Genomic DNA, 69,463 nt, shown 5'->3' on the forward strand with positions numbered 1-69,463 from the left:
CAAGTCCCTCACTGGAATAACGCCCCAACCCCCACTCAGGCCTCAGCCAAGGGGCCAGTGCAGGGCACTCCACACTCCCCGAGGGAGATGCTGCAGGGAGGGAAGGAGGTCTTTCTCTTTACTTCCTCCCATCCTTCCTCCTTCCTCCCTGCCTCCTTCCTAACCCTTTCCAACGGTGGAGTACATTCACCCAGCATGGTGTGAGCGGGCAGAACTCTTCATCTTGCAAAGCTGAAACTCTGCCCCCGTTAGACCCTAACACCCCATTCTCCTCCCCACACCCCTGGTGACCACCTGTCTACTTTCTGTCTCTATGAGTTTGACGACTCTAGGGGCTTCGCATAACATGGAATCCTGCAGACTTTGTCCTTCCGTGACTAGTGTATTTCACCGAGCATAAGGTCCTCCAGGTTCGTCCATGTCGCGGCAGGCGTTGGGATCTCCTTCCGTGGGGGTCTCCCTACTCCATGGTGCGGAAGGAGCACATTTGGTCCATCTGCTCATCCGTCGATGGGCGGCCTGGGTTGCTCCCACCTTCAGGCAACTGTGAATTATGCTGCTATGAACATGCAAACCATTATTTCAAGTATCACTTTCAGCCGTTCTGGGTTTATACCTAACAGTCTTTCTTTTAAATTATAGGCCAAATATTACTTTCACGGTCGAAAGGGAGATCACAAATGAGTCAAATCTTTAGAGGCACATGCCGGGTGCCCAGGCTTTCTCCCGTATCCCGGAGTTTTCCCCTCCTTCGCTGGGGGCATCCTTGGCTTGGGACAGCTCCGCCACCGCGAGGGAACCCCTCCTCCCTCTCCCTCCAGAACACAGGTCTCCTCCCACCTGTGATTCCTGCGCCCTGCGGCGCCTTCCTAAATGCAGAAGTTGGTCCTTCCAGACATTGACACCACGGAGAGCAAAGCAGGCACTTCGGAAGACGCTTGTTCCAAGACCATCCCTACAGAGGTTTCCTGCTTGTGGGTGTCTGTTGTGGGACGCACACACACACACCCCAAAGCAAATGTTACCTCTCAGAAGGGGTGCAGGCAGGTGAAGACACTAGGAAAGCTCCAATGACAACATCCCCCCCCCGCCGTTTTCCTAAATGTCATAGGGTGGGCAGGGCTCCCATGACTGGGCTGGGTTTGTGGCCCCATGGTGACCTTCCTTTGACTTCCGGGATGGGCCGGGGGGGGCTCTTGCTGCCTGAGAAATGGACCCATCACCTCACCAGGGTGCTGTGGATGGCTCCATGTCCCCTGAAAACTTGTATGTTGGAGCCAGAACCACGGGAATGACTGTTTGGAGATGGGGTCCCCAAGGACGTAACTAAGGTTAAATGGAGTCAGGGGGTGGTCCTGACCCTATAGGATTAGTGTCCTGAAGGAGAAACATGAGGAGCTCTCTGTCCACCAGTTGAGGACACAGTGAGAAGGTGACTGTCTACAAGCCAGGAAGACAGTCCTTACCGGAACCTGATGGTGTGGCCCCCAGATCTCGGGCTTCCAGACTCGGGAGGTGTGGGAAATGAATGCCTGCTGCTTACGGCCCCCAGCCTGTGATATCTGTACGTGGGGGGACCTAAGACACAGAGCCCCAGCAAAATGCAGGCAGGTGCCTCGAACGACCATTTATCTGCCCCTCTGTTAGGGTGGCATTGGGCGGAGGGTTCTCTGGGGCGGTGGGAGGGCGCCAGGGGATATCTTTGACCCTCCTTTGCAAGAACCACACCCTCCCTGCAGCGGGGAGGGAGGCCTCTCTCCAGGAAGCATGTGAGTGTGTGCATGCGTGCAATGTGTGTGTGAGTGGGTGGCCGTCAGCATGCCCACGCATGCATGTGAATGTGTCTGTGAGTCCGCGTGTGTGTGTGTGTCTGAGAGATAAGACAGAATAGCCCTGACCTGGGCAAAGGCACTGATAGCAAGGTGGGGACACGCCGGAGGGCCCTCCCGCTGCTAGGCTCTGGATCCGGAGTCTGGGGCTGGGGGTGGGCAGGGCATGTACAGCCTGGGGAGGCCACAGAGACGCAGAGAGAAGAAGAGGAGTTTCAGCAGCAGGGGTGAGTGGGTGAGTGGCCCTGCCCGCCACAAGTGTTCCCTTCTCCCTGAGGCTGCAGCGGCAGCTGGGAGAGAGGCGGGGCTGGGGGGGGGCTCCTGTTCCAGGAGGACACCTGAGGCACCACCCAGCCCCCCACCAAGAGGTGGAGGCCAGGGGAACCCAGATGGACTCCTTGAATACGATATCGCGGGCCTCCCACGGTCTCAGAATGGCTGGTTCCAGGCACACAGAAGTTGATTCTGGAACTCCTGTGGGGGGAGGGGAGACCGTTGGCTGTTGTGAGCGTGTGTGCCCGCAGGACTTGTATCCTCGGGAGCACAGGTCCTCCGTGTGACTGGGCAGCAATGAAATCTAGTGTAACTCCGAGAGGAGCGTTTTCCCCGGCCCCTCTTCTGCAGGACGAGGGCCATGGTGTGGGGGTCTCACATCCGCTGTCCCCGCCGCCAGGAGCAGCACCAGGAGGCAGCCATCGATAGGGACAGCTTGGCTGGCTGAGCATCACCACCTGTCCAAGGTTCGAATAGACTGAGGGGCAGACACTCCCAGGGGCTTGAACCTGAGACCCCAAAGTGTGTGCCCTGCCCCTCCATGTCCCTGCCCGGCTGGCCCAGACTAAGCTCCAGGAAGGCCGGAGGTGCCTACCCGTTCTCTTGTGAAGTTTGGGGGCCGTGTCGGTCATGCATGCGGGCATGCCCCCCGCCATGGGGACCCCATGTTTGCGGCGTGCTTCACCCTAAAACAAACTCATGCGGAAGTGCCAGTGCCATTTTGGATGGAAGTCTGGGACGACATGAAGGCAACAAGGGACAGTGTGGAGAGAGGCTAAAAATATTGTAGGATTTCTGTCTACCTTTTCCAAGAGAAGAACCAAGGCTCCCTCTGGCCTGGCCTTTCTTCCCAGAGGCTCCTCTGCCACTCAGCTCACCCAGCAGACACCTGCTGGACGGGCACCCTCTGAGCCAGGCCCCGGTGGGGGAGGGGGAAAGGTGCAGGTCCCCAGCCACAGGTCCCACGTCCCCATCCCCAGATGCTCGGCCTGGTGGCCCCCAGAGCTCTACAGCAGAACGGAGCCAAACTCACATCTCTTGGAGCCTCTGCCATGTCACTTGTGAAGGAGGATGGGTGGTAGCAGCCAGCCCCGGGGAAAGGGCCGGGAGGATGAGGCGGACGCCAGCCCAGAGCAAGAGGGGGAAGTTACCAGGAGCCAGGAGAGCCGAGGTGACTTTGTCCACGCCCCAGTTCTCCGGCTTTGGAAAGTAGGTGGAAGGATCAGGCTCCACACGGAAGTCTGAGGCCAGGGGACCCCGCAGAACTTTTTTGACCCAAAGGAGGGAGATGCTGAGGGGGCAGGGCCAGGATGGTTTCATGCTGTTTGCGGGACAGAGACAGAGACAGGCAGGGAGAGACAAACATACGCATACACACACACACACACACACACACACACACACACACACACGCAGAATTGTCTCTGCATAGATGCGCGTGAGCTGGAGGGGAACCTAAAGTCTTACAGGCATGCAGGGGTGTATGCAGGGTGGTGGGGGTGCACGCTCTCCCTCAGGCCCCCCGCCCCCGGGGGAGATCCGTGAAAGACCCCTGTCCGGAATGCTGTGGTGCACCGGGGTTGTTTAGGGAGAACACGACGCAGGAACCAGTTCTGCTTTGAGGCCGCTGTTCCTGTCCTGTGTCCTCCTCCAGGAGGGGACCCTCATTTTACCCTCACCCCTCCTGGGTTCCAGGGCTGCAAGTGAGGCTGGCAGCTGGGCCATGGAGCGTCCTATGTCTTTGGCCAGATTAGCACAAGCCTGCCTTCCCGGGGCTCACGGTGTCGTGGGAATGTCACTGGCCAAGGTTTCCCCACAGGGTCACCGGGAACATCTTGTACTCAGGCAGATGGGTCCAGGCTCAGGGAAAGCAGAGAATGGGGGTTGGAGGTGGGGGTAGGAAGCAGCAGTAGGCCACGCATGGGTGTGCAGACACGGGGATTTTACGTCCACGGAGGACAGTGTCGAGCGTGGGGAGCCAGCAGCCAGGGGTGGCCCAGGGAGGCCTCCCCATGAAGAGCCGTCCACCCCAGCCTACAAAGCGGGACACTTCCGACCAGGGCACTGGGCAGCCGCAGAGGGCTCCAGGAGGGCCATGGGATGGCAGCCCCTCTGTCCGCCCCATGTCGACCCGGCTGGCCGGAGGCGCAGCTCGGGGGGAGGCAGCCCAGACGGGCCTCTCCTCAGACTCCCAGAGCTGCCAGCAGATAAAACTCGGGGACCCAGAACTTGGGGACAGACACCGGCAGCTTGGCTAGCTGCCCTCTTGTGGGGGAGCACCGTCAACCAAGCCCAGCCCCCCCGCGAGCAGCCCCCAAGGTTTGTCCCCAGCAGAGATCACAGAGGCTCACATCACACCCAGGGGGTGCTGAGACCCGGAAATATCGTCTCGACTCCGGACTCCTCTGACGTCCAGGTGAGCACGGGCCCGTGTGAGATCCGGCGGCCGATCCACCCACAGAGACGCGCGAGGCCGCCGTCCACATGCATTAGACGGGCTGGGTGTCGTGGTTTCAACAGAGTTGGTTTCCTTCGTGATCTTAGGTATTTTATTGTAAAACACTATTCTAAGAGAGCGTCCCTGGGCTTCCCAGGTACCCGAAGGAGTCACACAGACCACGTCAAGACCCCCGAGATGGAGGGTGGGACCCCCGCTCTGTCGCACGGACAGGGGTTCCCCACATGAACTCTTAAAGACGATTTTCTGGTTTCCCCCAGATCGTCCCCCTCTGTGGCCCTCTGTGGCCCCTGTGCCCTCGTCACCATCCTCTTCATCTGCTGAGGCTGCCGGGCAGAGCGGGCGTCCCATTCCCACAAGCGGGACGCTCCCTGGCCTGCTTCTGGGTAGGCTTTTGTCTGAAGCGCTAAGGGCTTGGACTGTGGAGCAGGACTTCTCATTTCAGGCTTTCGGAGCCTCCGCGTCGGCTGGGTGCGGGTCACAGCAGAGTCCCATCCGCAGGTGTGGGCGGGGCCTGAGCTCCGGGCCCTGGAGGCTTGCCCGAGGTCCTACGACAGACAAAGATGGGAACAGTGAGCCGCATGGGAAACCCTCCACTGGAGAAGGCTCCCTGGTGGCGCGTGGACAGCGAACCGTTAACCAACGAGTTCACGCATTTGACAGGCTCCTTGACCTGTGGCTGGGACTCAGTGGGGACAGGACAGGCGGCCTCTTCGTGGGGGGACAGACTAGTCCTGGACTCCTGTGTCAGATAGGGTCTCCCTGGAATTCGTGCAGCCTAAGCCCCCGGGCCCCTCTTGGGCTCAGCTGTCTCCCAGGCCATGGGGTTGCTGATGTCCGAATGGCTTTCCCCACAAACAGGAACACCGGCAGAAAGTTCTGGCCCCATAACCCGTTTCCACCCCGAATATTCAGTGACAAGTACTGTGGAGGGAACGCGTGGAGAGATTGGAGACAGAGGTGGGGGGTAGTGGAAGGACGGCAGGCCACGGGGGCAGACAGAGCCACAGGTCTACACTGGCCACAGCCAGCTCGGGGCTTGGCGTGAGCTCCCGGTGGCCAAAGTGAGAACTGATCAGGGATGGGAACTTCATTAGAAGGAAGTTTTGTTCTTGGAGGGGACACCAGTAGCCAGAGTCTGAGGTTCTGCTGGTTTGGGGGGGGGGTTTTACCGCAGCAGGACCGTTGTCCTAACTGATGTAATCTGTTCCTGATTTTTCACTCGTGATTTACCAGTGTGTAACAGGATGTTTTGATGCAGATCTCCATAAACGCTTTTTGAACAAGGCTGTGTGTGACATGTAGACCCGCTCCCAGCCCAGACGATGAGCTGCTCCTTTAATTGGGCGGGGGTGCTGGGCAGCCCCAGCCGAAGCAGCCCTTGGGATCCTTCAGGACCCAGGCTCAGCACCCGCCCTCCCCGGGGCTCCAGCCTCCCAATCTCAGGTGAGACCCCACTGGCTGGCGCATCGGCCTCCCTCCACCCAGGGCAGGATTTGGCAAAGAGCTCAGGGGTCCCCACAGACAAAGGCCACTGGAGTCCCCAGGGACCTGGGAACCTCAGATCTCCTCGTCCTTCACACTAGGAGGTAGAGACATCACAGAGGGCCCAACACCCCGGTGAGGGCAGAGCCCAGACAGGTCCCTGTCATTTCTGCCCTTAGCCTGACCCTTTTGCCTTGAGGGGACCCCACTAATAATGGTTCCCCCCCACTCCCCACCCCAATGTTAGCTGGGTCCAGGCTTATCCGGGTTCTGTGAAGGATCTGGGAACCAAGAAGGCCGTTTAGGGATCTCAGCCCCATCAACCCAGCCAAATGGCCATTCTCCTGGGTTCTCAGACCAGGGACAGGCTTCAGGCCCAATTCCCAATCCCATTCCCCCTGGACGCTGGGATCACTCTTACTTTCCCAGCTGAGCCCTACCTGGGGGCTCCCCCGCCCACTGCCGGAGCACTTTCCGAGGGCCGAGCAGCCACGGAGCTTGTGAAGTGAGTACTTCCCGACCTCACACACGACAAGACCGAGCTCCCGGTGGCCCTGCAGCCCCAATGCACGTGTGCATCCCAAAATGAGCCCCAGTAGAGAGGAGAGGCCCGTGCAGGCGGGGGATCCCTCTGGCTGGTCCCTGGGGACTGGGGGCCCCTGTGATTTGGCGTTGGGAGAGGCATCAGCCTTCCCTCCCTGACCACCTGACTCACAGAACTCCCCAGCCCCGTTTCCATTAGGCCTGGTCTCCAGGCTGCTCTACTGCTGGCCAAGCTGATCGCTGACCCTCTGAGTGTGTCCCTTCCCCACCGCGGTCCCAGCTGCTCCCAGCTTCCCAACTCTTGCTTCTGGGGCCTCTGGGCCCCAGTATCAGGAGTGGACCAGGAAATTGGACCCTAGGAGCCCGCCCTCCCTGGGAGTGGGGAGGCCCCACCGAGGCAAGGGGACATCGGAGGGTGACAACCAGGGAAGAAGGACGTCTGGGGCCTGGTGTCACAGACACGAGCTCGGGATTGGGGCAGACACCTTTATTCCATCCTCTTCCTGCCCATGGCTGCCCCGAGTGAGGGCAGCCTGTGTGAGCATCTGGGACAGGGGCCCACAGGTCATGCTGTGGCCTCACAGGGCTCAGGTGAGTGGGAAGGGGGAAGGCGGGTCTGCTACCGACCCCCCTTGCTCTGGGAATTATTCTGGAAACCTGGCTGGGCCACAGTGTTGTCTCTGTGGGTGTGGACGCTGGCAGGCTGGGGCAGGTTGGGGGTGGCGGCCAGGTCTGCTCCGTGCACACAGGGCGGACCGGTGCTCCTGATGACCCAGTGAGGTCACTGGAGCGGCCAACACACGCCCCAAACGGAGCAGGGCCGGGGGCCCGGGGGGTGACGCTTTCTCCAACGATGACTCCGGAATGGCACAGTGGCTGGGACCCACAGCCGACTGGCCGGGACAGAGTAAAAAAAACTCTTGCACACACATAACCCCCAGGCACACACACGGGGTCAGCAGAAACTCGAGGCCCTCACACGATGCTCTGCCGACCCCCGGCCCCCTCAAACTCCGATGAGCCCGAGCCCCGGCCCCGGCCAAAGTCAATGAAGATCCCTTCTGAATCCGAGTCCACGGACTCCAAGATCTGGTCCACCAGGTTCTCTGGACTGGAGGAGGGCGGGGAGGGGTGGGCCGCGCCTGGGCCAGGCTCGGGGGGCTGGGCAGGGGGGTACAGTCTGCTGGGGCAGGGCCCCGACTGGAGACCCACAGAGGATCTTAAGGCCCCAGGGGGAGCCTGGCCAGGTGTGTCAGAGAAGCCCTGGGGTTCCGGGCAGGACGTCATCTCTGAGACGGAGTGTCTGCGGATGCCGGGGCCGCCAGCTGCTGCTCCCTCAGCCTCATGCTCTGCCACGGGGTTCAGCAACGGGGTGTTGTAGCTCTTGGAGCGCACCACTGGGTTCTTGGCCAGCACATCCCCTGAGCGGGAGCGGCGCAGGAAGTGCTTCTCTGCAGACAAACAGACAAAAAAGGTGTCAGGCATGAGATTGGGGGGGGGCCAGGGTGGGAAGTGGTCACTTGGCAAACCTAGGCACCTGAGTGTTCTAGGCCCTTCCTGGGGCCAGAGTCTAGCCAGCACCTACTGTGCGCTTAGCTCCGCATGAAAGGGCAGCCACAGGGAAAAACCCTAATGGTGCAGATCCTTGGCCCAGCCCCTCGCGCACCCCTGCAAGTAAGGGAGAGTTGGCTCTGACACTGTGCCTGTCCCTATGTGACTTCTTCCTTCCTTCCTCGGTCCTAGCCTCAGCCTGGATGGGCAGGAGGTGGGCAGGGGGGGTGCGTGTCTGGAGGCACAGGGTTTGGTTCAAACGCGCACATGCCTCAGTTTCCCCACTTGTTGAAAGTTAAAAAACCTGTAGCACTTCCTGGAGTCCTAGTGTGTGGGGGGGAGGGGAACAAACCACAGGTCAGGTAGTGGTTAAGTGCCAGGATGGGAGTGGGGAGGTTGAGAAAGGGTCTTTTCACATGAATTTGGGGCTGGGGTTTTATTCGGAGTGTGGTGGGCACGCCGGGGGTGCGGGAGAGGATGGCCATGGGGTGGGGGGCTGGACTGGGTGGGGGGCCAGATCTCAGGCTCCCACTCAGGGCCCTGCAGTTCCCAAGACTGGCCACCGTGTGGCAGGGCTGAGCACAGTGAGTGGCTCAGGGACCTTTCCAGGGGCAGGAGAAAGGTTCTGCCCAGTTCTCCTAACCCTAACCCTAACCCTGATCCTAACCCTAACCTAACCCTAACCCTGGAGGCTGGGCTTTATGCCAACAGGCAGGTGGGCGCTCCCCAGCGGCCTCTGTGCCTCTGGCCCCCAGTCCAGGATGTTCTTTGTGCACCTCTCCCCAGGCCTGGCTCCTCCTCCCTCGGCTCACCCATCACTTCCAGTCTGGCCTTTCCCAGCACGGCCCTCACATCACTTGTGTATACGTCCCCCTGGAGACTGGTCAGGGGACTGTGTACTCATTGGTCTGCGTCCGTGACCGTGAGAGCCCATGTGGGTGGGGCCCGGCCTCTGTGGCTCCCCCACGGCCAAGAACGAGGCAGACACATAGTAGGTGCTCAGTGTACACAGGGGAATGAGCCAACAGACCGTCTGTTAAAGGAGCAACGTGGCAGGCCTCCAGACAGGCCAGACAGCCCCAGGACGCCCACCTCCCTTCTCCCCTCTCCTGCAATTCCCCCGAACAAGCTCAGTTTCTTGGGCTCCAGGCCTTTGCACATGCTGTGTCCTCTGCTGGCCAACGCTTGCCTTTCAGGATTGAACACAGACGGGCCCTCACTGGGAACACAGAGCTCTGCGGGGCTTTCAGGGGAGTCATCCCATTACCATGTATGGTGTCAGCCCGACAAGTCCCCTTCAGTTCTTGTAGCTGGGATCCCGGGCCCTGCGTGTCCAGGCCCAGCACACAGCCGGGGGACACTCAAGACAGGTCTGCTGCATTACCGGAAAGCAAATCCCCAGCGGGACCTGGCTGTGGTCATCTCCTCACTGGGAGGCCTGGACCCTGGGCAGAGGTGGATGGGGCCAGAGGTTACCCTGCTCCCCGCCCCAGGCCCAGGCAAACCCTACCAAGAATGCAGGAATGTGTGAACGGGCCCTTGCTGGAGTAGAGGCCGTAGGTGCCCAGGTAGGGCGACACCACCTTCTGGATCAGCGTCTCTAGGCGCAAGTAGTCCTTGGTCACGCCCCGGGACTCATGCACTCCCTGTGAGAGAGGGAGGGAGACGGGTGGTCACCAGACAGACAGCATGCTCCCTGACGCCCCGTGCCAGCCAGGAAAAGCTTGTCCCCCAGGGCCAGCCAGGCTCTAGTCCAGCCCCCAGGCAGCCCTGCCCCTCCCCTGCTCTACACTGATACCCTTGCCAGGCCCTGCCCACCTCCTCCTCCCTGACCCCCCTTGTCCAGAGCCCTGAAGGGATTTCTACCTCCTCCGGTTCCATCAGAGCCAAAGCTGGAAGAAGGCAGCCGCCTGCAAGACAGACTTGGTCTTGCTGACAGGGAGGGCAAGCTCTGGGCCCCTAGCACCCCAGCAGAGGGCTGGCACACAGTAGGCCCTTGGTGAGTGCTCACTGAACGAAGGATGGCTGAAGAAACGGGGAAGACAGCCCTGCCTGAGGGGCTGCCAGAGGCTCACGGCACAAGATGCCTTTAGAACCTTAAAATGGCAGCTATGGACAGCCTGAGTCCCCCTGCCCCAATGCCACCCATGAGAAACCCACTTCAGCAGAGAAGACACCCCTGGACTATAAACAAAGTGTTGAGGGGCATGCGGGCGGCTCAGGCAGTTAAGGGGCTGACTCCTGGCTTTCGCTCAGGTCACGATCTCAGGGCTGTTGGATCGAGCCCCGTCTGGGGCTCTGTGCTGGGCATAGAGTCTGCTTAGGATTCTCTCTCTCATTCTGTCCCTCCTTCCAATGAATGAATGAATGAATGAGTGATAAATAAAAGCGAAGGGTTGAGAGAGCCATGCCGACATCGGGAGCAGCTAGGTTAATTCCAGACAGGGTGGACGTCAGACCGAGGAAAGTCATCAGGGGTCAAGCAGGTCACTACGCAACTGTACAGAGGGCAGTTCTCGGGGAGGACGGAATGACCCCTAGTGTGCCTGCACCTGACAACAGAGCTGCAGACCGCATGGGGCAGAACTGCTAGAGCCAAGGGACAGACCGTTCACCCGCTTGTGGAGCAGAACAGCAAGCAGAAACTCGGGAAGGACACGGGCACTCCGCACTCCAGGCGCCGTCAGACCGCTGCCCCTGCCCCTCCCGGATGCAGAAACACACGTCCCTCCCGCAGTCTGCCTGTCAAGTCAGACCACATTCTGGGCTACAAAGTGCACCTTCACAAACTTAAAAGGATGTAAGCACAGCGCCTGCTCTCAGAGCACAGCGGCATGAAGCCAAGGAGTCGGGAGCGGGGAGATAGCCGGGAGAGCCCCAGATACGTGGAGATCAAACAACTCACTCACTTCTAAGTAAGCCACGGATCCCACAGGAAATCTTTTTTTTTTTAAAGATGTTATTTATTTGCCAGAAAGAGCACAAGCAGGGGAGGCAGCAAGGAGAGGGAGAAGCAGCCTCCCCGCTGAGCAAGGAGCCCGATGAGGGACTTGATCCCAGACTCCTGAGATCATGACCTGAGCCGAAGCCAGATGTTTCACTGACCGAGCTACTCAGGCATCCCCCAAAGAGGAAATCTTAGCAAGTATCTTAAAACGTTTTGAATGAAATGAAAATGAAAACAGATCCACACTGATGGGACGCACTGAAAGCTATGCTTGGAGGAAAACTGTAGCATCCAACGGATACATTAGTAAAGGGAAAACCTGAAGTCAGTAAGCGTCTACCCCAAACCAGAAAAAGAAGAGCGAACAAAGTCCAAAGAGAGCGCAAGAGAAATAATCAGAGAGAACTCACTGAGACTGAAACAGGAAATCCTCAGGGAAAATCAAGACAACCAAAAGCTGCCTCCTCAAAAAGACCGGGAACCTCCCTAGGCCTCCCGCCAGGCTGACTACAAGAGAGCACACGAACTCCCACCGTCAGAACGGAAGAGGAGCCATCACTACAGATCCCACGCCCCTGGGAACTGCCTCCGCCCCCACGATGCTTCTGCTCAGCTGGGTGTTCCGTGAACTTCACGTTGTTTCACTCGCCAGCCATGTAAAGGACGTCTGTCTCTGCTCCCCACTGCACACTGAGAATGGCGGCCCCGGGGCTGCATTACCTGTGAGCACTCAGAGGCTGAGCTGCTCCCCTGGCTCCCGCAGGAGCACGGTCGCTCTGCTGGGGAAGCACGGGGCACACGGTAGGCCCTCGACACATGCTAACCAGCAGCTGTGACTTCAGGTCCATCTGGGACTCGAAAAACAGTGGGGACAAGCTCAGTCAAAGTGCCGGCCAGGTGGGGAGTGGGGCAACAGCGAAGGGGCAGGAGGGCAAGTCCTAGGGATGATGGGACCAAGCGGAGGAAGCTGCATGAGGCAGAGAGGCCACCAGGGGGCAGCACCGCCCCAGTCTGGCCACCAGCCTGGGGTGGGACCTCCTTGGCTCCAAACCCCTGTCCACCCACCACAGGCTCCCAGAAGCACCACAAAAGGCTTTACGTCTGATTTCTCCCCACTGTCCTTGAACCTGCCCTGGAGGCAGGAAGTCACATAGGCGAGGAAAGAGGCTGAGAGGCACAAAGTCCTTAGAGGGCCCCTGCTTCAACCCAGCCAGGTTCCCCTAAAATCCTTGCAAAAACAGTAGGTCATATGGTTGCCAGGACGACCACCAGCTCCTGCCCTGTGCAGTCCCTCGACCCTCAGACCTCCACATTCATCAGCACCTTCGTTGCTCTGGAATCTTCACTGGCTGCCCTGGACCCTTGGACCAACCTTGCAGACTAATTCAGGTTACCCACGTGCACGGGGGGATGAAGAACAAGGAACAGGACTTCGGAGCCGTCAGATGTGGGTGAGGCCAGGCCTTGTTAGCTCTGGGCAAATGAGGACTCTATTTCCCACCTGTAAAATCGGGTGGATGACAGTGCCTACCTCTGTCCTTTCACAGTGGGACAAGCTGGCAAACTGTAGGGTGCTGTGCTTGGGATGCAGGAGTTTGCAAAAGGCCCTGTTTGTGGTCCATCAGACCCTCTGCTGTTTTGGGCAGGCCACTCATCCCTAGCTGCTGGGAGCAAGGCTGCCAACAGCGTGTGGCTGCCCCCTTCCTAAAGCTGCTCTGGTGGGTGAAAGACACCCCCACCAGAAACACCTGGAACCGTTGTAGGGAGGCAGCCAACAGCCCCGACGGCTGACTGGTACAGGGTGTGAAGGCATAGTCCCTGCCCACTGGGGACACCTCTGGGCCCATCCACACTCCTGGGCTCCCCATGGGATGAGGCTGACGCCTGCCTTCTCTTGAACTCCCATCTTCCCCCAGCACCTTCTGGGCTCCTCCTGCTTCCCTATCTCCTTACAGGTTTCTCCTGACAATCTTCTTATTGATGAGTCCTATGGACCCAGACCCTTGCCTCAGGCTCTGCGTCTGGAAGGCCTGGCCTCACGCCCAGCGGCCTCCTTGCGGCGCCACGCACCTGCAGCACCAGCAGCATCTGCACGATGGCGGGGGGCACACGGGCATGGGTGCGGGCCAGCGCATCCTCCAGCTTCACGCTCAGGGTGATGGCGTTCCGGAAGTGCAGCAGGGCGAGCTGGCGCACGGACGGCTCCTTGCCCTGCGGACACAGAAGGCCGCACCCCACCCCGCTACCATCATAAGAAACTGCTGCTTCCCCGTCTGCCAATCCAGGGCCAGATCCCAGGGCTACGGCCCTATAGATCCTTGGGCCCCCTGCCACCCCACCCTCCTCCCTGGATGGCCCTGTCCCGAAGAGAGGCCCCAGCCAGCTTCCTCAGGCAAGGAAAGGGTCACTGTCACATACCAAGCCCCTACTGTGTGCTGGGAAAGACCTACTATGTGCTGCCCAGGACTTTATAGGGTCTGTGGGTGGGTGGGGGACTGTCCTTCGTTCCAAATTGTGGGTGGGAAAGCAGGTGAGGGGTCCAGGGATGTGGCCATCCCCGGGCTGGGGACAGCATGCTGGAAGGCTGGGATGGGTGGTTGCCTGGGCCTCGGGGCATCACACGGCTGCAGGGGCCATTCACCTGCACTGGGTAGAAGATGGCCTGCAGCGTGGGCAGCACGTCACTGAAGAAGAAGTCCCACGTCTCTGCCAGCGAGTCCAGCAGTTTCTGTCCTGTGGGCACAGGAAGCTGTCACTGCTCACCCCTCCCAGGCCGGAGTCCTCTCTCCCATCCGCACGGGAGCTGAGGGCCAGGCTCTGGGCCCTGGAGGCGCCCTCCCCGTCCCCCAGGTTGACAGCACACAGCCCTTAGCAACTCTGTGGCTGGAGGTCCATGGCGTAGTCACCCCGTACCTCAGTTTCCCCCATTAATAAAACAGGACAGTGAAAGGGCCGACCTCCCAGGGCTGTGGGGATGAAATGAGCAGAGACAAGGTCCTGGCTGGTTCCCATTCCTTCATCCCACACCAGTCCTGCACAGGAACGCCCCCCGCCCCCGCTGGCAGCTGCCACACATAGCCCTGTCTCCTCCCAATTCCCACGGTGGCCCCCCAGCAGGCGGGCAATCTGTCCACCCATGCAGATGTTTGCAGAGCACCTATACTGGGCACTGGGGACCCAGCAGAGCCTCCAAGATCCCCAGACCCATCACAGGACAGGGAAACAGGACCCTGAATAGCAACTAGGAGCGTGATCATCTGCCCATTGAAGGGGCGACCTCAGTGGGCACACCAAGAGATGGAGCCTCTGAGAGGTTCAGGTCCTTCTCCTCCAGTGCCCTGGTTCCTGCCAGCCCGGGCTGCCTGAGCGGGGGTCAGAGGAGCCAGGGAGACCACGTCCAAGAACAGTGCATCCCAGGTAGGGAAGGGAACCAGAGAAAGTTGAGAGGAGCAGGCAGGGAGGGCTTCCCGGAGGAGGTGCTGTCTGAGCTGATTTAGGAGGCTGGATTGGCTGGGTTGATGGGACATCCTCAGTGTGGGAACCACACAAGTAGATGTGCGGAAAGTAGGCATTCAGTCAGGCTCTGGGTGTTTCTGCCAGCCCCGGGAAGGAGCCTGCCTTCCTCACGGTGGGCAGTCTCTGAGGGATGAGGACAGATGAGGTGTCCCCAAGCTGGGCCTGGACTGCTGCAGGACATGCAAAGCTCTGAGTGCTCAGCCCCCCTGCCTGGAATGAACAGAAAGCTGGGACAAAGGCCTGCTGGGTCTGGGCTAAGTGCATCCCAGGACGTGTCGCCAAGGCCCCTGCAGCTCGGTGGGACCCCCAGTGGGTGGCTGGAGAAAAACGGGGTGTGCTGGGGTCTCTGTGTGAGGAGGGTGAAGTGCCACATCCTGGCTGGCCTCCCAGACCACACCGCTCGTGCGGGACCGCCTCGAGGTTTCCATGGGAACCAGCGAGCCGAACAAAGGCCTTCGCCTCTTCTTCCTACTTTCTTTGGGCTCTGAACCCCACACTTTCACTGCCCGTAGAGGCCCCAACTCTGTGTAGGTGCGGGGGCTCTGGGAGGGGAGCCTGGTGGGGGCAGCCCTGAGAAGCCCGTCCAGCCCTGTGGGCGGCGAGGGTGGCCTCTGTGCATGGCCGATCTGTGGGCACTGGGGCTCTCCGCCCAGCGGCCAGCTCCCAGCCCTCCCCGGGGGCCCACACCTAGCTCTGTGGAACCCAGGATGGGTGGGTGCTGCCGCCCACAGGCCTCTGTCTATACAAAGGTCCCTTTAGGTCCCCGCCGTCCCTGGTGAGAAGAAAGACGCCTCAGTTCTCTGGGCCGGCCGTGGGGTAGCTCTGGGCCCGAGCCAGGCCAGCGTCCGCAGGCCGCTCTCCAGCCCACGGGGCGGAAATGCTGTGGAAAGCAGATGTTGTAAAACAGCCTCGAGGCCCCGTCAGAGCTGCAGGCGACCAAGAGGCCAGGAAGCATGGGCTCGCCCACGGGCCAAGTTCTCCACTGGGGCCTGTGGTCTAGGGCTGGCGACGAGGGCGGGGTGGGGGGGCTGTTGGGGGTGACAGCGTCAGGCTGCCCGGAGCTGGAGCCCTGCTCTGCTTTGCCGTGGGACCCTGGGGAGTCCGGCAACCAGGCCTCCATGTGATGCTCCGTGAGATGGGTGTGAATGTCCTCCTGTGCACTGGGTGGAAGGCTGCTGCTGCGAAGCAAATGCTCACTCAGTGTTGGCCATGGCCATGGCCGTGGCCACCGGTGCGCCCGTGCGGGTCGCCATGTCTGTGCTGAAGCTCGGCAGGACTGGACTTCTCCCCAAGTGTGTGGGTCCTCTGCCCTCCTCTGTTCTGTCCGAGCGCTGAAGGCCCGGGAGACTGGAGCATACCAGGCTGATCTTGGCTCAGGTCTCAGCCCTGCGATGACCACAGGGCCATGGAAAAGGCCACAGTAGGGGCTCCGAAGAGGCCAGCCGGCCAGGAGGTGGACCCAATGGAGTCAGGCCCGCCGGCCAGTGTGTGAAGGCCACTGGGGAGTCTGGCCGGATGGCCTGTAATGGGCTGGGATCCCTGACGGCCAAGAGAGGGCCAAGCCCAGGGCCTGGAGCTTGCAGGAGGCCCCGGGTTCCTCCCTGGAGTCGTCGGGTGTCTGGCCGCTGAGGAGCCATCCTGGCGGCAGCTCGAGCCCACTCCTGTAAGCCCGGCTGGGAGACCATGGAACCACAGCCTTAGGCGTGGTCCGGGAGAGAGGCTCCATGGCAAGGCTGTCCCTCCAGGCCTCCCGTTTCCAGGAATTGCTGTGCTTGGGAGTTGATGTCCGCGAGGCTGGAGGCGGGTGGGCGAGGCCACCCCGGCCCCCAGCAGAGGCACGGGTGAGGACATGGCTGGCCACAGGGAGCGATCTCAAGGAAGAGCTGCTCTGGGAGCCAAACGGGGCAGAAGGTGGACAGGGCAGGCTCCAAAGGCCGCCCGTCGGGGAGTGGCATTGGCGACTGTCCCCTGGTATAGACTGAGGGGGGCAGAATGGCTTCCCGACAGACTACATTCTGAGGCCTGACTCAAGGGCCGCTGCTTCCACGGAGCCCTCCCTGACTGCCACGGCTTTCCTTCACCGCCATGCCTCACACTGAACTGTCACTGTCCGGTCCGCGTCTGTGTGCCTGACTAGACTGTCAGTCCCCGGTGGACAGAGCCGCCTCTCCCCCATCTCCAGGCCCCCAGAAGCTAGCTGGGGCCTGACCCGTACTGAGCACGTGGGTGGAGTCCATCCAGCCCCACGGTGCTAAGACAGGGAGACCGAGGCTGAGGTCTGTGGCTGGATGGGAAATAGGAGGCCAGGACCCGTGGCCCCTAGACTGGGGCTCTGTGCCTGTCCCTGCGGCCTGGGGAGGCTGGATGGGGTGGACACGCCCCAGAGGGTGGCCTGGTGACACGGCCGCTGTAGGCAGGGACCGACTAAGCTGCACAAAGCTTCTCTTCTCTGAAGCTCCCAGCTCCCCTGGACCAGAGCTGGTAGGAGGCAGAGGCGCTGCTGGAATGTGCCGAGTAAGGAGGGGGCATGGGAGGGCACCTCTACCAGGTGCCAGATCCTCAGCGCCTCGACTGCTGACTCAGTTGCTGCCTCCTCCAGGAAGCCAGCCTGGACCCCGGCGGTCTGCGTCTCTCCCTCCCCTGGACTGTGGTCCTGGCGGTCCTTCCCACGCTCCCACCTCAGCGCTGCCCCCCGACAGAAGCAGGACGTGCAGAGAGAGCAGGGGACACGCAGCTCTGAGCTCACCCAATGCACACTAGGCCACTGGCCTCAGTGTCCTCCTCTGGGAAATGGGATTATACTCCTTCTTTCTAGGATCAGAGTAAGGGCTGAAGAAGGAACCAAAGTGGCAGTGGAACCAGGTTGCCGCACAGAGCTGCATGGCCTGGGTGCCTCGGTTTCCCCGTATGTGCAGTGGCTGCAGTGGTATCTCCCGAGCAGAGCTGCTGGGAAAACCAGTGAGTTAATAGTTGGAAAACACTCAGGACGGTCTAGCAGAGAGTAGGCAAGGTGCCCAGTGCCTGGTGCATAGTAGGTGCTCAGCGAATGTTCATGGAGCCTGAACTCAGCACCAGGTCTAGCACAAAACTGGCCTCAGCAAAGGCACTGTGGGCTGAGCTGGGTCCTCCCACAATTTGGTCATTTTCTCTGCCAATTCACTCCTACGAGGAGAAACCACTTTGGTCGCTGCTCCCTGACCCAGGGACACGGGAGCTGGAGGGTGCTGGGGGAGGGAGGCGGAGCCCACCAGGACCCTTCCCTACCTGCTGAGGCCCGGGCCAGGCAGAGGTGCGCTGGAGCTCAGGGGCCCCCAGAAGGGCCAAGGGCATGTGCGCTGGGGTCAGACTGGCCTGGGCTTGGATGCACTCTGCTCTCTACTCAGTGCGGCTGCAGACATACCGCCTGTCATCATTACGCTGCCCCCAGCTAGGAAACGGGCACAGGGACCCAAAGGTCTCGTGGCTGGGTAAGTGCATGGAAAGAGAAAACTCATCTAGAAGGTCCAGCCCCAAGCTCAGGCCCCAAACTCTGACGGGACAGCAGCTCCCAGCCAGGTGACAGCCCCCGGCTCCCACCTCCTCCTTCGGGAACATTAGGGCAACCTTGGCCCTATGCTAGCTCCCCGGTCCTCAAAGATCCTGTCTGGTTCTCCCAGGCTGCTGGAATGGGGTTCATTGGCACCAGAAGGCCCCGGGGGCAGGCTTTCCCGATTTCTCAGCCCTCTTGGGCTCCAGCAAATTGTGGGGTGGTGGCGGGAAGGGCAGATTCTCTCCCCAGTAAGGTCCCCTCCTGGAGTCAGATTGTGGCCTTGCTGCCCCTGCCACTCTCCCACCTGGAGCCCCGGGGGCACAGGCAAGGCAGGCAGGGCCACATGTTCCCGCAGGGACAGCGGCAAGTCCCTGCACTCAGTCCCCGCTGTGGGCCGCCACACTCACCCTCATAGAAGCGGATCTTGTCCCGCAGGATCACCATGCCTTTCGTCAGCAGCTGGTTCTGGAAAGCACACATAGGCAGGCCGTTACGGCCCTGGGGGATGGCCTTGGGCAGGCAAGGCCCCCAGGAGGCCTCCCCCTGCCCTCCCTGCACCCCACCAGCCGGCAGCTGAGGCCCAGGGGGGTGGGACTCACCCATTGCCCCCAACCTCCCCCCTACTCAAGCAGAGCTTGAACCCCGGCTTGCGCTGGGAAGACACTGACGGCCGGTTCCAGGTGTGCGTGAACTCTGCAGGCTCACTGGCCAGAGGAGGTGTGACGAATGCAGCGTACGGCAGGGCCTCAGCCACAGGGGCCTCAGGATGCTGACACCAGGCCAACAGCATCACTGTGTGCTCGGGGAGCAGGGGCCCTGCAGTGACGGGGACATCTGGAAGCCCACTCAGTGTTCCGGGAGGTGAAAAGCCCGGAAAAGAACCAGCCCCCCGTCCTGCCATGTGTCAGGGCACGCACAGCGCGCAGACTTCGCCCGCTTCATTGTCATTAACCTGCCTGACGACCCGCACCAGCTGGACAGGGAAACTGAGCCACAGCAGTGCGGCAGTCCTTGGAACCCAGCACACTGTGGACCCACGGAGAGGAGGTGACCCCGGTCCTTTCTGGCCTGCTCGGAAAGCAGCCCCAGCCCGCTGGAGAGCGCAGACCACCCACCTGCAGGTACTCGGTGAAGAACGACCCCAGCTCTGTCTTCAGGAGTTGCCTGTGGGAGGGAGGGGACAGGACAGTGAGGGACAGCAGGGCTCAGAGACCAGGTAGCGCTGATGGGGGGGTCACTGGGGGCAGCAGGAGGCCGACCTGCTCAGCCCAGGGGGAAGTGTGGGCATGCCCCCACCCCCAGTCCCAGTGCAGGGGCAGGCGGGGAGGGAGGGCTGGGTGGGCCTCAGGCCTCTGTGGTGTTCACTGGGGCTCTGCGGGCTCCCGCCAACATTGCACATGAGAGGAAGCTGAAGGCTCTCATCTCTGTCAGCCTTGGAGCTGTGTGTGTGCACGCACATGTGTGTGTAAGCATGCACGTACACTTGGGGGGGCACCAAACTCACCATCCCTCAACCCCACTAAGAGGGTGTGCTGGTCCTCAAAGGCCTTTTCAGGTGACTACACTCCACCCTCCTGGAGGAGCTCAAAGCAGGACTACCCCCCAGGACTGGCTGTCCCCAGTGGGGGTGGTGGGGGTGTGGGCCTGGGGGCTAAATGAAGCAGAGAGACCGAGAGCAGGTGGCTTGTGTCGGTGACTAGCACCCAGCACCGAGCAGCCGGCATCCCGGGAACCTGGGGCTTCGGGCAGGATCTAGAAGGTGCAGAGACGATGGCATGGGGGCATGGAGAGAGACACAGCTGGACCAGGCTGGTCACAGCCCGAGGCTCACGACAGCCTGACGATGGTCCTGGTGTCCCTGGATGGGACAGATGGGGACCTTGAGGGTCAGAGCAACTGTGGCTGTCTGGGGGCAGCCCTAGGACCCTGTCCCGCGCCCCTGGCACCCTGTCCTACACCCCTGGCTGGCAGCTCCTCTTAGCACAGGACCAACCCCATGTCACAGCCCGACGCCATCCCCGCGTCACTATGACGTTAACAGTGGCCACATTCACCAGGCTGAACTCCACCTGGGACAGCAAGGGGGTGTGAAGCCAGTGGCCCCTGTGGTCAGCCCCTGCCACGGTCCCTCCACCTTGTCCCAATTGTCTGGGCTTCCAAGGACCGGATGTGACCTCAGCTCAAATGACCTCAGCTGTGTGACTCCCATGTGCAGGCTCAACGTCTATCTCAGGTCACCACATGCGTGACCCAAGGGGCCACTATGGGCATGGCCAGAGAGCAAAGGGCAAGGAGGGATCAAGGCTGAGCCTAGGTGAGTCCCCTCCGCCCGTCAGGGGCCAGACAAGCCAGCCCCAACACCGCCGGTCCACCATGTGACTCTGGGCAAGTCCCCGCCCCTGCCTGAGCTCTGGCACCCTCCTCTGGGACCAGAGACATGCCAGGAGGTGCGGAGGAGGGTCTGGGCTGTCAAGTGAGATCACGGCTTACCCTGGTGTATGCAGCAGGTGCTCAGTAAAGCCCTCCTTACTCTCTCCCTAGCCTGTGGTTAGTGACGGTGAGTACGAACACGAATGAATGAATGAATGAATGAATGTCTCCTTCAGGGCCGAGCAGACCCTCTGCCCCACTGCTGGCTGCCTGGGGCTCCCCACACCTCCCGATATTTCCTCTTAACTCACTACATGAGCCCCTGAGCAGGGGTGAGGGGCATGGCTGGGCAAGCATCTCCCAATTTGTGCTGTGCCCGCTGGCTCTCCTGGCTGCTGGAGGGGAGCCACGCTCATTCTACAGATGTGGAGAATGAGGCGCTGGGGGGCCTGCAGGTTAGGCGGCTCCCGTATCTGCAGGGGAATGCCCAGGCAGCCTAATCACCCCAGGACACCACCTGGGGAAGGCGCTGCTGGGGGAACAGCCCAGGTGTCATCGGAGGGGAGAGGGACAGCCACAGAAAGGGGCTGGGGGGTGGGGGGCAGAGGCCAAGGCCAGGGCCACCCTGGCCAGACGGGTCTGGTGGCTTCTGGGAGCCACAGGGCCAGTGGATCTGCATTCCAGAGCCCAGAAGGCAACAGGAGGGGCCTCTCAGGACAGAGCAGGTAGCTGAGCTCTTGCCCATGAGCTCCCACGCAATTCTCCTGGCCCCGGGCAGGCCAGGAGCTGTGCCATTGAATACTGGGGGCATGGTGTACCTGGAGGGGTGTCCTCTGCAACCCAGAGTGACTTAGTCTGGGAAAACTATTATGCAAAGTGTGCCTGGTTTGGGGGCCTTTGGAAAAGGCAGTCAAAGGAACGGGTCAAGAGAGAGGCTAGACCAGCACCCTGGATGTCACCAAAATCGAACCTTCACGGTTCGGAGAACGCCGCCAGGAACGTGAGAAGACAAGCCACGGAGCGAGAGCAGCTGTGCAAATCAGAGCCTGCTGAAGGTCCAGACCCAGAATATATAAAGAACTCCTGCGACTCAACAAGAAAGAGATAAGTCATCCCATTTATAAATGGGCCAAGGAGACACTTGCCCAGAGACGATCTGCAGATGGCCAACAAGCCCATGAAAAGATGTTCCCATCCTAAGTCATCAGGGAAGTGCAAACCCCAGCCACGAGATGGCTCCTCACGCCAGCAAGTGCCATTAGAATACAAAGTCCCGAAAGTCAAGTCGCACATGCAGGGAAGAAGGTGGGGGCACTGGCTGAGGGCTCCGGGGTGGGAAGCGAAGCTGTGCAGATCAGCAGGGCAGCCCCTACCCCGCCCTGGGGGTGGCCGCAGGAGAAACGAAGCCACATGTCCACAGGTCACAGGAAGCCCTGCGGGTTCACAGCCACGTGCGTGTCACGGCCGAGGGGACAGCTATCAGCAGGTGAACGGGTACAGGGAATGCGGTTTCCCTAGCGTGGAACAGTATTTGGCAGCGAGAAGGAATGAGGCACAGGCACAGGCTCCGACGCGACGAGCTTGAAGGCGTCAGGTGACACGGACGCGGCCGGCACAGGCCACGCACACACCAGGTGATCGCACGTATGCGAAACGTCTAGAAAGAGGCAAATCTACAGAGACAGATGCTCGACTGGCCTTTGTCAGGGGCTGGGGAGTGACTGTTAATGGGGACAGGTTTTTATGGGGGGGGGGGGGGAGTGGGTGAGAATGTTCCAGAATCAAACAGCGGTGAGGACTACACAACTCTGAATGTGCTAAGAACCACGGAACTGTACATCTGAAGAGTGAATTACGTGTCGCTGTGCACACCTATGTGTGTACATGAAAACGGAGGGAAGAAAGGGTGATGGCTGGACATCAGGGTCCTCTGCCTGTTCACCTCCTTGGCCTTAGCCTCGCCAGGGCCCACCGAGGAGCACCCCCACTTTCCCCCATCTCACCGCATGACCCGGAGAACTGAGGGGAACGCCTGGGTGGCAGCGCCATCAATGGCTCCTGTCACCAGGCTCCCTTGTGGGATCAAGGCCAACGACCAGTCATGGGTATCACGCATAATTCCAGTCACTTGCTTTAACATGGCCTTGGGATGGAGAAAGCTGGCGTGGGGGCTGGGCAGGGGGCGGTCCCAAGGGACCCACAGGCCCTGGGGTCGGGGACCTGAGCCCCAGCTCCACCGACCAGCCCTGTGGGCACACACAGCAAGTGACCTCGGCCTCAGTTCCCTCCCCATTATCCTTTATTCCCATCTTGAGCTGATGAGGAGCTGGGCCATCTCCTTTCCCCAGATGACACAGGGACTGGGTAGCATAGCCCAGAGTGAGAAGGGAATAGCACAGAGAGAGGAAATGCCTCCTTGAGGCAGCTGTGTGACCCTGGGCAGACATCCTGACCTCTCTGATCTTCAGCCTCCTTCACTGCAAAGCAGGACTACCGGGGCTGGCCTTGCTGATTCCCTCTGAGTGCTGGATGGTGCCCCGCTCACAGGAGCACCTTGGAGGGGCTGGTCCATCCTGGACTCCCTCACCAGTGCTCACTGCTTGGCCGTCCACAGGAAATGAGGGGCATTTGGCCGGGCTGTAACTGCCTTTCCGGGAACGACGCTCCCGTCATTAGGCAGGTGGGTCCTTCCTCTTTAACAGAATAATATCCTTCATGATGTTCAACACCAGCAGGGAATGTGGGCGTGATCTCGAGCCCCTGTCCAAGTCCCACCCTGCTTCCCCTGAAGAGAAAGTCCTCGGAACGGGTGGGGGTGAAGGTCCACCAGGCCCAAGAGCCACACGACCAGGACCTGGGTCAAGGTGCACACGGTGGCCCCGGGTCGCTGCCCACGGCGGCCCTAAGGGCAGTATTTCAGGCGTGGCTGGGGAGGCAGGGCCTGGCTACAGCCTCCCACCCCAGCACAGCCTTCTCTGCCACTCACAGGCCCAGGATAGGACGGGACAGGCAGCCACTCACCGGACGCCTTCGTTGAGGCTGAAGAGTTCCTGGTCAGGCAGCCCCTTGCGCTGGAAGACGGCGATGACCCCGTTGTGGATGCTGCGGGTGGGAGAAAGACGAGAGTCATCGAGGCCCCGCCACCCCTCCCCACCTGCCCTCTCCTGCCCTACTTGGCTCAAGGGACAGAAGCGGGTCTGGTCAGAAGCAGGTGCCCATCTTTTCTCTTGTAAGGCAAGCCATGGAGAGCAGGGGTCGGCTGTCCTCATGGGACCCTGTCCATACCAAAACCTTTGTCCCCACCTCGACCCCAAGATCTACATCCCTAGCCCCAGCCTCCCCAGAGCCCTAGGCCTGAGTCACCTCCGAGTCACCTCTCCAGGATGTCTTCTGTGGCCTACACACACTCTGCTCCCCTTCCTGTGTTCTGGAATCTTCTATTCCCAAGGGTACCCTTTGATCACCTGTGCCACCCTGTAACGTATCCCACCCTGACACTCACCATGGGCTTCCAGGTGCCCCTGAGCCGGCCCTTCCTGACTTCTGGTGTCCCTGAGCACTGAACACTCATGCTCTGTGCCCCACTGGGAAGTGGCCTCCAGCCACAGGGCCTTTGCACATGCCAATTCTGCTGGCTGGTCCTCACCCACTTCCATTATCTATTCCTTTTAGATCACACACTGTTGCCAGTTTTTCCAGACCGTCACTGTGTAACCATGTTTCTGTGATCTGATTAACTTGTTTCCATCACTGTCTATAGACCCGAAGAGCACAGAGCCTCCTTGTTGGAGAAACTTGTAAGCATTTGGGGAAAATTCATTCTTGACTCTCCCTCACCCTCTGAAACCAACCGACCCTGAGGTCAGATCCATTTCTACCTCCTGGAGCTCTGCTGCGGCCCTCCCATCCCCTCTAACCAGGGCCCCTCCTTGCATGCCTGGACCTGATCCTACCAGCCTGCCTCCCCGTTGCCCCCAGTCACTTCCCTGACCAGGGTCTTGTGAGGAACCCGATGCCTGCAGATATAGCCCGAGGCCTGGACATGGCATTCGAGGCTTGTCAGGAACGGCCTCTCCCTGCATTCCGGGGCATCTTACACTCCAGACTGCGAGAGTGCTGGACTGGCCAGAGGCCACTGTACCTCTGGGTCTCTGCACCCACTGCCCCTTCCGTCTAGAAGGCCCTTCTCCTCCCTGTCTACAAGGTAAGCAGCTGTTCATACTGAAGACTCAGCTCAGAAGCCACTTCCTCCAAGAAGCCCTCCTGACCCCTTCCTTTCCCCAGGAAGACTCCTATCCTGGCACTTTGCTGATTAACTTTCCTATCAGCACCCCGCCCTCCCTTGGCCACACACTTCGAGGGCAAGAACCATGTCTGGGTGGCTCCTCCGCCCTCCACCCAGGCCTTAGGCACCGCTCTGAAGGTCACAGACCCACTGCCGTGACTCTCAGTGTGGAGGGAACAGCCGGGGGCGCACTGCCATTCCCATCGCAGACCACGCAGCAGCCACCAGGCTCCCAATGCCCTTGGCATTAGCTCTGCCCTTCCCAGGAATGCAGACTGGTCCCCCACTTCGCAGATGGGGAGACAGAGGCTCACAGAGGCCATGTCTCCTGCGGGAGGGCTCAGAGCTCCTCATCCAGCAGCTGCCCCCTGTCCCCATGCAGCGGGGTCTGAGCCCGGCTGGGGCAGGACCCTGCACACCCCCACCCCCTCCCAGGGGCATGAGCAGCGAGGGTCCTCCAGCAGCTGTCACGCTGGAATTCGAGCAGCTGCAGGCTGACTCCCAGCCCTGTGGGGGCTGCTGGGGGGCAGGAGGCACAGGGCAGTCCTGGTTACCGCCCTGGGGCCCGGGGGCCCAGCCGCTCCCGAGGTGCAGTGGGGACCAAGGACAGAGGCCCTGAGGTGGGAAGAAGCCTGGGCAGGAGGAGTCACACATACCTGCTCCTAGCAGCCCTGACCCCGCCTTCCTCCTATTCCAGGCAAACTGCCAGAGGGACCCCAGCCCAGAGGTGACCCTGCACTCTGTGGCTTTGGATGGTGAGGCCGGCTCTCTGACCCTCAGAGAGTCACATGTGTCAGCCCCTCCTGCCTTGGGCCTTTGTCCTTGCTGTCCCTTCCCCTGTAGGCTTGCCCTCCACCCGCTCCCTGGACCTCAAACCCTCCCCTGGCCCCTCCAGGCTGGGCCCTCCTCCCTCACAGCTGAGTTGCAGAAAAAAATTGACCTCAGGGGTCTTTTAGGGGAGGGGTGGTCTATCTGCTTGACTATTTTGCCCCCGTCCTTGACCCCCAGGCTCAGCGCATCAACTGATCACCTCCCTTTGATTCCCGCCAACACCCATGTCTAAGCAGCCTCTGGCCCAGCCCAGGAGCCACCCTGAGATCCGCTGTCCCCTCCCCGCCCACCATGAACGCTGCCCACCTGTGCCTCGGCTTCCCTACGCACACCACGGAACTCCAGCGCCCAAAGGAGACGGTGCCTGGCAGTGGGGTGCCCGCGGGTGACACTTACGGGGGCATCTTTAGCTTGTCTCCGAGGAGGGGTGTGTCCCCAGCAGCTCCCACCACAGCTCAACCATCCGCTCTGTGGTTTTCTCAGTCTCTCCCTTCTAACCACCACACAGGGGGCCTGTCACACCCGAGGCTACGGAAGGAAATGACCAGGGTCTGGGGAGCCAAGAACTGCCCAGAGTCCCAAGAGCACGACACCTGGCAGAGCCCGCGAACCTGGCTCATGGTCCTCCTACCCCGGTCGCTGGCTCGGAAACTGCCTCCCTCGCTGCCCCGGCTGGACGGGCCCTGCTCCCTCTGTTCCTCCCCGGCCTGGGGCTAAGGTTCCCCTTCTGTCCCAAGTCCAAGTCAGGCCACCAAAAAAAACAAAAAAAACAAAAAAACAACTTGCTGTGAGCCACTCGGGGAGAGGAAGGGTGGGGAGCAAGAGGCCCACATGTGACTTCTCTTCCCCCCCAGCCACCCCGATCTGTGGCCTCCCGACAAGAAGTGGGCAGGACCGGTGTGGGTACTGGCAGATGGTCCCGAGGAAACCACAGGCGGCCTCCAAGGGCACTTCCGGGTGAGACCTGTGGCCTCTCCCCACTGGGCTGTCCTTTGCAGAGCCTGTCCCCCTCCCCTGTGCTGGAGGACAGGAGGGCAGGGCCGAGTCCCAGAGTCTCTTCACTGGGCCCCAGGTGGGCCTGGAGCAAAGAGGAGAAGGTGCCAGAGCCCTGGGGAGGCTCCAGGGCATCCCTGGAGTCTGTGGCCCAGGAGGGGGGTGGGGCACTGCCAAACTGGGAGAGGGAGGGCTCACCGTAGGGCTCCTGGGGGCGCCTGCCTGTGGTCACCCTGGTTTGGGCCAGAGCCTGTGTGGGGTGGTGGCTGAAGGAGACACCATGTGGGCCTCTAGCCCAGCATCACTTTTCTCAGGGTTGCCCACCCACCCCTACAGGAAGCCCCAGCAGAGGCTGAAGGGGTTGGGCCCACCACAACACCCGGCCTCTGGTCAGGTCAGCTGATATACCTCTGGAGACCCTGGAGAGGGTTAGGCTCCTGGGAGGACCTGGAAGCAGAGCCCTGCCTTCTCTGGTGCCTTCCTCAATGTGGGCACGGCCTCCAGAGGCCTCAGAGGACACACAGAGGGGGGCAGGCCTCTGCCAGGTGACCCCAGAAGGCCGACCTGGACCCTGAGCAGGGCTGCCACCTCCTCGGGCCCCTCCCCCTGGTTTCCAGGCCTGGTGTGTCCCACCGGCTTCCCAGTCAGCAGTCCCTGCGAAGGGACAGCCATATGAACGAGGAAGGGCAGGGGACCTGGGTGCTACCAGGTTCCCGGGGCCACCCAGGCTCCTCCACCCCACCTGACAGCCGAGGCTCTAGTCCCCCCCATCCTATCTATCCGAGGGTGACCAGATGGAGCCCCAGTGTCCTCGCCGAGGGATGAAGGGGGGCCCACCCAGCTTTGCTGTAGCCACCCCTGGAGCAGGGCCCATGGCTTCCTCTCTACGTCCAAGTGAAAGGCACAGGAGGTACACAACTTGGAAGCCGACTGTGCCCCCTGGCCAGGCCCCGATGGGACCCTCTAGTGAATAGGGTGACAAAGGGATTTCCAGCCCCGTGTCAGCTTCATCGGCTCCTCAGCAAACGGGTCCCACTCACACCCGGGTTTCAGTCCGCCTAGCTTCGGATGCTCGTCCCCAGCGCTAACAGGGTTCCTGGCTGAGCAGGAGGGGTCCGTGCCCACCCACACCCCTCCCTGGGCACCCAGCAAGGGCCCTGACCCGTGCCAGTCCTGACTGTGGAGGGGACAGTGCAGTGTCCCCTTCCCAGCTGTGAGGTCGGTTCTGGGGCCATGACGGAGCCTGGGCTGGGGTGTGGGAGGTGGTGGCCCAGGGCACTCGCTGGTGCAGGAGGAGGGAGGGAGCAGGGCGGAGGGGGGAGGGGTGTCAGCATCACAAATTCTACCAACCTAGTGGCTTCAAAACAACCCAGATGTGTTTGCTTTCCTTTCTGAAGGCCAGGAGTTCCAAACCAGTTTCACAAGGCTAAACTCAAGGTGTTCTGTGACTGGCTCCTCCTGGAGGCTCTAGGGGAGAATCTGCTTCCTGGCCTTTTCCAGCTTCTGGAAGCACCCACGTGCTTGCCTCAGGCCCTTTCTTCTACGCTCACAGGAAGCACCGTGGCACCCTGGCTCTCCCTTCCCACCCCGCCACCTCCTCCCCGACTCCGAGCCCCAGGCCTCACTCTCGGGAAGACCCTTGTGACCACACTGGGCCCCCACCGCGAGACCCTTCACGTCATCATGCCTGCAAAGTCCCTTTTTTGCCTTTAACATAGTCGCAGGTTCCGGGGGCCGAGTGTGGACATCTTCGGGGCCATTCCTCTGTGGACCCCACCCAGATGGCCCCAGAGGGGCCGGGAGGCTCAGGGCCCAGAGCAGCCACTAGGCAGGGAATGGGGTACAGGGAGCCAAGCCCAGGCCCCCGGCAGCCTCCAACCCCCACCCCCAACCAAGGGATCACCCGGGAGCCTCCACCGGCCCCTCAGAGACCCTCCCCTGAGGTGGTGTCAGACATGCAGGCTTTGGAGCTGGACCTGGGTTAGATCCCAGCTTCTGCCCAGACTCCCTGTAGAGACCTGGGCCGGTTCCCAAACTTCTCTGAGCTTCAGTGTCCTCGCCTGCAAAATGGGGCTGCTGAGCCCCACCTTTGAGGGCCGCTGGGGAATGACAGGAGCGCCTTCAGGTCTGACGTTTGGTCAGGGCCCCTCACTAAGTGAGTGCAGAGCTGGGGGTGGGGGCTAGCATTGCTGGAATCAGGCAGAACATTCTCATTCTGTAGGGGTTCCGCAGGCGGCCCCTGCCCAGGGCAGGGGAGTGCCCACAAGGCGCTGCCGCCAGCCTCCAGGTTCTTACCACCAACACCCGCCTCTCTTGGTCCCTGAGCGGTGACCTCAAGTCAGACCTGGGGTCACACCCCCAGACCCTGACATTAGTATGGGGTCTTTTTTTTTAATGATAATTCTTTTATGTATTTATCAATTTATTTATTTACTTTTAGGGCGCGGTCTTGAGCAAGTCCGTTCCCTGGAGCTGAAGACCATCACCCCTGCCCTGGAGGGAGACGATGGGGACGGAGGGAGTGTCCCATGCAGGGCAGTGCGCGTGGCACAGCACAGGCCCACACTCCCCCTGCCTGGGGTCTCCCCTCCCACACCTAGAAGCTGGGACAGATGCCGGGCTCTCCAGGCCCAGAGCATTCAGGCCCGGCAGGGAACGAGAGTCAACATGAACTCCATTAACGGTTAACACCTCTGGCCCAAACACGAGCCCAGGGGACCTGCGCTGGGCAGGCCTTTCGGGCTGAGGTTTGGGGAGCTCCCTCTCGCCCCTCAGCTCAAGAGCATAACCTCCACGGAACTAGTGGCCCCACCCCTGCACGGGGTCCAGACCGTGTCAGGAGCTAACTGGGGCGGCCCAGGAGGAATGCATGCACAGAGAGCCATGTCCCGGCCCTTGACGGAGGTGGGGGGGGGGGGAGCTGCAGGTGGGAACAGCCTGTCTGGGGCCCTGTGCTTGGCTTGGCTCAGGGGACAAACCCGCCCAGCAGAGAAGGGCTGAGGAAACAACTGTGCCTGGCAGCCAGCACTCACTCAAACACTTCCCGTTTCTGCACCCCCGGAATCGAGATCCTGGAGGAAAGAATGACAGCACTCACCTGTCTCCCAGTTTATCTTCTCCCGGGCACTAAATGTGACCTGCGGTGACCTCATCCCTTTACCTGTGTCCCTGTTTATCTCCTGACTCCCTCACCCAACTAAGGAAGCTGTTCTTTCTCTGCTGACTCTTGGCCCCAGAAGCCGCCCAGTGCCAGGGAGCACAGGAGGGAACGAGGGAACAAATCACAGGGATGAATGTCTCAGTGAACGCACAGATCCCGTTCTCACGAGAGCAAGCCTTGTATGTTGGCCCCATGTCCAGATGAGGAAAGATGCACAGGAAATTAGTGGATGCGCCCAGGGTCACTGTGGTGGGCTGAATGGGGTCCCTGAGAAATTCGTGTCTACTTTGGAAACAGGGTCTCGCAGATGGAGTTAGGTAAGGATCCTGAGACGGAATCGTTTGGGATGAGGGTGACCCCAGAGCGAATGACTGGTGTCCTTCCAAGAGAAAGGAGAGGGAGTTTCGATCACAGACCCAGGAGAGGCCACGTGAAGACAGAAGCAGACTGCCACAAGCCAAGAAACCACCAGAAGCTGGAGGAGCAGAAGGCTACGGAGGGAGCACTGTCCCGCCGCCGCCTTGGACTCCAAATGAGGAGTGCCCAGCTCAGCCAGGCAGGCCCTGAAGACGAACGAGGCTGTCCTGTATGAGGGCTGTTGTCCTGCCCCGCCTGGGGCACTGCAAGGAGGGGTGGCAGGCAGAGACCAGAGTGGACCCCCAGCCCCACACAGCTCCCACTCAGGGAAGGGCAGAGGAAGGCGCCCTGCCTCTCCTTGGCTCGGCACCCTCTGTCTGGAGAGGAGAGAGCAGCGGCTCGCGCCTTACCGGGTCCTACGTGGGTGACACTAACATGGGCAGGTCTGCTGGGCGCTCTGTGTCTCCTTCTGTACCTTCAAAGGGGAGATGAGAGAAGTAACTCCCTCTCTGGGCTAAGGGAACCGAGGGACCTAAAGGCGTCGGGCGCATAGGAGAAGTACAAGACGTCAGGTGGGAGCGGCCAGGTGCCCAAGGGATGGAAGACTCAAGCCAGGGGAGAGGAAACGTGTTCTTCCGAAGTCTGGCAGGTGCTGGTTCGAAATGCCATTAAGTGAAAAGCAGTTGAGGGACTCAGGTGGCCTTTTTCTGCAGTCCCCTCCCGGAGCTCCCCAACTCAGAGCTGGCCCCAGGGTCACAAGGGCAGGGGGCTGTCTAAGCCCTTGAGCCGGGGCCCTTCCTCTGTCTGCCCCCCCCCAGTCCCTACCATGTGCTGGGCACTGCGCCGAGGGCTTGAATATGTATGTTTGCATTTAATCCCTACAACAGCCCCTGAGGCGGACACCCTTATAAGCTTGTTTTATGGCTATGGAAACTAAGGCCCAGAGAGGTTGATTGACTTGCTCAAGGCCACACAGTGGGGAAGAGGCGGAGCTGGAAACTGAACTAAGTTTGTTTGGCTACCACTAAGCGAAAGCAGAGACGTGAGAGAGAGAGAGAGAGAGAGAGAGAGAGAGAGAGTGTGTTGGTGTGTGTGTGTTGGTGTGGGGAGGGGATCAGCATCTATCTCCTGAATTCTGAGACAGGAGAAATCAACTCTTGGGACATTGTGCAGTCAGTGGGTCACTGACATTCTCCCGTGACAGACCTTCCTTCACTGTCTCCACATCGGCTCTGTAAGGAGGGATGCACACACCCACTGACAGGGAAACTAAGGCAAACCCAGCCACAAGCAGTCCGCAACCTGGTAGGGGACAGAAGCCAAGCACATGGATGATGGTGTCCTGCCTAGTGCCCAGACAAGGGTCTCAGGCTGGTGGCCCTGTGTCCACTGGGATGCTCAAGAAACTCTCCTTGGGTGGCCACACGGACAGCCGGGTTCCTGGGGGCCAGGACCACAGCCAGTGGAGCATCTGGCAACAATTCCCTGCCAGGTGTGTGTGTGGGGGTGCAGCATTCACAGCCCCCCTGAACAGCCTCTTGCTCCGTGCCCCACCCCTCCCTTTTCCTTTTGGTGGAAATGTCTACTTTGAAAAGGGATCAGGAACAGACACGCTGGGGAATCCCACTACATAAACCATTTCTTTTCCGGATCCCAATCTCGCTCTTCAAACAAAGCTTGGGGGTGGGGGGACTTCCCACGCCCCTGCTAGTCTGGGAAAGGCCCCCAGGGGGGAGGGTCGTCTCAGGAATGCCAGGCAGCTGCTGCACCCCTGCTGACAGCTGGGAGGACAAGGGGCCGCTCAGGGGAAGCTACCCGCCCACCTCCCTCCGACCAAAGGGACCTTTACTCGGAGACAGGAAGCGCAGCGGCCACCCACCGACTGCGCCCTTGAGGCTCATCTGCTCATCTGCGAAATGGGAAAAACACTTCCTGCTCGATTTACCTCCCAGATGGCCACAAGCACCGGGGCGCAGACGTGGGAAGACCCCCGGGTGCGAGGCAAGCACGCGGGTTCCAGGCCCACCCCGTCGCCCACCAGCTGGGCGCTGCAGGACGAGTCCTGAGTCCGCGGTCTCGTCCCTCCCTTCCAGAAACACGTTACATTAAACTTCCCTGTCCGCCCGCACAACTCCCGCGGAGCAAGATCTTTGCTAACTGCGAAGTAGCGCGGCGCTCAGGGCTCCATTCCTCGCGCGCGGACCGGACAGAAGGCTCCCTCTCCCCAGGCTCTGAGGTCCCGGGCCCGCCGGGCGGGCCCGGAGGGCGCGGCCTTACCTGTTCCAGGTGGCGTTGGCGCAGGCCCGGCGCTGCTGCGTGCCCCGCTCGTCCGCGCCGGCAGTAGCCGGCTCTCTCTTGCCCAGGTCACTGAGGCTGGGCGAACTCATGAACTTCAACCTGCGGAGAGTCCTCATGGTGACCCCGGCGGCCCGCTCCGCGCCCACGCGCGCCCGCCGCCGCGCCCTGCGCCACGCCGCGCCGCGGGCCCCGGCCGGCACTGAGCCCTCTACGAGGAAACTTGGGCGAGAGCAGGAAGCCGAGCGGCCCTCCGGGGTCCCGCCCCGGCCCCGCGCCTCCGCCCCGGGCCCCGCGCCGGCTGGCCCGCCGGGTTAATCATTGCTTCGAACGGCCGCAGCGTGGAGCGCCAGAAGCGCGGCCCGCAGCTCGGACCCGGCGCAAAAGGAGGTGGGGGCGGGGCCGGGGGCGGGGCCCGGTCCGGGGGCGGAACAGGGGTGGCCCGGGGGGGGGAACAGGGGCGGCCCGGGGGGGGCGGGCGGGAGAGGAGGCGTGGCTATGCCGGGCCGAGGCGGGGCCTCAAGCAAAGGGGTGTGATCAGGGGCGGGGCCTTGAGGGCGGGGCCACTAGTGGGGACGGGGTCTGCGCCTCTTTGGCCATGGCCGCCCCAAAGCCCCCTAGGTGTCCACTTCCGGGTCAGGCTTGGACCCCTCGGGTCTTCCGAGGGCCACCTATGCCCGCAGGAGCCAACACTCATGGGACGCACAACCCAACCCCAAGCGTCCTCCCTGAGCCGGCCACCGCAGCCACAAGCACAATGCTCAGGGACTCCTTGCCCCACCCATGCCCAGACCGCCTTTGCCAATGCTTCACCCATAGTCACCCCCTCCTGGCCATCCCCACAAAGGCTGTGCCCACGCGGATCCCTCCAGACCCTGCCACGTGAACGCAAACTCCTCCCAGTTTCTCTCAGGAGGTGGAGACCTCCTGAGCCCTTTGGGCACCGGGCCAGGACCCCACCCCACCGAAGCCCAGCCTGGGCATGACAAGTCACCCTCCCCTGGTGTGGAGGGGCCGCCAGACTAGGGCCTGGGGGGATCACCAGTGGCCTCTCCACCGCAGAAACCAGCAGAGCTGGCGCTCCACCCACCCCTCCAGGTATCAGGGATGGCAGAAACAAGTGGGTCCCCTAAGACTCGGTGGCTGGGGACAGTGACCCCAGTGAGGGTGGGCACAGCCTTGGCGCTCTCCACACTTTACACAGCACTTTTAGATGTTTGGCCTCAGGCCAATCTCTCTCTACCAGGTACGAATTCTTCTATTTATTTATTTACTTTGAGTACCGATACAGAGGTGGGAATGCTTCTCCCATTCCCCAGTGGAGAAGATGAAGCCTAGAAAGTGAAAAACCCCGCCCAGCACCTACAATCAGCAAATGGCAAAGTTGGGCCAACGCAGGCCTCCTAAGCACAGGGCACAGGCACGCAAACAGCCCCTCCCAGACCACCCCCTCCCAACCATCAGACAGGGCCCCACAGCATCGCTGTCCTCATCCTACCTCCTGGACAGTCCCTGGGGCCGTGCCTGTGCTGATCACGGTCTGCTGGCACCACAACCCCTGCTCCCTTGTCTTCCCATAGACACTTCCCCTGTGAATCAGTGGGGAGAAAGGAGCGGCGGATCCTCGAATCTCAGCAGGCGGTGGAGGCTCAGAGGCCACCCCCCCCCCACTGTGTCATACAGAACAGGGAACTGAGGCCCAGAGGCCCCTGATTCCTTTATGCCAGAGTATGTATTTCTCCTGCTGCCTCTTAATGGCAAAACCAAAGTGCCTGCCCCCTGAGAAAGGGGTTCCTTCCCTTCCCTGGGTGGGGGCTAGCTCATTTAGTCTGATGCGGTGTAGAGACAGGAGTCAGCTTGAAGGAGGCAGTGGTGAGGCCTGGCTCAGCCCCCAAATGGAAGCTCTTTTCTGCCGAATGTTCCAGGAGGCGTGGTTTGCCAGGGTCAGGCCAAGCAGCAGATGGGCTGCCTTTCGTGGCTTCGAGGGCCAAGAAAGCCCCGTATGAAGCGTACGAGAACCTTGCAGGGACACATGGCCCGGTTAAAGTCAATCGGCATTTCCCAAGCCCCTGCTGTGGGTCAGACATGACCCTCACCCTAGGGAGGCAGGGTCATGACCATCAGACTCCCCGCCCTGAGCTCAAAATTCGACGGAGTGGAGACCAGAGACTGTGGAATCCCGCAGAGCCCGTCATCCCCAAGGCAGAGACTCGCACGGCCTGGTGTGAGCGGACAGGCCAGGAAGGACTGAGTTGGCCCCTTCCTTACCCTTGGGGGTTTCTCACCTCTTTAGAAACACCCGTGGAGCCTGTATGCTCCCTCCACGCCCATCCACCTGCTGGGCTGGGAACCACACACCTCCCTCAGCGCCGGTCATCTCCTCCTTCTCCGGCTGCCTCCACCCTGGGTTAGGCTCCGGGGTTGCCCTCTGGTCATTTGGGGAATTTGCCGCCTTAGTGCCATGAGCCAGGAGGGCAGGGACTACTAAACTGGGTCAGCACTATGTTCCCAAACCCGGCACGCAGTAGAAATGCGGTGCTGATTGAGGAGAAGGGACAGTTAAACATCCGTGCACAGGAGCGGAGGGACGACGTTAGACCATAGGAAGGCAAATGCTCTGTTGAACGTGCCCCGCTGGACGCACGGAGGCAGAGCCACGGTAGCCACCAGCGGGGCAAGTGGGGCGGAGCAGGGCTGTGGGGTTGGACTCTGGGTGGGACGTGATGTATGGTGGTTTCCCAAGCCGGGGGTGGGGAGGGCTGGCTTTGTTTGCTGGGCACGCTCAGGTGGGTGGGCTGGCAGGCGGGCTGGCAGGCAGTCTGGCAGCAGGGGCCAGATCGATGTGGGAGGGAGGTGGACCCCTCTGGATGAGAAATTAAAGGGAAAATGGGTGGCATGTGGGTAAGGGCAGCCCAGAGGGGGAGGTGGGAGGAAGGGAGAGGAGGAAGGGCTGAGGGGGGTCTTGGTGGAAAGGGGGCTTTGGGAGCCGTGGTGGAGAGCAGCGTTCTGGAACAAGGGGCCAGCAAGAAATTCTAGAGGTAGGGATGGCCGAGGGCCTTCAACCCTGTCTGCCGGTCTGTGTTAAGGACATTTGCTGTCACCGTGCCCTAGCCCCAGCTGAGGACCTCCATGAAACAGCCCAGAGTCGGTGTGTATGGGACACTCAGGTGAAGGGGATGCTGCCCTGGGTTTGGGCAGGTGAAAGGCAGCGAGGGGTACAGGGATATGGGGGTGGGGCTCGACAGCCCAGGGGAGCAGCCAACCCCCCGGGCTGGAATCTGAGGCTGAGGCCAGGAAGAGACAAGACCATTCCGATCCCCCAGAACAGGGGACAATGGGGTGGCCACAAACTGAGCCAAGCCCCTAAATGGATTCTGCACAGCCTGCAGCGCGGGGGAAAACAAAACCCAAAAACTGTGCGCGGCCAAGGTTTTACAATGGAGAGATTGACATAGAAACCCTGATTTCTGGCTTCCTGGGAAGCATCAGATGACCGGGCCTCCTGGGCCCGAGGCCCCACGTGACAGCCCTCGCTGAGCTGCTGCCCCCGCAGGCAGGCAGAGGGGCTCTGGGCGCCCACCAGGCCCTCCACTTGCTTATGGGGACTTCCGGGCCTGATGAGCGGGTGGGGACTGAGTAACTATATTGCAAGGGTGGCCCTGGGCAGGGTCCATCTGCGCCAAGACTCACAGGAGGGAAATGCCCTCTGTGAAAGGGATTGGGAGACTGGGGTTCCAGTCCCCCACACTGTCAGAGTACCCTTGCTCTGGACCCATGCCAGGCCAGATAGCTCCAACCGTGCCCTTTCTTCCCCCAGGACCGGAGCTCTAGTCGTCCCTCCCACCCACCAGTGGGGTGTCAGGAGTTGGTACAGGGCCCTGGTCACCAAGAGGGACCCCAGGACTTGTCCTTCTGATGGCACAGAGAGCCCTCGACGGAGCAACCAGACCTGCGGTCCGCCAGCCCTGCCACCAAGTCAGGTGATTCCTAGGCCTCAGTTTGCCCATCTGTAAGATGGATGGGCTTGGGGGTGAGGAGCCTCGCTGCACCAAGCCCCCACGGATGCATGTGAAGGATGGGGACTGAGAACCACAAAGCCCTTTGGGGGCCACGCGCTCCCACAGACGTGGCCAGAGATGGGGATCCAGGTGTCTTTGAGGCGCACGGTAGGACTGTGCCGAGGGCCTGGCCCCAAGGTTTTGTCTTTACGGGAAAGGCACTGGGACCAACAGTGACCTGTGGGACGGGCCTGGCCCCCGTCCTCTGGCTCATGGCACCAAGACTTTGGATTAGAAAGAGCCGTGGGGTTTGTCCTGCTCCTGCGGGGAACCTCAGTCAGGATAATTGGGGGCAGGGCCTGGGGATGACTAACGAGCATCTGAGGGGACTCTCATGGTCCCCTGGACTCCGCGAACCCCTAAGCCTGGCTCAGCCCCTCACTTCCCGGACGGGCAGTCCGGCACGTGGCACGGAGGGCAGGAAGTGCTCGCAGGTCTGCTCCCCGGACCTCCAGACGTCGAGTCCACCAGGGTGAGCTCTGGAGCTCGGGGACGCCAGCCTGTGTCCGTGGGCCACCCGGAGCGGGGAGTCAGCCCAGCCCCACACGGCCGGGTCCGAAGGGGGCCCAGGGCCCGGGGCAGCCACCATAGTTGTACCGTGTCCTCCGGGGCCATCTAGGCTGGGGGAGAGGCACATGCCCGCAGCTCCAGTCAGCAAGTGGCAGCGCGGAAGCGGGAGCCAGGCCAGCCTGGGGGGTGGGGTAAGGGGTGGACGGCCGCCCGCTCTGCCACTGTCACCAGCGCTGTCCTCAGTCGCTCGCGCCTTGCCCACTTCCGGGCACCGGCCGCTGGGGGGCACGTCTGCCCCCTGGTGGCGAAGCCTGGTGCTTCCGAAGCCGGCTGGGACCGAGCCTCCTGCCCCCTGGGGGTCTTGGACGCAGGGAGCCAAGGCCATGGGAGGAGTGCCCGGCTCATTCCTCGCTTCTCTGGGGTGGACAGGGATGGCGACACGTCTGCCTTGCGACGGGGTGAGGTGAACGGGACAATGCACGTCACCATGGGGGTTCTGTGATGGCTCCGATTAGGGCCGTGCGGCAGAATGGGATTCCCGTCAGAGCTGTGATGCCGGCTGCCTCCAGCATCGCCCATGGTTCTGCTGGTCATCCCTGAAGGGCTTGCAATGTGCTGTCCTCAATGACTGTCCCGAGGCTGGACAGCTGCTCGTCATCCCGGGCTGGATGGGCAGCAGAAGTGACACCTGTCGTCTTCCATGAGTGGGGGGACCTCACGGAGACTCCCACTTGCCAAGCCTGGGGCCGGTGGGTCCTGCGCTCGTGCTGGTCCAGAGGAAATGTGCCTCTGGTGGCCTTAGAGCCAGGCTCAACTCTCAATACTCCCACTTCACAGATGGGGAAACTGAGGCCGAGTGGGATTACGTTGCTTGTTCAAGTGGTCGGCCATGAAGTTCTGGAGCTGGGACAGCGCTGCTGGTGAGGCAAAGCCCGCCTCCCTTGTGCTTTAGTAAACACTGCAGACAGATTTATGGAACACTTCTTACAGACGTCCTAGGTGTCGGGAGTACAGTGGGGGACAAGAAAGACTGGGTCTCTGCCATCATGGGGTGAGCTCCTGTCCTGTCCAACACCTCCTCACATCTTCATGTGCCCCTCCAGTCTTCTCTCTACCAGCTGAGCCCCCTGGCCCCATCACACGGCCACCAGGACCCCATTCCGAGCTTTTCCCCAAGAAGGCGGTCTCTGGCCTCTGTTCTCAGAACACTCCCTCTCCACTTGCTCTGGATCCAGTTCTAGGGGCGGGTGAGGAGGTTCCGATCAGCACAGGATCCTTGTCTCCCCCACGGTCACCCCATGACTGCCTCCATACAGCTCTCCAAACCTGACTTGCCCGTCCGTAAGTGAGGTCTCGAACAAGCAGCGTCCTAGGTCCTTCCTGGCAGATGTTGGATAACCCCGATTCGGGTCTATAAATAGGTGCTCGAGGCACAGTGAGGGTAAAGGCAGAGCAGGAGCAGGGCACAACAGAGGTCACAGGCTTCACAGCCCCCCAAAACAGGGGCCGCTCCCTGCTCCCACCTCCCCTGCCAGCCTCTTACCCTCCAGCGCCTTGTCCTCTCTGTTGAATGAAACGGGGAGACAGACCACGGACCTGGCAGCACAAGTGCGAGGGAAGTGACAGCAGTGACCGAATGTTGTGCTCAGGGAGCACCTGCTAGGGGCTGGTTCGTTACCATGTGCACCCTGACTTCCCATAGCCATTCTATACAGAGGCAGCTGCCCCTACCATCCCCATTTATAGGGAAGCCAGCTGGGGCCCCAACGTTTAAGTGACTGGTCCAAGGCCACACGGCCAGGCCAGGATTCAAACCCAGGCTGCCCAGACTCCACGTTGGAGTACTCGATGACCTCCTTTGCTCATGAGCAGTGTGTGTCTGCCAGGGGCCCGGTACGGAGCAGGCCTGGAGTAAACAGCAGACACCGCTGATTCTCGTCCGTAATCAACATCACATCTAGAGGCAAGGTTGGCTGCATGCCGGGCGGGGAGAGCTGGGGGCCACTGCCGCGCAGATGCGTGTCCTTCCCACCCCTCCCAGGGGAGGATGACCCCGCCAGCCCCATCCAGAGCTGCAACTTTATTTGGATACGGACACAGTCATCGCCTGCCAGATGGAGTCCTGGGGGTATCCAGGCTGCTCTCCTGTTGTGGGTAGAGCTGTGTCCCCCCAAAAGACATGCTAAAGTCCTAACTCCTGGTCCCTGTGCACGTGACCTTGTGTGGCCAGAGGGTCTTTGTAGATGTGACCGGGTTGAGATGAGGTTATCCTGGAGGACCCTAAATGGCAATTTACAAGACCCTGTGAAGACACAGATGGAGACATGGTGGGAGGACAGCCGTGTGAAGACAGAGGCAGACGGGTGTGGGGAGGTCACCCGCCAAGCAGCGCCACGAAATGCCGGCAGCCACCAGAAGCTGGGAGAGACAAGGAAGGAGTCTTAGCCTTGCCCCCACCTTGAGCTCAGACTTTGGACCTCCAGCACTGCGAGAGAGTAAGTTTCTGTAGCAAGCCCTCTAGCTTGGGGTCCTCTGTTAAGACAGACCTAAGACACGACTGCATCACCTTTCTCCCCACAGGGTCTGCACGCCCCCAGGTCCTGGCTTTGACCTCCGCATCTGGGAACCTGACATCCAAACGTGGACAGGTCGGGCCCCAAGACCAGCCAACTGGAGATACTCGTGTTCCCTTACCCCTGCTTTCTCCAATAGGAACGTACAAACCCCAGGAGATTGGGGGGGTAGGTGGGGTGGACAGCTTTATTTCTCCCTCGGGTGCCTCCTTGGCCAGCAGCCTTTCCTTAGAAGAATCCTTGGAAAGAACAACCACTCAGGATATTGGAACTTACCCTGATAACCAAAGACATAGGAGAGGGAGCCCGAGAGAATGGGGAGGCTGGGTGCAGGACTGGGGGCCTTAGGAAGGGCTCTGTCACTCACTGCTCCTTTGTGACCCCTCACTAATGACCCTTCCAGGCAGGTCCCAGGGCTCTAGGAATTACTAGTCCCAGGCAGGCACTCCGATCCAGCAGGGCATGTAGAAAGCGGTGGCATCCAAACTTGGCCTGCATTCTCGAGTTCAGCAATAAAGCCCAAAGAGCCCAGGAAGGAGGTGACATTGGGTTGTCTGGACTCTGCCAAGTTCAGGGCTTTGGTCCTGGAGGAGGGTGTGTCCAGCCAGCAGGGGAATGGCTGTTCCACGAGCCATCCGCCCCACTCCTGCAAGAATATGGCTCAAAGGCCATGAAGGGATGGATTTTAACAATGGGGAATGGACCGCTGAGATGCACTGGAAGGACTGGGGGCGGTGTTCCGTCTCCCTGTAGGGGTGGGAGGTGTCCCTTCCTGAGGGCCTGGTCCACACATCCCCACCACAACCCTTCTTGCTGGGTAGCCTCATTCCCTACTACAAGTGGACACCGAGGTCCCAGATCCTGATGTCACCCACAGGGTCACAGGCCGGTGAAGGGCAGGGCCGGGGGGGACACCGGGCTGCCCACTCCAGTCCCTGGCTTCCCGCCTGGTGGACTGTGGACGGAATTCACCTGCCTGGAGGCCAGGCCCTTCCACACCTGAAGTCTGAGCAGGTACCGCTCCCCTGCCCTCCACCCAGCCCCCGCTGGGCCACCCAGCACTGGCCGCAGGGTTGTGCCCACAGCTTGCCCACCCGTCTGGGCCTCCAAGCCCCTGCAGGCCCAGGACTCCTCCCCGCCCCCAGACACAGCCTCCGGGCCTCGCAGCCTGTCAGAGTCCACCCTGCCACCCGCACGCTCACTCGCTACCCAGCTCACAGGCTTCAGACGAACGTCTCCGCCTGCAAGATTTCCACATTTCCAAGCTCGGGGTCCAAGGCCCTCCACAATCTGGGCACGAGCTTCCATTCCTTCCATTCCGCTTCATCCCTGGCTGAGCCTGTCCAGGCCCCCGTCTGCCACCAACTTCCAAGCAGAAGACAGAGTGACTGCTTGTTCTCCAGACTTTCTGCCTGTTTCCCACCCCTGGGCCTTTCGCCAGGCGCTGCTCTCCACCCGGGATGCCCTTCCTCCCTCTCCTCCAACTCATTTCTTCTCCAGCGATATTGATGATAATAATAGTACTAAGACAGCAGAGTGCCCTGGTTCAGGGGATGGGCTGTGGCTTATACCGGTGAACAGCCGTCTGCCTCGGGCTCACGAGTCTTGGTCAATGTGCCTCAGTTTCCCCACCTGTAAAATGAGAACCAGAACAACACCTTCCTCCCTGGGTGATTCCCAAGGCTGAACAGGTGTCCACAGATACAAAACGGGCCAGGAGCACAGTGGGTGCTCGTCGGTATGAGCTGTTATCAGTAACTGTCCTCCCCACCATGCTGTCTTCCCCCTGAATGGGAGGTCTGTCTCCTCCATCAGACTGGGCGCTTGCTGAGGCCTTTGGCTGCAGTGGACAGAGGCCCGTGGTATGTGCCGGGTGGACACAGACAAAGCCTTTCCTTCTTGACCACACTTTGGTCAGGCTCCTTGGAGCCTCTGTCACTGGACTGACCTTGGGCTTCCCACCTACCCTCGCAGGATCCAGTCTGAGCAGGAATCCCGCCGGGTCAGTTTAGCCCAACCCCCATCTCCTGTATCTTATCACCCTGTCCTGCCTTCAGCAAGAATTCCCTGGAGTCTGTCACAAGAGTACCCCTTTCCCCACAGGTTTCCACCCACTGACCCTGGCCCTGCTTGTGGACGGTAAATCCCTCCTTCTGCTGCTGGAACGGAGAGCTGAGGCTAATTTCTCTCCCCCACTGCAGATCCCACAGCCAGGAAACGCACAAACTCTGAAAATTCAAGTTTTTTCAGAGTCCGGCCACAAAATCTGGATCTGCTCTGATCTGAGGCTATCTGGAGTCCTTGTCTACCCCCCTCTGTGCAGATCTGGTAGAGAGACACAGTCCCCCAGAGTTCGCCCTGGTGTCTCCTGCCAGCTATCAACAGGTTGGATCAGCACTCAAAAATCCAGCAGGAGTTCCCAGGTCACATCAGGCCCTGAGGGTCTCAGATAAGGGGTGGAGGGTCTGAACCGATGGGAAGCTGAGTCACGGAGCTCGTTGGTGGCTGAGCCGGGTTCCACCGGACTCCGGACTCCAGAGGTGGCCTGCCATTTCATAAGGAGCCTTGGAGACAGGTGCTTAGCAGACTCTGGAAAGTTCTCTATAAGAAGCAGTCATCTGTAGGGGGCATTAGGATTCTTCTGCACTGACCACTCAAAGGTCAAGAGGTTGGACAATTTTAAGAATGACACAACCTGAAAGCTCTCTCCCTACGCCCATCTCCTAGAAATGCTGGATAAAAAAAATGACACATCTTCTAAATGTGTAACTTTCATACGCGCTTGTAAGAAAAGGAGGAAGATTGCCAGGGGCCAGAATGTTAATACTAGTATTATCATTCAGACTGTTTCATTCCCATACTTAGATTGTCTTTAGTATTGATTTTACTGAAGGGTGTTACCTCGAAGAACGCTCGAAAGACGCGATTGTTCAACGTGGAGGGACCTTCTTGGTGCCTTAGGGCATCGAGATTCTAGCACTTCCAGCAACCTCATTCATTGCTGTGCCCATTTTGCAGATGGGGAAACTGAGCAATCCTGTGCTGGTCGAGCTAGGGTGCAAGCCCAGATGGTCTGGCTCCCAGGACTGTGTTCTACAGTCTCAGACGCTCCACTCACTGTGCTCTAATCAGCATAACAGCGAATTCCCAGGAAAAGGCCAGGAGCTAAAAGCTGGGGCCTTGAGACAGAGGGTCAAACCAGCAGTCAGGAGGGAAGATGCTGAGCGAGCAGGTAGGTGTGAGAGGCAACCGAGTCCCTCACACAAAGCCAGGGCTCTGGATCCTGTTCCTCTAATAAATGAGTAGCTGAGAAAAAGATCTGCCCCCGGGGCCAAGAGAGATGCCCAAGAAACCTGGTGTGTCTCCCTGAGCTCCAGGGAGCTGGAAGAGCATGCACGTCTCCTGGAACCTGTGTGGGCATCTGCCCACATCTGCCCACCATCTGACCAGCCTGGTGATAGCCTGGGGCAGCCCACCCGAGCCATTGGGAAGGTGCCTTGGAGGGTCAGGCCCCCCGAGCCGGGCAGGTGTCTACAGATAACCCCTGGCTGGAAAGAAACTCAATCCCAAGGATGCAGCGCCTGGGGAAACCGGCCACCAGCAGGAAGGAGGCACAAGCTACAACTGTTAGAACAAAACTCCCGAGGGCTTGAGCCAAGAAACCATTGGAAAGAGACCCCGAAGTGAATTTGCTTAACACTGTCAAAGGCGTACCAGAGAACAAGAACGCACGATGTTATAAAAGCCAGCTCCCTACTGGGAAGCCAGCGTCCTGGGCATGGGGACAGAGCTCAGCGGTCCCAGCTTCCTGGGCACCTGGCTAGGTGTGTGCGAGGGGACAGATTTGGAGGAGGGAAAAGGTTATTTCTGTACTTAAATACACATGGTTCTCTCTCTAACAGACGAAGGTAAAACCCTTGTGGAGTCTGAAGATGACCCAGGACCCTTCAGTCCTCTTGAGGTTATGGGACCTCACTGGGGACCTCTCGCAGACCCCGTGAGGATGCCCTCCTCCCTCTCCCCTGCCATTAGGGCAGCCTGGGGACCCTGTTCCAGACACCAGGTCCTTGGATCAATCCAGACCATGGGAATACCAAGGACGCGGGTCAGCCCATCGCACGGGACCCCTCCCTGCGGGTTCCTAGAAGGACCAGCCCTCGGGTCTCATTACCAGGAAAACCTGTGCTCTCCTCTGAAGGGCATTCAACTCTCTGGGCTTGATCCTTCCTCTTTGCTCTGGTCTCTAGGAAGCTCAGAGTCAAAAATCAGTCCATATCTCACAGGTGTGCTGGAACCTCCTGGCAGGCTTTATTTATTTATTTGTCATTCCAGGTACATCTTGATAACGCTTATAGTAACAACACAGCCACGGGTTTGACTTTAGGGACATTTTTCTAATAGCCAAGCACAGGCATGGGGAGGTCACACACGATCACACCATTGCAATCCCAGCTGACGCAGGGACCACTAATTGTGCTGTGTAAACAGGCTGGTGAAGCTGTGGGCGACGTTCCTGCAGGCACATGGGGGTCAGGGAGAGCAGTGGGCCATTTCCTCCGGGGCCCCACTGAGCAGAGGGAGCTGCACCAATCACACTCCCTTCCTGGGGCCAGCGGGGGCAGGGCAGGGGAGTGAGAGACTCAGGATTCCACTCCCAGAGGTGTCTGTGGGGACAGGACCTTCTCCCACACCCCCTGGGGTCCCTCTGACACGCTACCCTCTGCATGCACCTGTGTCTACGGATCCTACACTCCCCTCCCACCCACCCCGTCCATGAACGTGGTTTAAGTTTGGGAACTGACACAGGGTCTAAGAAAGGCATTTAACAAAACCACCTGACCCGTAGCAGCAGGAGGAAATGAGAGTTGGGGTCCCCAGTGAAGGGTGCTGGGCCACCCTGCTCTGACATTGACTCCCTGGGCCCTCCTCACTGCACTGGTTCCCACAGGAAGCCCAGCCCAAAGGGCACCAGGAGTTCATAGGGTCCAGCTGTCCATTTTATAGATAGGGAGACTGAGGCCTCAGGCCAGCGGGACACACAGGTCACCCACAGGTAGGACTGTCCTAATGTGTGGGGAAAAGGAGCAGATGTTGAGGTCCTACTGGGTGCTGGGAACCCACTTCCCTCCCTCGCGGGGCTGCCCTACCGGTCAGAATGCCTGCTCCGTTTCACAATGAGGAGGCTGCAATTCAGAAGACACTGGCTGGCCCTGGGTGCACAGCAGGTAAGGGAAGGGCTGAGATCTGAGCCCAGCTCTGACCCGGAGGCCACCACCACAGAGTCATCAGTCATTGTGAGCACCTCCTGGTGAGTCATGGGTGGGCAGAGTCACAGCCGGCAGTGGGTGGAGGACAGAGATTGCCTTGGGGAGTCCTGAAGAGCCCTCAGCAGCTGTGATATTTTAAACAGGCCTGGAAAGATGACCTCTCTCTGCAGGGCCTGGTGGGCCGCACCCTCAGCAGGGGCAGGTCTTGCGCTCAGCAACTCCACAGGATGTAATCTCCCGGCAGCCCACTGGGAGGGGCTCTGGAACGGTAAACACAAGGCCACACAGGCAGTCGGGAGGTGCCCCTCGGGCCTTCCTGCCGTGCTCTTCACCCACTGCACCTCCTGTCCCAGACCTGCCCAGTGCGAGGCCATAGCTGGAGCTTGGACAGACAGGGCCTCCCTCCAGGATTGGCCCCTGTGTCCCCAGAGCCCCAAGAGCTGGGCTTGGAGTGAAGCCAGGTGAGGTGAGAGGTATTCCAGGGGGACCAGACCTGTAGGGCATGTGAAGGACAAGAGCCCCACCAGGTAGGGGATGTGGACCCTGGGGGGAGAGTGTGTGCCATGCTGCCTGCCTTGGGGTGTGTGAAGGTTCTAGAAAGGCCACTGCCTGGGGTTCAGACCTCTCATGTCCATGGGCTAGCTCCAGTCCCCTTCCCTTCCTGCACCGCAAACCCGGCTGGCCCCTAGGTTCTGTCGGCTTCAGTCTCCCACCAGGTTCCACCACCACCAGCATGAGAACTTGCTCATGTCACGTGAGGATGACGACAGGACCTCACGGGGCAATGGTGAAGGGGCCATGTATGTGAAATGAGGCATGGGGGCCATTGCGTTTGGTCAGCCAACACCTATTCATCCTGCAAAACCCTGCCCAGGGTGACCTCACCCAACAATGTGGAGCCCCTCCCACTGGGCTACCAAGATGAGGCTGGACCCATAGCTCCGGCTCTGTGAGCACTTGGGGGTGGGGGGAGTCACATGAGGCTCAATTAGCTGAAAAGCCCTGGGGCCTGTCCCCAGCTCTCCTTGACCAGCATCAGTTTGGGAAACCCTTGTCTGCGGGCAAGGTCAGCCGGCTGGGCTCAGATCCGGGCTCTCTGGGGGCCTCAAGAGCACGATGCAGTCACCCCAGGCTTGGTCTCTACTGCTCATCTGCTGAGTCCTTTGAGCCAGAAAGCTAGACTCTGACCTGGAGGCGGACGCGGCCTCCTGCCACCTGCTCTCCCTCAGCTCTTCTCTGGGTCCCGGATGTGGGAGGACAGCCTTGCCCAGACACCTGGCCTGGCCCCCCAGGGGCTCCTCATGCGGGTCTTCTTGGTAGTTCCTGGTTTGGCTCTTTCCCTGTGGCTCCCAGTGTGGGTGGTGGACAAGGTGGGGATGGATGAGCGCTAGCTCTTCCCTGGGAACCAAGGCGGCGAGATGCCTTGTAGCACCTGTAAGCGCCACTCCTCCCCTGTGCTGGCTCACCCCGCAGGGATTCCCCCCCACCCCCCGTCCCGATTGGAGGGCCAGGTGACAGCAAGGGGTCTCTAGGGCTGCGCCACAGGGATGAGACAAAAGGATGAGGCTGTAAGCTCCCAGCCCTCTTGTAGGTAACCCACCAGGCTGTCAGCTTTGGGGATGTGTGAGGGGAGAGGAAGGGGAGTCAAAAGCCTCCCAGATGAATGAAAGTGGAGGTCAACATCCTGGAGAAAGCTGTTGTCCTTGGAGGCCAGGCCCGGTCCATGGCCACATGCTTGCCCTTCACTCTATCTGGTAAGACCTTCCTCTAAGCCTGGCCTGGACAGCCAACTCCTATTCATCCTGCAAAACCCTGCCCAGGGTGACCTAACCCATTAAGGTCTCCTCCATGAGCCCCATCACAGTGCGTGTGCACCTGCATTTGGAGGATAGCACTGCCCAGGCTGCTTGGAGGTTGAGAGTGGGACCCCTCACTATTAAGGACATGTTCCAGACTCTTTCCTTGGCCGGCTTCTGCAGTTATAAGTATACCTTAGAATTCACACACAGCATTCTCAGGTGGGCAGGCTGCTAGCCTCCTTTCACTGGGGACACAGGGTTGTGAGGACAGGACCAGAGGCTGCGTGCATTCCCCTCCCTTTCATTCGGTGAGTATTTCTTGAGAACCTAGCATGTGCCAGGCCCTGAACTAAGTGCTGGGTTTGAATCTGACCTTGGCCAAATCTTTTACCCTGGGCCAGCCTTGGGGTCTTCTTGGGCATCGTAACTGCTCTGGCAGGAAGAGACAATGTTGAGGGGAGGGAGCAGTTCCCATTTACCAACAGGGGCAGAGGCCTGCACTGGGCATGTCTAGAGCTCAGCATCCAAGGCCACACCCAGAGGGCCCAGCCCACCCCACCTTGCCTGTGCAGTTGACAACGGGGCTCCTGCTGGAACAAAGATGGTGAGCCCTGGCTGGGGCCTACACAGGCCCCTTCCTCCTCCCTCCTGCCTACAGCACCTGCTAGCATACATACAGGGGAGAAGCTCGTCTATCTCAGAGACATTCTTAGCAACTCCCCCCAGCCCCCCAACATGAGGGCCCATAGTCTCCTGGAGGGCCCTCTTGGCCTTGGAGCCGATAGACCAAGATGATGGCCCCTGACCTTGACTGTCAGCACAGAGGAGGCGCTTCACTTGCTCATTCTCTGCACCTTCAGGTAAAGATGAGGAAGGCTCACCTGCACTGGGCCCGCCCCCCGCCATGACTCAGTGGGCGATCTCCGTGGCAGGGGTCTGCTGCTGCCTAGAGCTCTTTCTGGTTGATCTTGGGACATGACACTCATTTCCCATTTCTGGGGGTTCACCTGTCCCCGCGGTGCCTCCTGTGCTGTAACTCGTCCCCTAACCAGGCACCCTGGGTGACGCTCTGACCACAGACGACAGAACAAGTCTTAGGGAGGACTGGAGGTGGTGAGGGTTATGACAGTGCCCCCTTGCTCTATGATGTCAGCTGCTGACGCCCTCTCTGCAGATGAGCCAGCAGAAGGCCTGGAGGCTCTGTGAGGGGCAGGGCTGCAGGGAAGGCCAGGGGTTCCAATCTGGGCTCTAGAGACAAATGGACCTGCACTCAAAGTGCAGCTCTGTCCCTTACTGTGACTTGGCCTCAATTTTCCCATTCTGTGAGATGGGGACACAGGAGTGCCTACCTCGTAAGGTCAGGGCAAGGATCTCAGGGGCTCCTTAGTGCAAAGGGCCTGCAGGCCAGTGGGCGGAGGGCTCAGGGCTCAGGGCTCAGGGGATGCTGTTCCTGCGATGCTCTTGGGGTGGGGCACACGCCCTCTCCCCGCTGCATCACTCAGGATCCCGTCCAGCCCTCTCCTCCAGGCTCTTACCACCCCTGCCTCACCCTCCTTCAGGGCTCCAGCTACGCAGCACTCACAGGCCTAGCCCACCTGCTTTCTGAGCAAACCCACCCACCAGCAAGGTGCCAGCTACTCAAAGCTGATGGCTGGGCTGAGGCCTCCCCTGGGCTGCCCTTTGTGACAACTCCATGGCACCATGGGTCTGCATTCCGTTAGCCTCCCTCATCGGACTACGTCAGGCCAGTCCGATGGAGACTTATGCCCAGCAAGCAGGGGATGTGTCTTTGTGGCAACTGCCTCCTAGAGTTTAGCAAATGCCTCTCAACACACGTGCATGTTATTGAACGCGCCCTGCCACCTGCCGGCTTCTCTCCAACACGGAAATGCTGGCTTTGCAGGATGGACATGAGGCCTGACGGATGGGATGAGCTGCTCGGGGTCACATGGCTCCAAGGCCGGGAGGCCAGCCCTCCTGATCCCCGGGGCTCTGCAACGCCGGCTGTCTCTCTCATGGCCCCAGAAATCCTTCCTCTCCCACTGAACGTCCGTTGTCTCTGAAGGTCAGGTACACAGAGTCCCTGTCTGCAGAGACTGGTCCAGAAAGGCAGTGAGTTTCCCCACGGAGCACACCTCCTAGCTTTACTCCTGTCCCTTACCACCTGTTTCTGAAACCCTGCCTCGGTCCTGGATGTCACTCACTCACTCACTCACTCATCCATTCATCAGACGCTCCCGGGGTTCCTCTCTGCGCCAGCCCCAGGCTGAGCCTGGGGACCCAGAGATGAATCAGGCAAAGCCCCACCTTGGAGCCTTTGGAGGGTGAGAGACTGGGAACAGATGAGCATGGGGCGCTAAATGCTGCCGCAAATATAGAAGCCAGGATTCCACGGGCTGCCCCATCTTGCCTGGGTGGATGCAGGGCAGCCGAGAAGGCTTCCTGGAGGAGGAGGGCACCTTCCAGCAGGGCCTTGAAGAACCAGGGGAAACCCCCAGTGAAGCTGAAGAAGGACACGAAGAGTTCCAGGCAGAGGGACGCCTGGGGAGGCCGAGAGGAGGGAAGAGTGAAGAGGAAATAGGCAGACGAGATGCCCCATGTGCATGGGCAGGCAGTGAGGGGCGACAGTGGCTCTGATCTAGCACGGGGGTGGGGGTCCCTGGGGGGGTGGAGATGACCCCCGGCCATCCACAGGTATCCTATCAGTAGCTTGCATGCGACCGGGATCCCTCTTACATGACAAGTGCGGCTCCAGGACCAGAGCCTGCCTTCAGAGCTCCAAGCCCCTTGGGAAAAGCCACTGCCTTAGAGCAGCAGCTCTGCAAAGTCCTTTGGGGCACCAGCTCCGGTTCCTCCCTGGGAGAGCTGACCGCAAAGCTCGCTGGGGCCTCTTGGAAACCAGACCTGGTCCAAAGGCCAGTGAATGCCCAGCAGGCTGGTGTGCAGAGGTGACAGAGAGAAATGACACAGGTGTGATTTTCACTCAGGAAAGAGCAGTTGACCCTCAAGCCACAGCCTGGAGACCGAGGCTCAAAGGGGTGGGGCGGCCTGCCAGAGCTCCCCCAACGTGTAGGCAGGCGGTGAGCGGGCCTGGGCGCTTAACCCAGCCCTGACGGTTCCGTGAGCTCCCCCCACCGTGGCATCAGTGTCCCTCATGGGTCCACGGAGCCTCGCATGGCGGCCCGTGGCCAGTGCACCCAGAAGATATTTTATGAATGAGCGAACAAAAGAATCTGAAACCCCTGCTCTTCCTCCCCACCATGAGGCTGTAGGAAGAAGCCATCTGCTACTGTTTTTTGTTGTTGCTTTTACTCTGAAAATCAAAAGCACAAACCCGAAGTCACAGCTCTGGGTCACATCAGGACGGACAGACAGCCCAGCCCCTGATTCTGGCTAGAACTGAGTTTGTCCTCCCAGGGACAGGAGTCAGACAGACGAGGGCCAAACCTCCACTCAGCCACTAGCAGCTGGAGACTTGACCGGCCGCACCCCGGCCGCACCCCTGCTCGGAGCCTTGGTATCCTTCCCCACCCCCAAGAGAGATGCAAGAGGTCCTACCTCCCTTGCTGGCTGCTGTCAGGACCAAGGAGGTGGGACCCTGCCGGGGTGAGTGCATGGGGATCCCGGCCTTGGGGCCTCCTCTGCCCGTGACCTTGGCGGCTGCATAAGCTCTGGAGCCCTCAGCACTCACTGTGCTGGGCGCCCTGTGGGCCGCTGAACGGCTTACACGTTAGGAGGTGCGCACGCGGCCAAAGGGCAGAGGGGCCAAGGAGGGTGCAGGCTGGGGGCCCGCTGGGCTGCCCTATGACTCCGCAGGATGCAGGGAGGCTGCAGGTCTAGGGAGGGGAGCTACCCCTGGCTGCGCCTTGTGCGGGAAGCCCAGATGCCGCTGTTTCGGATAAATATTTTATCACTGCGCACAGAGCCGTCCCCAAGAAGGTGCCTGCCGCCTCTGAGCCGGCAGAACACTCCTTCCTGCCCGGACAGAAGGAAGTGGCTGGGTGGGGTGCAGGGTGGGGTCAGGAGCCCAGACCGCTAGCACGTTACTGTTCCGCTGAGGCTTCAGGTCAGCTCGGCTCAGCAAATGCCCCCTGAGCCTCACCCACACTCTGCCCTGCCCTGGGCTGTGAGCCGCAGGCTGGGTGCGGGGCTCAGTGCTGCCCCATGGTCAGCTCCTACGTTCCTCTTCACCATGCCTAGAGCACTAGCCCCCTCTGCCCTTTGGCTCAGGCACATGTCCCATCCTGGTGGCCCAGTGCCATGCCACCTCCTCCAGGAAGCATTCCACCTTTTTACTGTGTGAAAAGGCTTTCCTCCTTTTTACTGTGTGACCTTGGGCAGGCCCATCGCGCTATCTAAGACTGTTTCTAAAATGGAGCTAATGATCCCCACTCGTGGGGCACAGGATGAGATTCTGTAAATGAAAGGTCTCCCAGCACTTCGCCCACATGAAGACATTCTCTTTGGAGGGAGCGGGACATCAGGAGTCCAATCAATAAATACTGAGCACGTCTCAGGGTGGGACCCAGGGACATAGACCGCCTGGCTCCTGTTCACAGGGGTCCGTGATTTTCCTAGGGACACGGGACCCAAATAACCCTAATACTAACAGGAAGCACAGGAGTAACAACACGACAGTAGTAACGGCCGCCATGTTTCCAGCCCCTGCTGCTGCCAGAAACTTGACATCACACCCCCTTGTTCATACCTCCCAGCAGCCCTGTGCCACGGGGTTCTTACCCCCACTTCGTAACAGAGCGAAAACCATAGCTCCCTACCTCTCCACGGTTGGGCTTCCCAGCACGATCAAAGCCAAGCTCAGCATATGCTCCCAGCCTTCCCTTTCCACGCTGAGTCTACTGGGCCAGGGACCATCACCACCACTTACTCAAGTCCGAAACTAACAGTCCTAGGGACTCAAAAGGTAGTGAGCTCCCTGTCACAGGAAATAACCAAGCAGGGGGCATCATGTTTATTATCATCAATATGTGGCCTTGATGGCTGGCTTTCCGCCCATCTTAATCAGACCTAAACACCTACCAGTGGTGTGACCTTGGACAAGAGACTGACCTCTCTGTGCCTTGCCTTCCTCATCTGTACAACGGGATCATACCATGACCTTGGAGGGTTACATGAGGTGCATCTCAAGGGCTGCTTATGTGCTGACTATTACTATTCTGTAGCTTTACCTTACCCCTCCCCCTCATGGGAACCAAACAGGGTAGAAATTGAAATTTCCATTTCACAGATTTGAAAACTGAGGCACGGAGAATGACCTCGCAGACTCAAAGGGTATGTGGCAGAACCAGAACCAGAACCAGAGCGCAGGTCTCCTGGTGCTGAATGGGGGCCTCCCTCCCAGCCTGGATCCTCCCTCCCCCTGATCTTTCCTCCTGGGTTCTCCTCTGGGCTCCGGGCACACTGCTGTTGCTGGAGAAACTGTTTGGGGCAACACATAGAAGGTTTTTAACCAGTTCAGCTGATGGCACAGACAGCAAAACCTTAAGAACCTTCTAGAAAATGAGCAAGACTTCTGCTGGGGTCAAAGGAGCCCACTGTGGTGGGTCCTGATGTCGGGGTGTTTTGGTGACATTCTCTGACCTTCAGGCAGGTAGCACGGAGGGGTGGAAAGGGGGCGTGCACACCTGCCAGTCGGCCTAGGTCTGAACCCCAGTCCTGGTCCTTGCTGCCCGGGTCTCCAGGCAAACCACTTGGCCTCTCTGAATTGGCCACGATCACCCTCTGGGCTGGCTAGTCCCTGGAGAATCTGCACATGGGACCAGGCATATGGTAGGTGCTCAAGAAACAGCAGCCCCCTTCTTCCCCGGGGTCAGCCCACACTCTGGAATCAGAACAGAGGAGAGAGCACTACTTCCTGCTGAAATGAGCTGTGATTTTCTTGATAATCTTTTCAGAAGGGGCCCGGCCCCTGCACCCTACCCCCACTTGTCCCTGGGTGCAGACAGTCGGTGGCCTCACTGTTCTCCCTGGAGGGTACAGATGGGCACGAGAAGGAGCTGAAGGCTTCCCCGGGCCAGGCATTGAGTCCTCTTGCCACGCCGGAGGGGCACAAAGACGCTAACGCTGATACCAATGCTGACGGTAACTCTAGGCCCAACGCCAGCCTGAGCGAAAGGCCACACGTCAGAGCACTGTGACGGTGAGAGCCGGTGGCTGGACCGGCACTCCTCCTGTCTTACACAGGGACCGTCCCTCTCAGGGCCTTATGCGGAGCCACCAGATCCTCACCGCGGCCCTATGCGCCGAGTGCTTGCAATTCTCACCACTTTCCAGATGAAGAAATCGAGGTGCACAGAAGTCGAGGGCCTTGCCCATGTCAGACCGCTGCAGACAGGCAGGGCCGGGATTCAAACCCGAGCAGCCTGGCTCGGGAAACCAAGGTTTTGATCATCTCAACAGTTTCGTCCAAGCGACCCAATGCAGATGACACAACTGAAGCTCAGAGAGGTTAGGCAGCTTTCCCATGGCCACACAGCTATTGGATGGCGCTCTCAGGATTTACAACAGGCGGGCCTGACTCTGCAGTCCCCGGCCTCGGCGGCCCCTCTCTGGCTGGCCGGCTCCTCCTCCCCACCGCCTGGAGCCATGTCCTGGACTTAGGGATTCCTGAGTCACCAGAACTGGGGTCACACACAGATTTCAAAGCCCTCATCCTGCTGGTGCTCCCCCGCTGAGACTTGGTTCTGAGACATCTAAGGGGGATGTGGTTAAAAGGCAAAAAGAGGGTTATGGTGTCACCAGGAAGTCACCTTTTTGTTCCACTAAACCCATGTCTTCACAGCAGTCCAAGACTCTAATTTGCTTCTCCCGACTCAGACTCGGGGCGTAGCTGGGTCTTCTTCAACATGTATCCCGAGGCCACCCCAGGCTTCTGGGTGAGCCTAAAGCAGGACATCCTGACCCCACTGTGTGACCCTGTGCAACAAGGACCCCACAGTGTGACCCTACAGCTCCCCGTTCAGACGGCATCTGTGGCGTCTCCCTTCTTGCCTCAATCGGGACCCTCCTGCCATCTGCCAGGCCTGGAGAAGGCCAGTGGGAACGAGCCAGGGAATGAATGAAAGAATGAATGGCTTTTCCTGTCCTTCGATGGGTGTCTTGGGAGCCCGCCCTCCTCACAGACATCCCAGGAGATGATTTTGTTCACGTCCATGAATGCCTAGGACTCAGGGCACCTGAAGAGGTGGGGAGAGGGCCCTGGGCTCCTTCCTCCTCTTGGCCCCAGCCCCTCCTGGCTCTGCTGGGAGCCGCCTGGGAGACCCGGGTGTCATCTCCCAGTGCCTGTCTTCAGAAAGGGCTGGCGCCAGCATCCCAACTGATCCCACAGAACGCGGCCTGGCCACCCAGGCGATGCCGCTCGACCAGCCCCATCCATTTAATCCATCCATTAGAAACAAACAAACAAATCCATCAGCAAACAAATGTTTCTGCACCAACCGCTTTCCCTGACGGTGAGAAATTACGTCCATGTGAACGCCTCCATCACCAGGTCGTTCGGGTAGCCGAAACACGGACGGTGCCCACCTCTCTCATGGCTCCTCCCGGGTTCACGGTGGGGGGGGCTTGCCAAGTGTCAGGCAGTGCGCCGCCTTGGCCCCCCTGACTACCTGTAAGGAGTGGGGGATACTAGGATTTCTAGTTTTCAGATGGAAAATACAGAGGCCCCAAGAAGCAGAGTGACTTGGTCGGACCACACGGACAGCCAGCGGTGGCCCTGCGAAGCTGACCGAGGTCTCCCTGATGCCACAGCACCCTCCCGCCCCCACATTTTCAACAAACGGCTCAGAATCCCAGACAATTTGGTAGGGAAGACCCTTGGGAGGCCATCACCCGCTGCCGGATGGGGACCTGGGCTCAGGGAGGGGGAGTAGTTTGCCCAGGGGACTCGTGAGACCATGCCCCTGGGTTGGGCTGCTCTTGGGTCCACCCCACAGCCCGCGGGCCAGAAGGAGTATGTGATCTCGTGTTCAGCGGTGTTCACATTTGCACGTGCATGCGGTGGGGGTGGGGGGTGAGCTCCAAGATGCAGATTCCGGGTCAGAACAAGAGCCCAGGCACTGGCGTTTTATCAAGCACGGTCATTGAAGAGGACAATCTGGTGGTCCTGGACCCCCCACCCCCCGCCGGAGCCCCTAGCTTACCCCTCCAGGAAGGGTTCTCAGGCTGCACCCGGTGCAGGTCTGCGAGGCTACAGGGAGCCCCAACTCCCCCTCCAGATGCAGTCCAAGGAATGCTGTTTGGAATCCCGGGGAACTCCCGCCCAGCCGGGATGTCGCCAAAAGCATCACTAATCACCTGGACCACGATGGGCACTCCAGGCAGCTGTGCACCGTGTCACTGGTGCCCAGAAGCATGGATGGGGAAATGGAGGCTGCCCACAGGAAATGGCTGGGCTGGTCAGGGCCAAGACCACACCCAGTGACCCGCAGGCCAGGGACCCTCCCCCAGCCCAGCACATTTTCCCCTGCTGTGGTTCCACTGGAAACAATCTTAGAAAGCGTCAGGCCCTGCTCCTGTGAACTGGGTCCAGCGCATGGTCTGATCTTGCCAGACGCCCAGACCCAGACGCAGGCAAGTCTGCCCTGCCCGCCACCTCTCAAAGGATGTGAGGGGAGCTCCCTAGTTCCGAGGCCACAGACCCCTCTGTGCTCCAGCCCTGGGGTCTCTGCCCTCAGATGTAACTGCTGCCCCAGACCATGTCCCCCCCCCCCCCAGGGCTCTGCAGGGCCAGCTCCCCACAGGAAGGTGGCAGGAGGCCCAGGGCAGAGGCCAGAGGGGTGGGGCCCCGCGCTGAAATCGGACAGGGCTCCGAAAGGAGGTTCTCCCTCCCTTGACCATCTTTGTTTGCTCTGTTAAGGGGGAGCAGTGTAAAGGGAGGGGAGGAGGGGCCATGGGGAGGGGGCAGTGCTGGGAAGGAAGGCCAGGAGACAAGGCAGGGGGACACCCGGCTGGACAGACCGGCAGAGACCCACCCGCAGAGACAGAGCCAAGAAGGGGGCGGGGCGGGGCGGGGCCTTGCGGTGGTGGGGGGGCGGTTGCTGGCTAGAAGGAGAGACCCCGAGAGAGGAGCTGGGAGGTCCCGGGGTACTCGTAGTGGGAGATGCTGGAGCCCCTTGCCCGGCGGACGCCCGACTCCTACCCCATTCCATGTCCCCGCAACTCGGCGTGACGCGCGGCGCACACAGACACACACACACAGACACACACACACAGACACACACACACACACACACACACGGCGCTCCGGTGGCCCCGGCCCGGCCTCTTCAGGGGCGCGTGCGACCCCCCAGGCCCCCCCAGCCCCCTTCCCGCGCGGGGCCTCCGGGGCCCGTCGCCGCGGCTCACCTTGGTCCCCGCGCCACCGCCGCCGCCGCCGCCACCGCGCAGAGCCGGAGCCCGGGCCGGGGGAGGGGGCCGCCGAGGCCCCGCCCCGCCCCGCCCCCGGGCCCCAGCTGGGGCGCAGGACGCGGACGCAGCCCCGGCCGCCGCCGCCCGGGCTCCGCAGCCGATGCGAGCCAGACCCGCGGAAGGAGGCGACCTGCGGCCGCCGGGGAAGGGGCCCGCCCGAGCTGGGAGCTGGGGCCGGGGCGCCCTCCGCGGATCCCGCACCCCGGTGCACTGCGCAGGCTGTAGGCGGTGCCCGCCGGGGATGGGGCGTCCCCGGCCACCCAGTAACCCCCCATCCCCCACCCCGGGCGGCGGTCCTTTAACGCCCACTGAGCGCCCTCTCCTCGAGCCTCGGCCTGTGCGGGGCGCTGCGAGCCAGAAAGGAAAAATCAGACATTCGGATTCTGTCCCTGCCCGGTTGGGCGGGGTGGGGGGGCCCTCGGGATCTGGCGGCTGGCAGAGGGGGCAGGGATGGAGCCAACAGACGCTTCCAGCATCTGAATGGCCGGGCCTGGGGTTCTCAAAGTCTGGCCCCACCTGCCTCGTGGGCATCACCCTGAACTTGTCAGCTGTGCACTTTCTCAGACCCCATCCCAGACTTATAGACTCTAGGGTTGGGGCCTAGGAACCTGGGTTTTACCAAGCTCTCCAGGGGATACCCAGGCCCGGAGAAGTCTGAGAAGTACTGGCCTGGTTGAAATGTCCAGCACCCCTTATCTCATTCCCCAGATGGAGCACCCCGGCCCCACACCCGAGAGCATAAAGAAGGTGTTCTTTTCACCCTTCGTTTAAAAAGGTCCCCCTTGTCTCCTTTGTGACGCTGTGTTGGGAAGGGGGACAGGGGCGAGGGTGGCTCCTGGAATTCTGTGGCAGGATTAACAGGCAGAAAATGTCGAGGGCCCTCAGGGGCGAGGCTGCCTGGCTGGGGCCTTCCCATGGCAGTTACTGGTCCTTCTGTGTGTCGCAGTGTAGGGATGGTTTTAAGTTTTGAGGTGCAATTATGCAGGCATTTCTGTCTGTATTCAGGACTTTTCTCTCCCGTGACGGTGCTTGTTTGAAGCCAGACCACCTGTTTCTGTCAAAATCGCACAGGTCAGGAAGCAGGTCTTCCTGGTGTCTGGAGGCCAGGAGGGGGAGTGTGCTGATGGGCTTTGCCAGGGTCCAGGGACCAGCACCTTTGCCCGGGGGGTAGGCCAGGGCGTCCAGAAGGTGGAGAGGGTATCTGGACGGAGGGACCAGCTGGAGTGAGCACGGGAGGCGAGCGGGTCCTGGGGATGTCCAGCATATGCTTGCGCTATCTCAAATAGCTTCCCTCTCTTCTTTCTTCCCTTGTCCTGCCTCCGTTCTCTTCCTAATACTCGGGCTTGGCATTTTATTCTGTAATTGGTCATTTCTTTCGTGTTGAGCTTGTCCTCCAGGATGCAAATTCCCTGAGAGAGGGGCCTTGTCTTCTCTCTTCCCCCAAAGTGTCCCCAGCGGTGAGGACAGTGTTTGGTACTTGGTGCCAACTAGGTGTTTGTAGAAAGAATGGGTGGGGATGGATGGCCCCATAATGAGCACCACTGGTCACTTTTCACTTGTGGCATCCCTGTCCCCTCCCCCTGCTCCCCTCCTCCTACCCCCCCCCCCACTACCAGGTCCATCCTCTGGCAGGCTCTGTGTCCGCCCTGATGGGTGGGATCCTCTCCTGGTTCCTGGCTGGGGCTGGAACAGCAATGGAAGCAGCAGCTGGAGATGAGGAGGGAGAGGCAGAGAGGATGGGGCGTTTCCTCCTGCTGACCATGGGCCGGGCTGGCTGGGAGGCCTGCTGCAGCTGTAGGTCCCCCTGGCTTCCGTATGAAACACGCTTCCTCGGCTTGTTCTTTCCAGCCCCAGGGATGGTAGCAGCTTCCTGAAATCCCAGCCCCTGGGTGCTTCCTTAACCTGCCCATGCTTCTGTAGACAGTCCCTTTTGTGTGTCCCTTATTTGGACCACATGGGTGGCATTACCGTGGTAGGTAGATTCATGTCATTATATATTTGTCCAAACCTTCAGAATGCACACCCAGAGGGACCCTAATGTCAGCTCTGGACCCTGGGTGCTATGTCAACACAGGTTCACCTGTTGTAACAGATGTCCCACTCTGATGCGGGATGCTGATGGCGGGGGAGACAGTGCATGGGGGGTGCGGGGTATAGGAGCTCTCTGTACCTTCCTCTCATTTCGACTGTGAACCTAAAACTGCTCTAAAAAAATTAAGTTAAAAAAATGTCCAAGACTATGCAGTGAGTAATAACAGACAGTATTTGAACCCAAGACCTTGTGGTTTGAAGCCTCTATGTCTGGCTTTTGGGGGGTGTGCGCAATTCTCCCCTGAGGGGCCCAGGACCAGGGTAAACAGTGACAGTGAAAGTGACATAGGTGGTATACACGGCAGCTGACCCCTGGAAGCCCCTGGAGGGCACATTGGTAGCTGTGTTCCCAGGATGCCCGTCTGCCTTTTTTAGCAACTCGCTGAGAACTGAGTGTCTCCCAGGCCTGGCAGGAAACCCCAGATCGAGTTCTCATGTATGTGCTAGAGCGGCTTCAAGGGTCACGTGGGGCGGTGGGAAACCACCAGGAGGCTCAGGTGAGCCCTCTGTCCCCACCGCAGCAGCCGGTTGACCTTCCATTTCCTTCCTCTCCTCTCCAAGTGAGCACAGGAGGCCAGTGCTCCTCGTGTGCCCAGACTGTCCTGGTGCTGGAAGGATACACGTTCTGCAACCAGGAGGCCCAGGGTGAGGCCTTTGTCAGGTGACCTATCCACTCTGAGCCTCAGGCTCCTTGTCACCACAATGGGGGTGGTCACACCAGCTAATTTCACGAGTTTGTGCATTTATGTATTTATTCATTGGTTGATTGAGTCACTGGAAAATATCTCACAAGCTTTTGCTCATTGCCTGACATCTTTGCAAATCTATAGACCTGTGCAAAATTGAGTTCTCTGATGGGTGAGTGTCTGTTGTGGGACAGGGTGGAAGCCCACAAACTCTGAGGGCTTCCTGCATGGGGAGGGCTCTCGGGGACACCTGCCCAGTCCATGCAGACAGAGAGCCAGGGGCCAGTGAGGTACAGTGACTTACTTGGTGTCATACAGCGTATGACATGAGGTTTGTGATGCACGCTCCCCTCCCTGCCCCCAAATGTCCACGTCCTAATCCAAGAGCTTGTGAGTCTACTACCTTTCAGGGCAAAAGGCACTTTGCAGATGTGATTAAGGCTCTTCAGATGGGGGGATGATCCTGGATTACCCAATGGCCCCTGTCATCACACGGATCCTTCTCGGAAGGAGGCGGGAGGGCTAGAGGAAGAAACAGGAGAGAGAGGACAGATGCCACACCTGTGGCTTTGAGGGAGGAGGCCACAAGCCGTGGAATGCAGGTGGTCTCTAGGAGCTGGAAAAAGTGACAAGACAGATTCTCTCCTTAAGCTTCCAGAAAGAATGCAGCCCTCCTGACTTTGGCCTCTCAAACTGCAGGAGAATGATTTGTTTTAAGCTCATAAATGTGTGGCCCTTTGTTCGAGTGACCACAGGAGACTAGTGTACACAGCAAGGCTGGGTTTGGAATCTGATCTCCCGCAGCTCAGCTGAGCCCTGCCCCCAAGCCTGCCCTCCAGGGACGCCCTGAGATCAGCCAGTGATTTGGGATTCACTCTCCTCCCATAACCATATGGTTAACAGGTAGCACAAAATATACATAAAGTATCTAACAATGGAAACAGCAAAAACAGAATGGCTCCCAGCCTTGCCTACCCAGCGGAAGAACTGAGGGCCCCTCTTCCTTGCTTTGCAGATCTGATCTGTTATTGTAGATTTAAAAGGTTGGTGCTGGGTAGCATTTTGGGACGCGAAGGGAAGGGAAGGGTTTCTGAGCAATAATACGGTGACATTTGCATTGTGTTCCCATTGTGTACGTTGCTTTCCTTCTGCTCTTCAACGTCTTGGACTTGGCTGTTGGTCTCGGACGCTCTGTTAGATGGCACTGCTTCCGTAACCCATTCATTGCAGAGCTGGCCTGCTGGGAAGCCGCGACAAACAGGAGGGGCTGTGGAGGGACTTCCCTCACCTCCCCATTTCCTCTTCTGGAATGGAAGTGGGGAGCCCCATCCTCAGCTCCGCGTCCCTGGGGTGCGTTCCCGGGCGTGGCCCACAGTAGGTGCTCAACGAATGTCTGGCAAATGCTGGAAATACCTTACAGAGCGCTGCAAAAGGTGGAAGCCAGAGACGTTTTGACAAATGCGTGCCTCACCTGCGCACCACACCTGGCACCACGTGTGGGCGCCGCACCTGGACGTCGCACCTGTGTGCTACACCGGGGTATCGCACCTGTTCGCCAAGCTCAGGTTGACCAGCAGGCTGCGGGAGCCAGGAAGCAGCTGGGTTCTAGCCAGGCCGTGAGGACGCCACACTGCTCCCAGGCCAGGGCCACGCGGGTTGGGGAGACCTTTGTCCTTAGCCGTGTCTCTCTTGGGAGGCTCCCGACTCTCCCTTCGGACTTGGGAAGTGCCAGCTCTGCTCAGGAGGGCGCCATCGGGATGGAGGCCGCCTCGACAAGCTGGTACCAAGGGGTGATCTCCTCGCGATCCAACCTCGAACCTCTCGTCTTGGGAATGTCCACTCTTGTCCCCGGGCCCTGCCTACCCAGGCTTCCAGTCCACCCAGACTGCCTAAGAGCTGCCCCCGCCTTGTCTCTGGCCCCCAGGGGAAATCCAGGGGACCTGGGAAACCTCAGTGCAGAGCTTGGCCTTTCCGCCTTTGTCGACCCCTGAGCCCTCCATCCCAGCATGTGATGCATTTGGGAAATTTCCCAAACATTTGAGGGGCTGGTGGGAGGGCCCACATTTGGCCCCAGATAGCCCTTCCCCTTCTCGGGAGAGCCCTCCCTCTCCAGACCAGTTTGTTCTCCCGCGGAGTATAAACCACCGCACAGAGCATCAGACGAGGACGCTAACTGAAAATCAAGACAAAGACAGACTCTTAGGTTACCACTGAACACGGACGACGGCGTGAACGTCGTACGGGCCGCAGAATGACCACACCCAGCTCTAGCCGGCTTCAGGCTCTGTGGACTAGGGGTTGTTATTATTATCATTTTTTTAAAGTAAGCTCTGTGCCCATGACCCCGAGGTCAAGAGTCGAACACTGTACTGACTGAGCCAGCCAGGTGCCCCTGGATGAGGGTTGCTGGGATGCCCCCTGCCTGACAGCGCCCAGGCCGGAGCAGAGCCCCGCCTCCTCCACCAATTCCCCCACCCCCCGTGCCCCCCAGCACTCGCCCAACGTCCCCGTAAGTCCTTTCTCACCTTCTTGCTGAGCGCCCCCCGCTGCCGTGGTGACCCTCCCTCCAGGCCACGGGCGATGGTCCCTCTTTGCTCACCCACAGGGATGCTCCTGGTGGCCTCTGTCAGAGACATTAGGCAACGGGGAGATGCTCCCTGGGCCACCAGGAGGACGAGCTCCTTCTCTAGACCCTCAGACTGATGGGGAAAGAGCTGGAGGGAAGGTGGGAGGTTGAAACCTGGCTGGAGGCTGGGTCAGCTGAACAGTGGACTGTTAGCAGGTGATATTCCTGTGGTGAGAGAGCCCAGCCGGCTGGCTAGGGGAGGTGACACAGCTGGGACGGTGAGCAGACTGGCCGGGCGGGGCGGGCGGCGGGGCGGGGGGGGGGGGGAGCGGGCTGGCAGAGAGCTGTTGGCTGCCTGACTCTCCCACTGGCTCTGGCTCCAGCATTAGATTCGTGTGCTCTGGGCCCTTGTCCCAACGGAAGGCCAGGCCTCCCTCTGTCTTAGGCTCTGGGGAGACCGCTGGCCCGCTGGTCCCAGGTCGCTGAGTCTGATTCGACCAGAGGGCCGTTTTCCGTGGTTTTCATGCGCCTCTGCTGTGCTTGGCTTTTCATGTGGGCCTGGACTGTGGATGGGAGCCCCAGGGGAGCTCGGGGGGCAGGGGAGCCAGACTCCAAAACTGATTCTGCCACTGGATGGGACAAGGGCTCTCAGCTGGGGGTGGAGCTGGTCCTCTCCTCCTGGGAGTTTGGTGACAGCTCCCCACGGAGGGCAGAGACGGCCCAGGACTCCGGGACAAGTGCTCACCCCACAGGTGCCTTTGAGCATAGAGGCACCGGTAAAGTACTCCAGGTCTGGGGTCTGCCTGTGAGGGTCTTGGGCTCAGGTCAGGGCCCTGATCCGAGGGGTGCCTGAGGGGTGAACTCAGCAGGACCCAGCCTGCCAGCCCCGGGGGCCAGGTTCTCCTTCCATAGACCCGCTTACTCACCCCTCCCAGTGGGAATGGCTCTGGCTGCACGAGGTTCCCTCCCCTCCCTGGGGTGGTTGTTGGGCGGGGGGTGGGGTGGGGGGGAGTGTGCAACTAGGGGATAAAAGGGGTCTGGGCTGAGGCCTGTCACACAGCCAGCCGCTGTGCCTCTATCCCTCCCTGAGAAGCTAGCAGGGAGCCCCCTGCTCTCGGCCTAAGCGTCCGGGGCCAGGGAACAGGACTGGTGTGGCCCGGCTATCCTGCCAAGAAGCCATCTTCAGACAGAACAAGCCTGGCCACCGCAGAAAACATGGCCCAATTTGCCTTAAAACAATGTCAGCATCCTCGGTGGCCTCCTGGGCAGAGGCAGCCCCTGTAGACTTCTCCCCAACTTCAGCATTTCCGGACGTCCCCTTCAAAGCCAGAACCACCCCTCCCTCACTGAGGCTGGGCCTGGTGGGCACTTTGTGGATTCCCTCAGGCTCTGCATGGACCACCATGATGCTGGAACCTCTGGGCTCGAGGTGGAAAGGATGCAGGGACAGTGGACACAGCATCTCCTTCCTGGCCCTCCAGGGGAAAGCCTCTGGTCTCGTACCATTCCCTGGGGGGTTAGTTGTAGGTTTTCCTGTAGTTTCTCTATCTAGTTTGTGATGTTCCCTCACCTTCCTAAATGGCTAAAAAAAAAAATCATCATAAATGGATTTGGTCACTTTTTTTTTTTTTTTTTTGCATGTACTGAAATACTACGGTTTTAAAATCCTTTATTCTGTCAATGGGCAAATGGCCCTGGTTGATTTTTTTTTTTTTATGATTTTTAAATTTATTTCTTTGACAGAGAGAGATACAGTGAGAGAGGGAACACAAACAGGGGGAGTGGGAGAGGGAGAAGCTGGCCTCCCACCGAGCAGGGAGCCCAATGTGGGCCTTGATCCCTAGACCTTGGGATCATGACCTGAGCCGAAGGTAGACACTTAACGACTGAGCCACCCAGGTGCCCCAGCCCTGGTTGATTTTGAACATTAAATCAACCTTGTGTTTCTGGCAAAAAGCCCACCTTATCATGATTCATTATCCTTCGTGTATGTTGCTTAGTTCAATTTGTTATAACTGTGTTGAGGATTTGCTCTACATTCAAGAATGATACTGGTCTGCAGTGGTCCCTCTCTCTCTCCTTTGTGTCAAGTTTCCGTATCAGGATGGTTCTGCCTCGTTAGAATAATTACAGGGTTTTTTCTTCCCTAAATATTTGACAGAATTCACCATCGAAGCCATCAATGCCCGAAGTTTTCCTCCCGAGAGTCTGAGTTACAAATTCAAATTTTCAAAATAGATACGAGGCTCTTTAGATTTTCTTACTTTCTTCTTGTGTCAGTTTTAAGTTATGGTTTTCCAGGAATTTGATTCACATCAGTTGTCAGCTTTACTGACATGAAGTTTTTCCCAATGTTCCTCTGTTATCCTTTTAATGTTTGTAGGATCTGTAGTGATGTTCCCTCTTTCCTGGGGTTGCTAATTTGTGCCTTTCTTTTCCTTGATGAGTCTCACCAGGGGGTTTGGCTGTTTTATTAATCTTTTCCAAAAATCAATTATTGGCTGTGTTGATTTTTAAAAAAATTTATTCATTTATTTGAGAGAGAGAGAGAGACAGAAAGAGAGAGCAGGCTTGGGGGAGGGGCAGAGGGAGAGGGAGAAGCAGTCTTCCTGCTGAGCAGGGATCCCGACGTGGGGATCGAACCCAGGACCCTGAGATCGTGACCTGAGATGAAGGCAGATGCTTAACCGACTGAGCCACCCAGGCGCCCCAGGTGCACTGATTTTTTTTTTTATTAATTTTATTTTTTTTAAACATATAATATCTTTTTATCCCCAGGGGTACAGGTCTGTGAATCGCCAGGTTTACACACTTCACAGCACTCACCATAGCACATACCCTCCCCAATGTCCATAATCCCTCCCCCCCAACCCCCCTCCTCCCATTAACCCTCAGTTTGTTTTGTGAGATTAAGAGTCACTTATGGTTTGTCTCCCTCCCAATCCCATCTTGTTTCATAGGTGCACTGATTTTTGTATTCATTTCCTATAGCTGCTGTAACTAATGACTTGGAGCCCAACAAGGCAAATGTTTTACCTTTGGGTCCTGACGTAGGTCTCTTGGGGTTAACATCAAGGTGTCTGCTGGGCTCTCTTCCTTTCTGGGGGCTACCGGGCAAAGTCCCTCTTGGCCTCTTCCAGCCTCCGGACCCTCCTCACACTCCTTGGCTGGCGGACCCTGCCTCCGCCTTCAAAGCCTGCAGTGGGGGGCTCAGCCCTGCTCGGATCTCAGCACTTGGAACCTCTGCCTCCTGGTTCCACTTTCAAGGACGCTTGTGATTGATCACTCTGGGTCCACTGGAATAACCCAGCATAATCTCTCTGTTTCAGCAGCCTTCACTTAACCCGCCACCTTAATTCCCCTTCGCCACCTCTCCTCACGGAGTCGCAAATTCCAGGGATCAGACATGGCCATCTCTGGGTGGGGTGGGGCGGTTATTTTGTAAGAATTTGATTTTCATTTGCTCTCTAGCATCTTCAGATTCCTGGTTTTAAACCTCTGTTTTTTCAAACTATAAACACTGAGAGCTTCCACGCCCTCTAAGCCCCGCGTTCGTTAGCGGCTCCCCACAATTTCTGACGTGCATTTTTGTTTCTTGTTCAGTTGAAAATATTTTCTCACTTGCCTGGGATTTCTTCCTGGACTCACAGGGTTATTCCATGGCACGTTTCTTGAATTTCCAAACATGTGGAGCTTTTCTAGATTTGTTTTGTTGTTCCACATTGACGAGAGAGGAATTCTTCGCATGATTTTGGTGCACGCGCTGAGACTGGCTTTACAGCCGGGGGCCTGACCTATGTGGGTGAAGGTTCCATGTGGACCTGAAATGTATACTTTGAAGCTGTCTGCTGTCCTGCTGCTGTGCAGGCGTCGGCTGGGACAAAACCTGGATTACCATTTCTCCTCTGCACCTGTCGTCCCAGCACCTGACCCCTGGGCCTGGGTCAGTGGGTGAAGGTGTGCAGCTGGGGGAAAGAGGGAAGAGACAGAGGCAATATTTTGGTCAAAGTTTGTTGAATGAACTCAATGTCAAGTCGTAAGCTTGGCTCTGCCCCAGGGAGCTGAGCAATCATGAGCGAGGCCTTCACGTCCCTGGGGCCAGGCTTCCTCACCAGTTAAGTGCGAGAATAACCAGTACTTTGCAAGTATTGAGAAGGTTGAGATGAAGAGAGCAGAACTCCTACACGGCACAGCACCTGGCACCTGGTGTGGGGCAGGTGCTCCCCCTTTCTTGCTGCTGTCTATGCCCACGGGTCTCCCAGGGCCTCTCTGCTCTGTCCGGAAGCCTCAGTTGGCTCTGAATGCTGGAAGCAGACGCCCACGGGAGCCTCCTGTGCACCTTGTTATAACCCCTGCCCCCTTACAGACTCCTTTCTGGGCTCTGGGCCTCCCGGCATCCAGGGGCACATTGACTGCTTCCCGAGATGCTGGGCTCACTACTACCAGCATTGCCGGAACTCTCAGTGCGGGGTTCAGGTTGGAGAAAGTTCTTTCTCATCTACCTCCCTTGTTCTCCTGTCTGCTGCCTCACCTAGACTATCCACCGAGCGGGTGGGTGCCTCATTTTGGAACATAATTAAAGCGGGAAGCTGGATCCCAAACACAGTGAGGTCAGGGAGGAAAACATTCTGGCCACTTCTCTCTTTCTTTTTTTCTACCCTCTTTCCTTCCTTCCTCCCTTCCTTCCTCTTCCTTCCTTCCCTTCCCTTCCCTTCCCTTCCCCTCTCCTCCCTCCCTCCTCCCCTCCTTCCTTCCTTCCTTCCTTCCTTTCTTTCTTTCTTCTTAATTTCTTTTTTAAGATTTTATTTATTTGACACACAGAGCAAGCACAAGCAGGGGGAGCAGCAGGCAGAGGGAGAGGGAGAAGCAGGCTCCCTGCAGAACGAGGAGTTGCACACAGGGCTGGAGCCCAGGACCCTTCATCAACGGAGCCATGCAGATGCCCCGCTTGTTCTTTTTCTTTTAGAGGCTGGCCTTGGTATTTCTGGGGTGGGGTTGTCTTTTTGTCCCTCTGCCCCGTCTCTCCCCTGACATCTCCCCCTCATCTTCTGGGACGGGCCTCAGGGACATCACCATCCCTGAGAGGTGCTCGAAGCCTCTGTGCCTGCTGGCGGCTGCCCCACTGTGGCATTGGGCTGGAGCCAGGGGGGGGAGTGGGGGGTGGAGGGGGGAGTGTGCAGTGTCGGTCCTGGAGCCTGGCCGTGCCTGGGCCACAGCAGTTCCACATTACAGCGATGTCCCTGCCCTGGCTTCTTGCGGACGATGGGCTACCGAGGTGACCGCTGTGCCCTGCCCCCAGCTTCCTACAGCTGCTTCCTGCCCTGCCATCAGCAGGAACCCAGCCCTCCCTGGCTCTCCCAGGACAGGTGCTGACCCTGCCCCAGGGGCCCAGGGGGCCTTTGTCTGTGACCCTGACGGAAGCCTGGGGACGGGAACGCCCTGGCCTCCTTGCTTGACCTATTGGGCATCGGCCTCGCCCCAGAGACTCCCTCTATGCCCTGGGCTCCTGCTGGGGGCTTGGGTATGGACTCCGCATGGGCCGGGGCCCTGGAAGGACTTCTGTCTGCCTTAGCCAGCAAGGGCCCAGGGCGGATTCGGTCCCGGTTCACGGAATTCTCATAACGGGAATCTCTCAGCTCAGCTTGGGACCCATCATAAATGCTCAGAAAATACATTTTCAACAACGGTGCGCCTGTAATTACATGTTTCTGGGGCCCATCTCTCCTCCAGAGCCCGATGGTGACTTGGCAAGAGGGTTTTGCCTGATTTATTTGTCAGTCCCCAGCCCCAGCCAGGCTCCACCACTGAGGACACCAGGGACATCGGTCCTGCGGCTGGGTGAGAGCGGGCCGATGGGTGACGCGAGCCTCTCAGAGCACGGCCCAGCTCTACGGCCAGGGCTGGTGGGAGCGCTCGGCCTCCCAGAACAGGCCGCGTGCTCCGGCCCGGTCCTCCCGCTGCCAAGAAGAGACGCCAGGCGGCCCGGATGGGGCCCTGGGCCTCCGAAATAGGAAGTCGTTCTGGGACACATGGATCTTGACACGCCCGCCCCCCTGCCTCCAAACCGCATGGTTGGTGGAGGGGACATGTAATTTAAAAAAGACTCTAGTTATCCAGAAACTTCTGCCAGGCAAGGAGGAATAAAGAAGGCACTAATGACGTCCAGCAGCCCAGCGTGTTGGATCTGCTGCTGTTCTGGGAAGAGGCAGGGGTGGCTCTGGCCCAGGGAACAGTTTGTCCCCCTGAAGCAGGCCAGCCAGGGGGATGGGCTGGGAGAGGGGCTGGGAGAGGGGACAATGCAGTGGTCGGTCCCTGCGTGTGCCCGCTGTCTACGTGTTCTCTTGTGACCCTTCCGTCGTCACCCTGGTGGGGTTCGGGAGCTGCTGGCCCAGGCCAGGGGCCCGGATCTGTGGGCTCCCCCAGCCCAGCGGCATCCTCCCCAGCCTCCCAGCCTCAGCCCCTGCCAGGCCCGGAGAAACTGGCAAGAAATACAGGGGCAACCCTACTGTCACAGGGGTGGGAGGACGGCCGCTGGAGCTAGGCGAGCACCCCCCAACCCCAGCTTCAGGTGGGCAGCTGCAGGGGTGGGAACAGGTCTGTCTGGGCAGGCGGAGGGGGACGGTGGCCCTCTGGCAGGAACATGAACTTCGGCACCCTGGCTGGAGGCCCGCCGGGCGGTGTGGGTCAGGAAGTGAGCTGACACAGTAATTCCACATCTGGAAACCCATGCTGAAGAAGGATTCCAAAACCTTTCTAACTGTTCCTCCCAGCATTTGTCGTAGAAGAAAATGTACGTGCCCTGCAAGAGCGAAGCACTCCGTGATTATACTATCCTTTCTCAGGACGGTGAGGGAATTGGGTTTATAAAGAGTTTGGGAAGAGGGTTGGGGTGGGGGGGATGCTCACACAATCAGATTGAATTTAAAAAAGCCCTCCCAGAGATTCGGAATGTTACTGAGGGATAAGGACCGGAGAGCAAGTGCTGAGTTGTTACCAGCAGTGATGCTCGTAGCCCTTCAGTATGGAAAGTTTCTGCTCCCAGTTTCCCAAATTTCCCAATGCCTGGTAATGAGCGTGTCTTGTTTTGAGGGTGGGAGGACGTGGGAGCACATCACTCCATGGACCAAGGGTGGCCACACAGCGGATGAAAAGTCTTACATCGCATCCAAAATCAGGGAGAAGCAAGTTAAGCTTGCCGCGCAGTCCCTGGCCCAAAGCCTGGGCTGAGGACAGGATCCTGACCCACAGCGCGTACTGAAATGATCTCCTGGTCTCGCTCAGGATCTCCGTCCCTCACAGGCACCCGAGACTCTTTCTTCCCTCCTCGCCACCCTCTACCCTCGGGCTTCCCTGGCTTGGGTTTGTCAGCCCCGTCCACAGATCCTGCCGCTGATGCTCAGAGGCCTGGGGGAGGGGGTGGGAGGAGGCGAGCGGATGGAAAGGTGGATAATTGCATTGTAATCCCTATTCCTATTTTGCCTTTAGACCCTGGTCACACTGAACCTGAAAAGGAGGCACCATGAGTCCTTCAAAGCTGACCCGTATGGCGTGGGTCCTCATCGCCGCTCAGATGCTAAGACCTTAATCTCCGGCCCTCGGCTTTGGCCTTGTGGCCGGGCTTCCTGTTCCTCGGGCACAGGGGGTTTCCGGCTCTTTGCTGCTTGCTCCCCGTGGCTGGATGCCCTCAGAGGCGAAAGCACCGCCTGTGGAAAGCCCTCCCCATCCCCCGGTGGGTGTGCGGGCTACCCATCACTCCCCCTACATGGCTACAGACCGGCCGTTGCCATGACCTTGTCCCCCTTCGGATTTGATCGTTTACTAGAAGAGAGCGTAGAACTTAGGGACGCATGTCTGTTCACCAGTTTATAACATTTAGGCTGTGAAAAGGATACAGATGAACAGCTCAGTGAAGACGTAGGTAGGGTGAGGTTGGGGACAGTCCCCAGGGTAGGCGCTTTTGTTCTTGTAGAGTTGGGGTATGTCACCCTCCTGATACGGGGATGTGTTCATCAACCTGGAAGCTCTCCGGACCCCCTACTAATGGGGTTTTATGGAGGCTTCC

At 59.5% G+C, this 69,463-nt stretch overlaps 1 protein-coding gene across 2 annotated transcripts; it reads right to left on the bottom strand.

The window, feature by feature from the left end:
- Positions 1-7,153: 7,153 nt before the first annotated feature.
- Positions 7,154-50,338, bottom strand: LOC111157574 (proline rich 5). 2 transcript variants are annotated; one of them, XM_022519106.1, is made up of 9 exons: positions 50,188-50,338; positions 32,405-32,524; positions 23,523-23,603; positions 19,247-19,295; positions 18,539-18,596; positions 13,728-13,819; positions 13,157-13,297; positions 9,650-9,785; positions 7,154-8,039 (listed from the first exon to the last, which is right to left on the bottom strand). In XM_022519106.1, the coding sequence occupies exons 2-9, from the start codon at positions 32,512-32,514 to the stop codon at positions 7,564-7,566; spliced, it is 1,143 nt and encodes a 380-aa protein (XP_022374814.1). In that variant the 5' UTR covers positions 32,515-32,524; positions 50,188-50,338; the 3' UTR covers positions 7,154-7,563. The 2 variants fall into 2 exon arrangements, with proteins under 2 accessions (XP_022374814.1, XP_022374813.1); XM_022519105.1 differs by lacking the exon at positions 50,188-50,338 and having other exon boundaries at positions 32,405-32,816.
- Positions 50,339-69,463: the final 19,125 nt, after the last annotated feature.

The sequence above is a fragment of the Enhydra lutris genome, unplaced genomic scaffold (assembly GCF_002288905.1).
Source record: "Enhydra lutris kenyoni isolate GAN:26980312 unplaced genomic scaffold, ASM228890v2 scaffoldscaffold55, whole genome shotgun sequence".
NCBI classification, from domain to species: Eukaryota; Metazoa; Chordata; class Mammalia; order Carnivora; family Mustelidae; genus Enhydra; species Enhydra lutris.

Excerpts from the sequence above, each read along its gene's own strand:
- LOC111157574 (XM_022519105.1), bottom strand. The coding sequence starts at position 32,541 with ATGAGGACTCTCCGCAGGTTGAAGTTCATGAGTTCGCCCAGCCTCAGT. Across the intron at positions 9,786-13,156 it reads AGATGCTGCTGGTGCTGCAG|GGAGTGCATGAGTCCCGGGG; the intron begins GTGCGTGGCGCC and ends CCTCTCTCACAG. Across the intron at positions 8,040-9,649 it reads CACACATTCCTGCATTCTTG|AGAAGCACTTCCTGCGCCGC; the intron begins GTAGGGTTTGCC and ends GTTTGTCTGCAG.